The following is a 71,566-nucleotide window of genomic DNA, read 5'->3' on the forward strand; positions in this document are numbered from 1 at the left end:
TTCAGAGACAGGCATTCCGCGGGAAGTCACTCAGTGGTATTATCGCTGTGTCAAATTAATTTGTCTCCTTCCAGTTCATTCTCGGAGTCCGTTCCCTCTGCCCATATCGCCCACCCCACGCGGTTCAGCAGTTTACAGTCGCTTTAAAGGATGATTTGGGAAACATACCGAGTTGGTGCTTGGGCTGAGACGGGGATTCTGTCAGTGTTACTGTCTCACTGACAATGAAAGGCTTTAAATTCAGCTTGAAGCCAAACGTATGCCCAGTCCGAGTGATGCTGAGCCCGGTCACACCATTTAGTTGTATTCCAGACACGATACCGGGGGGAGGGATGGGGGATGCAGCGAATGTCAGCGAGTTACGAGGGACCCCAGGTAATTTAAATGATTTCCCCCGCTGGCACTGAGCTTGTCCCGGGACAGGGATCGCTTGGGTCTGGATCAGCTCTTTCCTGAGAAATGTGAGTGGCTCTGAGAAGAGCCGTTGGGTTCAGGTCTTTACAATGTGCGCTTTTTAATTCACTTTTTGGTCACTGCCCTCTTGGGTTTAGCCGATTTCGGCTTCACCGGGCGTTTTATCGGCTTCTTTGCTGCCTTTTTCACTGCGACCTTTTTGGGTGTTATCGGCGATGCCTTCTTGGGCGATACTTTCTTCGCCGCCGTTTTTTTAGCCGCTGGTTTCTTGGCCCCAACTTTCTTGGCGGGAGATTTCTTCACCGTTGGTTTCTTGGTGGTAGTTTTTGCCAATGATTTCTTGATCGGGGTTTTCTTGGCCGTCGGTTTCTTGCTCTTGGATGTCTTGGCTGCAGGAACCTTCGCTTTCTTTATCGGTTTCACGACGGCTTCTCCTTTACCGGTCTTGAAGGAGCCCTTGTTCTGAACCAGGACACCGTTTGCTACTCTCTTCCTGATGCACAACAGGATCAGGCGGCGGGACTTCATCAGATCGACGCCTTCGGCCCCCAGACCCTTCTTTATCGCAACTAAAGACAGCCCATGGCGATCGTTGCAATCCGCAACAAGCTTGTCGATCCGGCCGCCCAGATTGGGACCGGCTGCTTTGCTCCGGGCGGCCGCCTTCTTCTTCTTGGGGGCCTTGGTTTTAGCGGCGGGGACGGCTTGAGGAGCCGCTTCGGCGGCTGCGGTCTCGGTCATGTCGGCGACTCTGCACAAGCTCTCTCTGACACTCAGGACTGAGTGAGAAATTAATCGAGTGGCGGCGACAGAGAGCAATTTAAAGGCAGCGAGCGGACGGGGCGGAGACATCCTGCTGTCAGCTCCCGGCCCCTCCGCCTCGTTGTGTTTCTCTGTCTTCAAAAACCCTCCAATTCCAATAAAAATCGGACACCTCGGAGACACAGACTGACCTCGGTACATCTCTGAGACTGGAATGTTTATTGTAGAGTAAGTCCGATACGAATTAAAGGCAGCGCTTTCCATTTAAACCCGTTTCACTAATGCACTGAGCGCGTTCTCTGTCCCGATCGCTGACATGTTCGCTGCTTTTCGGCAGAAATATCGAAACTAACGTAAAATTTGCGGTTAATTCCCACTTCAGGACTGAGCTGGGAAGTGGGGCGATCCCGTGCCACTGATATCTTTACATTTTTCACCAGAGGGACTGGGAAATCCGGCGAAATGTTCGGACACACAAACACAGTGGCATCAATCTGAGTCGCCCGCCCCTTTAACACAGTCTCTGACACAATGTTCACATCTACACATTCACAGCTCGGACAGTTGGCCCGTTGCACAGTTCCCAGGGTGGGATTACCTCTCCGCTCCACCCGTGCTGTGGATTCTCGGGGGTTGCGTGTAGTTTCCCAGCTCAGTAACTGTTAAACTCGCTGACGCCGCCGCTCATCAGAGTCTCTGATCCCTGGATTCGGATTCGTCTCGTCTCTTTCTTGCATGAGCGGCCCTGTATTTTTAAACAGTCCAACACCTGACACAGACTCCAGTTGTGGTATCAACAGCGCACTGCATGTCTGAAATATGATTTATTTACTTGTTATTTTTTACCCTATAATATTATGGTAAAGGCTCCCCACTAACTCTTCAGTCACGTGCTCTTCCTGATTTCCCAATAGGAGGCCCAGTATCGCCTGCTCTGGAGAGAAGGAATGGGTGACGTTTCGTATTGAGAAATATCTATCTGCGATTTAATCCTGCAGTTCTTTCCGATACATTTTCCTGTGACAGGTGGTTCTGACTTGCCTGGTGTTTCCTGCTCCCCCCCCCCCTCCCCTCCCTAAATTCAACTTGTAGGACCTCATTCCGCTTTTTACCTATATCGTTGGTGCCAATGTGCACCACAACAACTCTCTGCTCGCCCTCCCCCTCCAGAATGTTCTCCAGCCGCTCAGAGACATCCCTGACCCTTGCACCAGGGAGGCAACATACCATCCTGGAGTCTCGTTTGCGGCCGCAGAAACGCCTATCTATTCCCCTTACAATTGAATCCCCTATTACTATAGCCCTTCCACTCTTTTTCCTCCCCTCTTTTGCCGCAGAGCCACCCACGGTGCCATGAACTTGGCTGCTGCTGCCTTCCCCTGATGAGCCATCTCCCCCAACAGTATCCAACATGGTATATCTGTTTAGGAGGGAGATGACCGCAGGGGACTCCTGCACTACCTGCCTACTGCTACGCTGGCTAGTGGCCAACCGTTTCCTTTCTGTCCGCTTATCTTTTACCTACGGCGTGGTCAACTCACTGTACGTGCTATCGACGACCTTCTCAGCATCGTGGATGCTCCAGTATGAATCCAACCGCAGCTCCAACCGTTCAATGCGGTCTGCCAGGAGCTGCAGCTGGACACACTTCCTGCACACGTAGTCATCAGGGACACAGACAATATCCCTGATCTCCCACATGTTGCAGGATGAACAATCCACGGGGCCGATCTCAACTGCCATGTCTTACCCCCAAATTAAATCAACTCACTCCCACTTAAAAAATCTTAATGCTTTAAAATGTACCTTTACTAAAAAGCACTGTATCCTTAACTCACTGAACCCTTACCTCACTGAACCCTTAACTCACTGAACCCTTACCTCACTGAACCCTTAACTCACTGAACCCTTAACTCACTGAACCCTTACCTCACTGAACCCTTAACTCACTGAACCCTTCCCTCACTGAACCCTTAACTCACTGAACCCTTAACTCACTGAACCCTTAACTCACTGAACCCTTCCCTCACTGAACCCTTAACTCACTGAACCCTTCCCTCACTGAACCCTTCCCTCACTGAACCCTTAACTCACTGAACCCTTAACTCACTGAACCCTTAACTCACTGAACCCTTAACTCACTGAACCCTTAACTCACTGAACCCTTAACCCTGAACTCTCGACCTAGTGTTATCGTCCGGATTCCCAATCAACAACATTGAAACTGCTGAAGCCTGTCTATCGGACCACAGCGCTATCATTTTTGATGCATCTCTGCCTTTATCTCCCGCAAAATCTCATCTCCCTGTTCGCTACTCCCGCGACATAAATTCATTGACTGCCAGTAAATTCTCCGAGGCTCTCACAGCTGCCCCCAACATCTGCACTATTGAGGCCTCTTCCCCCCATCTCAGCACTGAGGATCTAGCCTCTTTATTTAATATCACTTGCTCTTCCATCCTGGATTCTATCGCTCCCCTTAAAATGAAAAAGCCTAAGCCCAAAGGTCGGCCGTGGCTCAATGACTCCACCAAAGCCCTAAGAAGGGAGTGCAGAAAATCAGAAAGGAGGTGGAAATAATAATAATAATAATAATACATTTTATTTATATAGCGCTTTTCATATACTCAAAGACGCTTTTGAGAACATAGGGGAAATGAATAAATAGATAAATAAGTAAATAAATAAATGAACAGAGAAAGGAGACAGAAGGTGAGGTGACCTTCAGTGGTTGAAGGCAGTACTGAACAGGTGAGACTTCAGCGATGTTTTGAATGTGGTGAGTGTGGGGGAGTCTCTAACGGTTTGGGGTAGTGAGTTCCATAGGGTGGGAGCAGCGATGGAGAAAGCCCTGTCCCCCCAGGATCTGAGTTTAGTCCGGATGTGGGGGGATAGGAGATTGACAGCGGCAGAGCGGAGGGTGCAGGTGGGAGTGCGCCTGTGGAGGAGGTCGGTCAGGTAGGATGGGGCCAGGTTATGGAGGGCTTTGTAGGTTATGAGGAGGATTTTGTACTGGATTCTCTGGGGGATGGGGAGCCAGTGGAGTTTATAAAGGATGGGGGTGATATGGTCACGGATCGAGGTGTGTGTGAGTAGACGGGCAGCGGAGTTTTGAATGTATTGAAGTTTATTGATGATTTTTGAGGGTGCGCCATAGAGGAGGCTGTTGCAGTAGTCCAGACGGGAGGTGATGAAGGCGTGGATGAGGGTTTCTGCAGCTGTGGAGGAGAGGGATGGACGGAGACGGGCAATGTTTTTGAGGTGGAAGAAGGCTGTCTTTGTGATGTGTTTGTCGAAGGAGAGGGTTTGATCAAGGATGATTCCAAGATTCCGGATGTGACAAGCTTCAAATTTCCTTCGAAATTCTGAGAAACAATCTTCTCAAATACCAGGAAGCAGTAAAGTCTGCTAGAGCACAATACTTCTCCGACCTTATTTCCAAAAACTCTCATAACTCCAAGGTCCTATTTAGAACAATTACCTCTGTCATATGTCCCGCCCCCAGTACCAGCTTAGTTGGGTCCCCTGCTAAGTGCGAAGAATTCGCTAAATTTTTTACGAACAAAGTTGAGAATATTGGAATGAACATTTCCCCTCCCACCCGTGACCTAGCTGTCTCACTTGTCTGTTCATCTAAATTGAACTGCTTCCAACCCGTCACTCTATCCTCCCTTGCAAAGCTTGTCTCCGCTATGAAACCTGCAACCTGCCCCCTTGATCCAGCCCCCACTGCCCTTCTGAAGGATGTCATTGCAATAGCCGGTCCCAGCATCCTCTCTATTATCAACAGTTCTCTGGCCACTGGCACTGTTCCAACCAGTTTCAAGCACGCGGTGGTCCAGCCCCTACTGAAAAAACCTAACCTAGACCCCACCTTGCCTAGCAACTACAGACCCATTTCCAAACTGCCATTCCTGTCAAAAGTCCTTGAAAAGGCAATCCTAAACCAATTAGTGCCCTACCTGCACCAAAACACCATCCTGGAAAGTTTCCAGTCAGGTTTCAGAGCCCACCACAGCACAGAGTCTGCCTTGTTGAAGGTACACAACGACCTGCTTCTCGCCATCGACACCGGCGACTGTGCAATCCTGCTCCTTCTCGACCTCAGCGCAGCGTTCGATACAGTGGACCACACCATCCTTATTGACCGTCTCCGGTACGCGGTTGGCATTGATGGCACTGCCCTGAGCTGGTTCGCTTCGTACCTCAAAGATAGGAGTTTCGCCATCAACATAGGCAGTTATTCCTCTGCTCCAGCTAGCCTCTCCTGCGGAGTTCCACAAGGCTCCATCCTAGGCCCCATTCTCTTCTCTCTATACATGCTCCCCCTTGGCCAAATCATTCAAAGGCACGGCATATCTTTCCACTGCTATGCCGATGACACTCAGCTTTACCTCCCCCTGAAACCCAACAACCAGTCAAATTTAAACAGCCTCTCACACTGTCTTGAGGACATCAAATGTTGGATGGCACAGAACTTCCTCCAATTAAATGAGAGCAAGTCTGAGGTCATCCTATTCGCCCCCCCCGACTCCATCAAATTGATAACAGGCAGTCTTGGAAGCCTATCCTGCCTAGTCAAACCGCATGTCAAAAACCTCGGCATGATATTTGACTCTGCATTAAAATTTGATAAGCAAGTCAACGCTGTGGTAAAAGCCAGCTTCTTCCAACTTCGAACCACAGCTAAAATCAAACATTTCCTCCAATTCGACGACACAGAAAAAATCATTCACGCTTTCATTTCCTCCCGCCTAGACTACTGCAACTCCCTATACACTGGGATCAGCCAATCTTCCCTGTCCCGCCTGCAACTGGTCCAAAACGCCGCAGCGAGACTCCTGACGGGTACCCGTAAAAGGGACCACATCACCCCGATTCTGGCCTCTCTCCACTGGCTCCCTGTACGGTACAGAATCAACTTCAAGCTCCTATTCACGTATAAAGCCCTAAATGGACACTCCCCCCACTACATCAAAAATCTTCTAACCCCCCTCTCTAACTCCAGGTCCCTCAGATCGGCCGACTTGGGGCTATTCACTATCCCGCGGTCTAGGCTTAAACTCAGGGGTGACCGCGCTTTTGCGGTTGCAGCTCCTAGACTGTGGAACAGCATCCCTCTCCCCATCAGAACTGCCCCCTCCATCGACTCCTTTAAGTCCAGGCTCAAAACATATTTCTACTCCCTAGCGTTTGAGGCTCATTGAGGAGGCGCTGTGAACTGTTCGCGTGCTACTGTATGTTTTCATTTTTTTTCCTATTGGAACCTAATCAAATGTACAGCACTTTGGTCAACGTGGGTTGTTTTTAAATGTGCTATACAAATAAAATTGACTTGACTTGACTTGACTTGACTTAACTCACTGAACCCTTAACTCACTGAACCCTTAACTCAAACCTGGGGTTACTCCCAATCAGCTCCTTCCTCTAGTCCGCTTCCACCAATCAGCGGCTTCCTCCAGACCACTTCTTTTGAAGTGTGATGGAAAGTTTTTAAACCTCCAACTGGACGCTGCACCAGCCACTCGAACCGCACCTGGGCCTCTGTGAAAACAAAGCCCTGCGCTCGGTTTTTAAACCTACCGCCCAGACGCTGCACCAGACTACATACACCAGACCTCCCACCATTAACTCCATCTACAGTTCACTCTGCCTCGAAAATGGGGAAAATAATCAAAGACATCCCACCCAAATCATTCCTCCTTTGCCGTGCTCTAGTCCAACAGAAGCTCGAAAGCTGCTGCACCAGACTTGGAAACAGAATCCTCCCCTTCATTAGCAGTTTTCTGAACGGTTATTCTATAAGCTAGGGCACTGTCCGGTTCTCCTCTATCCCATTGAGGACAATGTCAAAGGAACCAATGTGCTAAAATGCTAACAGGTTTATTCTGCACTCTGTGTCTTCCCCTTTGCTCTATCTATTGTACGAGTTTGAACTGATTGTCTCATTGTATGGTATAGAAACATAGAAACATAGAAAATAGGTGCAGGAGTAGGCCATTCGGCCCTTCGAACATGCACCGCCATTCAATATGATAATGGCTGATCATCCAGCTCAGTAACCTGTACCTGCCTTCTCTCCATACCCCCTGGTCCCTTTAGCCACAAGGGCCACATCTAACTCCCTCTTAAATATAGCCAATGAACTGGCCTCAACTGCCATCTGTGGCAGAGAATTCCACAGACTCACCACTCTCTGTGTGAAGAAATGTTTTCTCATCTCGATTTCTGATCCTTTTGGATAGCAAGCAAAACAAAGCTTCTCACTGTCCTTTGGTAAATGTGACAATAATAAACCTAAACCAAAAGCATCTCTCTGTGGAATTAATCCACATTCAGTGTGTACTGTAAGTGGGTCAGGATCGAGTGACTGGGAATGTGGGGAATCCGTGTTCATAACAGATTTACAATGGAGATTTTTAGACTATTGCTTGAATAGTTTTCACTTTATTGGGTTTTTCAAATTTCAGGCCCTTTTGGGGAACAAGGGTTATTTTCTGCACATCCCTTGTTGCTGTCTGATCATTGGACATTGATGCAGCTGTCTGATTGGGCTATTTCACACAAAGGGTGGTGAGTGTATGAATCGAGCTGCTGGAGGAGGTAGTTGAGCCCGATACTATTGCATTGTTTAAGAAATATTTAGACATGTACATGAATAGGACTGGTTTAGAGGAATATGGGCCAAACACAGGCAGGTGGGACTGTTTCCACACTGTATAACTCTGACTCTATTGTATGTGACCATTGACATTGAATGCTGTACCATCAATTGTAAGAGGCCGACTTTATTCCTCGAGATGCAACAAGAGCGAATGCGAGAAGATGTCCTCATTCTCTGTGCGCCGAAGTTTGTGGAAATGACTGGACGAGGGAAAACCTGCAGCAAAGCCAAGGCCAAGCCTAAATCGCGCTCATCCCAGGCCGGACTGCAGTTCCCGGTGGGCCGTGTTCACAGGCTCCTGAGAAAGGGCAACTATGATGAGCGTGTTGGTGCTGGAGCTGTGTTCGAGTATCTGACGGCTGAAATCCTCAAGCTGGCCGGCAACGTGGCCTGGGACAACAAGAAGACCCGCATCATCCCCAGACACCTGCAGCTGGCCGTCCGCAACGACGAGGAGCTCAACAAGCTGCTGGGAGGGGTGACCATCGCTCAGGGCGGGGTGCTGCCCAAGAGCAAGTAAATCAGTGAACCATCAATCTAATGACCCAAAGGCTCTTTTCAGAGCCACCCACATTGTCTGTGGAAGGGCTGAGCACTGGCTTTGGAGGGTGCAGGGATTTCCATTCAGTGCAACCAGCTTGTGTATCTGCTGGAGATGAGTCGCCATTCACCCATCTTGCTCTAAATCCTGCAGAATAACCTTTGCTGCCTTGATTTCAACCATCATATATTCGCACACTAAGTGGTCTGTATCAGACCGGAAGCTTTCCCAATCCCGCTTCCCCACATCATCAGACATTTTGCTAAAAATAAGGAGATTCTCTCTCGCTCGCCTTTGTACTTCCTGGATGAATGGTGGTGAAGCATCTAATCTCATTGGTGAGAGGAACAGTCCAATCAGAGAGTGATGTCATTCTCCAATGAACAAGTGGCAATAATAGCAACACCAAAACATAGTCGTCAGTCCCCAAAATGAGCTCAAGTTTGAAAAGCTCGCCCATGTAGGACAGCACAGGAACAGGCCCTTCGCTCCACAATGTCTGTGACAAACATGACTCCAAGACCAATTTTTATCTGCCTGCACATAATCTATATCACTCCATCCCCTGCACTTCAACGTGACTGTCCAGAAGTCTCTCAATTGCCACTGTCCCATCTGCATACTCCACCACCCCCAGCAGTGCATTCCCAGTACTCACTACACTCTGTGTAAATAATTTTAAAATAACTTGCCCTTCATACCATCATTAAACTCATCCCATCTCAACTAAAAGCTATGGCCTCTAGTTTTTCCCATTTTTTACCTGTGAATAAAAGGGTCTTACTGTCTATTTCATCTTTACCTCTCACAATTTTACACACTATTATAACGTCTTCCTTCAAACTCTGGCGTTCTGGAGAAAATAATCCAAGTTTGTCCAACTGCTCCCTGTAGCTAATACCCCGTAATCCAGGCATTATTGCAATAAACCTCCTCTGCACCCTTTCCAAACCAACCAAACTCTTCCTGTAATGGGGCAACCAGAACTGCACGCAATACTCCAAATGTGGCCGAAGCAAAGTCCTACAAAGCTGCACTATGACCCCTGACTCCTAATGCCCTGAATAATGAAGCCAAACATACCATATGCTTTCTTTACTGCTCTTTCTACGTGTTGCCATTTTCAGGGAGTTATGTACTGGGACCCCAATATCTTTATGTACATCAATGGTGTGAATGGTCATGCTATTAATTATACATTTCCCCTTGCATTCAAAAGAAGAACAGGTTTTTTAACAATAATCTCTAAGACAGATACATTATAAATGTGTGAATGTGGTTTCCCCCCTTCACCCTTTACCTGATCCCAATACATTTACAATACAGACAGCGAATGAATTAATTCTCTGATACGAGATTCTGGGAATTAACCTCCCATTCATTTCATATGATAACGATTCGGAACAAATGTGATTCACAGAACATAATGAAGGTTGGGTTTTTGTGTAAAGGGCATTAGGTTTTGGACAGGTCACTGTTCACACACTGGGGTCAAATCTGAGACTGAAATGTAAAAGTTGTTTCAGTGAAAGGACCGAGAACTTGTGATCTCGATAAGAAGTGAGATTCAGGGCACTTACAACACAGGGGACTGCAGTTAATACATCACATACACCACAGCAATTAAACCACATCAACAGCAGCAAAATGCAAATACTGTATTGTGTTCACATTAATCTGTTCGATATTTAACATTTTTGGGTGAAATATTTGAAGACACAGACAAGCTGAGAGAGAATAAGATAACGTTTCCGTGCCAGTTCAGAGGATGGGAACATAGCAGTGACACCGGGACAGTGAGGAGAAAGAACCGCAAAATTTAAAAGACGTTAACAGCTAGAAACCCATGTCGGAGCAAAACTCACCAATTTTGCTGCAACTCCATGTTGAAATAGTGCTGCACCTCTTTCAGTGAGACTTTAAGAGGCTCTTAAAAGAGCCATTGTGATTGTTGTTTACTTTTTCAGCTTGTGTGGATCCTTACTTAGAGCTGGTGTATTTGGTCACTGCCTTTGTTCCCTTCCGACATGGCGTGCTTGGCCAGCTCCCTGCACAGCAGCAGGCATGTGCTGCAGGCCTTCATTGCGAAAGGATTTGAGTTTAGAAGCAAGGACATCCTACTGCAGTTGTACAGCGCCCTGGTGAGACCACACCTGGAGTATTGGTCTCCTAATTTGAGGAAGGACATTCTTGCTATTGAGGGAGTGCAGCGTAGGTTAATTTCTGGGATGGCGGGACTGACATAATGAAGAAAGAATATGTCAACTGGGCTTGTATTCACTGGAATTTAGGATGAGAAGGGATCTTATGGAAAAGTATAAAATTCTTTGGACAGGCTCGATGCAGAAAAAATGTTCCCCATCTTGGGGGAGTCCAGAATCAAGTGTCAGAGTTTAAGAATAAGGGGTGGGCCATTTAGGACTGAGATGAGGAAAAACATTTTCACACAAAGAGTGGAGAGTTAACACCCATCTGTAGAATTCTCTGCCACAGAAGGCAATGGAGGCCAATTCACTGGATGTTTTCAAGAGAGAGTTAGATTTTGCTCTTTGGGCTAACAGAATCAAGGGATATGGGGAAAAAGCAGAAATGGGGTACTGATTTCGGATGATCAGCCATGATCATATTGAATGGCCATGCTGGTTCGAAGGGCCGATGGGCTAGTCCTGCACCTATTTTCTATGTTTCTCTGTGCTGCATCAGCACCAACAACACAGAACACTGTCCCAGGATGTGATGATCAACCACTTAGTCAGAATCATCCAACACGGAGACAGGCCCTTCAGTCCAACTTGCCGCTGTTGACCATGATAGCTCATCTATACTCGTCCACCTGCCTGTGCTTCACCAGCTCCCTCTAAGCCTTTTCTATTGGTGTACCTGTCCAGATGTCTTGTTATAGTACTTGCCTCAACGACATCCTCTGGCAGCTTGCTCCATATACACACCACCCTCTACATGAAAAAGATGCCCATCAGGTTTCTATTAAATCTCATCCCACGCACCTTAAACCATGTCCTCTGGTTCTTGATTCCTCTTCCCTGTGTAAAAAAACTGCTTTCACTCAATCTATTCCGCTCATGATCTTATACACCTTTGTAAGATCAACCCTCAGCCTCCAGAATGAAGAATAAAGTTCTCGCTTACGCAGCCTCTCCCTATGGATCAGTCTTGGCAATATATTCGAGTATGTTCGAGTTTCACTGTACCTTAATTGGTATACATGACAATCAACAGACCTTTGGTATTTGTGAAAATCTTCTCTGCACTCTTTCCAGCTTAATGATATCCTTCCCATAACCAGGTAACTGTTACAACTGTTTCGTTTCGTTGGGTTGCTGCTGTCTAAATTACCTAAATTATTGCATCGTATGGGAGGCGCATTCCCAATCTCGTTGTACCCCTGGGTACAATGACAATAAAGATATATTGTATTGTATTGTACCCAAAACTGAACACAATAATCCAAATGCAGCCTCACCAATGCCTTGTACAACTGTAACATAACATCCCAACTTTGTACTCAATACCCTGACTGATGAGGGTCAATGAAGCAAAAGCCTTCTTGACCACCCTATCTAAGCCTCTCCCACGATGCGCTCAAAAATATCGTTCACGAACTAGTTCATGGTACTACTTCTGAACCTTGGAGGAGATGCTGGTGTCGGGGTGAACCTGCTTCACACTTTGTAGATGTAGATGGCGTAGCTCTCCTGCCTCGATCTCTTGCCTTTCTTGCTGCCATTGGGAGCTGCTTTGAACATGGCTTTTTTGGTGCCCTTTTTGGGAGCTTTTGCGGCTCTGGAATTTCATTCGTTGGATTCAGAATCGCAAATGAGCAGAACACGAATTAAATAACCTGCCCGATCGCCCTGTGCTGAAGAGGAATGAGGAAGGCAAGCAATGTCATTAGCCAGTTTTGACTGAGAAAATTAACATTTTAGTTTAAACGTTTGAATGGAGCTCCGAAGCGACAATCATAGTCCTCTCTGCCACCAATCACAGACTGCTACAAATGCCCAATAACGCTGACAGGGTAGGGAGGCAGAGTTGGGGGGGGGGGGGGGGGGGGAGTCGCTGGTGATAATCATCGCTGTGGGGAGGGAGTCACACAGAGGCCAGGCTGTGGAAGGACGACAGATTTCCCCTCCAGACCACCCCACCCCTCAGAGGGAATCAGTGATCCAGATGGGCTTTTACCACAGGCCAGTGCTCACCACACTGACACCTGCTTTTGATTCCAGACTCAGTCCTCATTAGTCCAGGCCCCTGCATTTCTTAGCCTGGAACTTAACTGCTCTGCTCCACTGACTCTGGGACTCTACACACTGTCGGATTGAAAGGCACTGTGTCAGTCCCACAATAGGACAGCATCACCATGCTTGAAATACCAGAGAGAGCTGGAACTCTGCAGCTGACAGAAATGGACAAGCTGGACCCCAGTCAGGTTCCTCGAGGTTCTCACTCAATCCCCGTCCACAACTCACGAGTGTTATGGATTTAATACGGGTTTTATCTGTTCTGGTCGAGGAGGCTCAGGTACAAAGACTAAAGGCTACCCTGCGGTCAGATGAAATCCCAAGAGAAGAGAGACTTGTTAAAGTTCGCTTCTTCTTAAAATAGACAACACACAATGGGTTAGGTAAACCAACACAAGCTTTACTGGTTGATCAGCCAGCGGGAGTGTCGGGATGTACATCAATCAATTACGCCACAAGTACTTGACTGTTCCGAGCCACCACTCCCCAGAACAAAGACTGGACCAGATGTTTTATGCTGTAAAGATCAAAAATACACATTCCTTAAAGCATTAGTCATGGTCCCAAAATGCTGTAGTTCGTCAGCACCTTTCCGGCAAGTCTGAGATTGTCTCTCTTACATAGCCAGGTACATCAAAGGAAGAACAGGAAGGACAGATTTCTAAAGGCATTAGTCCTGGTTCCAATAAACAGCAGCCTAAGCCCAGCAGTCTGGGTTTGTCTCTTCTTACCAGTTAGCACTTCCCCACTAGAGAAAGCCTGCTAAAGAAGAATTACGAAGCTACAAAAGATAGTCCTGTATCCCCTCATGTATTTAAAGCATTTAACCCTATTAAAGCATTTAATCGTATTATCTCCCATCTCCCATACTCCCCCGTGAGACCTACACGGTCTCACAGAAAAAGAAAACCAAAAAACGCACATGTTGTTAACTCAAATCATAAATCCACTCTCAACCATTAGCCCCCCAACTTAGGATTTTATAAAGAATGTGCAGTTTGTCAGTGTTCTTCTTCCAATCATGCTAACATCCTGGGTCACTCAGCCAAAAACCTACCCCCATATGTCTAGGGTAGGAAAAAAGACCCAGCTTCCCTTACAACTACGTTCTTAATAATCTTCCAGAGTAAATTGCTCAACAGTATAGTATTCTATCGGAGGGATCTGTTTCTCTTGGAGGTGAAATTTGCCCGTATCCTGGAGCAACGGTAGCTGATTCGCAGTAGCTTTCACTGGAAGAGATTTAATACATGGAAAAACACAACACAATACAATAGCAATTATAAGCAGGGTGATTCCGATAGTCACCCCGACTTTAACCAACCATGCTCCCCATCCGCCTAGAATGTTTTCTAGCCAGCCAAAGAGTTGGTGTCCGTAACCTGCATTCTGTTTAACCTCTTTCCTCAGATTTCTCAATTTCTCCATTGCTTTAGTGAAAAGCCCATCCGGACTGGTGTTATTGGGTATAAACGTACAACAGTGTTCCCCAAAAAGGACACAGACCCCCCCCTTTCTCAGCCAGTAACCAATCCAGGGCCTGCCTGTTTTGCCATGCCATTTTGCTAGTGGCATCAAGCTGTTCCCCTAAGGCTGTCAGTGCATCCTCAGTATAATTAATAAACCTTTGCTGATTGTAATAAATGTAGTTGATCCATTCTGTGTTTTTTGCAGGTGTGATCCAAAAAAATATTGATTCGAACCCAGCAATAATCTCATTCCTAGCTTTGAATTCATTTGGGATTCCTCTTGGTTGCCCTATCGCATCCAGGTAGACGCCCTTGGGCATTTGGTCAAACGCTCTCTTCTGCCGAGTGTTCTCAAATACCTCTTGTGATGCCTCCTGTGGGCTGATCACGAGGACCGATTGGACTAACATTACCCTTGCACATAGCCCAGTCCAGTTACGTGGAAGTACATTCTTGGGGCCACCTCCGCACATCCAAAATCTATCTGCTATGGCTATATCTGCTCTCAAAATAGCGTCACATCTTGGCAGTAGGGCAACTCTAGTGTGCATGGGCACCCCTATAGGAAGCTGACTCGGATTTGCCTGGTTGCATATCCAGATCTTTTTACAATTGCCTAGGAATCTCCCTACCGGACGTCTGCCATTTAATGCAGAATAACACTCAAATTGTTCCGTTTCATTTACCTTAACCCCTTGCGGTGGCATGGGGCAGGGTTTTCTGACCTGTGTAAAGTTCCATACGTCACAGTACTCTGAGGGCATCACGTGGGAGGATCCTGCTTCGTTTAGACACTCGATTGGGCAGTAATAATCAACATACCACCGTTCTATGTCCGTTGAAGGGTCGTCTAATCTTGTACAATGCGTAAAGTTGTGAGGGTCTGGTATAGCCAGTATTTGTTCCTTGGCTTTGGCGCACACGATGCATTGTGATTGTTGCATAGTGTGTGCCGTATACTGTGCCCACTTATACCAATCATTAGTGGTCGCTGTGCGCCATGCAACTAAGTTATGTGAGTCATCGTCATCCCTATCCTCAATGTTCCTTCGAACCCGCCTCTGTTCCCCTAACTCTAGCAGGGTAGTATTAGGACCAGTCTGGTTCCACCCAGTCCAAAGCTGTGAAATCGAGGGCTCCCAGATCTGATTCGGGAGAGGCACGGTCTGATTCGGGAGAGGCACTATTGCCCCCCACCCCGTCGCCCCTGTCCACATTGTCGCGAGGAGGACAGACGCCCACAACCTTATCGTCAACAACCTCAGAGTCACTAATGTCCCCAAAGACTTCCTTTATGATCTGGTCAATGCTTGATCCTTCCCCTGCGTTTTCATTCTCACGCTCGCTTACCTTTTCTCCTGTATTTTCGTTCTCACGCTCGCTTACCTCTTCTCCTGTATTTTCGTTCTCTTTCCCGTTTACCTCGAGGTCATTCACAGGTTGTGCCTGTGGGACAGTCCTTGTACAATGATTGAGATGGTACCAAACCGGCCCTCGACCTGAACAGCAGTCGTGGAGGCCTTGGTTACTGTGAACGGTCCTTCCCTTCTTGGCTCATTCCACCTTTGTCGAAAGGCTCGCACATAGACCTGATTTCCGGGTTTAATAGGTCCTTCTCCCTGGTCCGCCTCTGGCTCCTTTTGCTTTTCCTGTGTATAAATAGATTTGTGTATCATAGTTAACTGTTGCATGTATTGTTTAAGTTCTACCTCTAATTGCTCCAAACTTGGTCCCTTGTAAGGACCTCTCCATTTGGGCATCGGCATGGGTCTGCCAGTGAGCATCTCATGTGGTGTTAAATGAGTTATTCGATTAGTTTGCATGCGACAGCTCATTAATGCCAATGGCAGGGCATCAATCCAATTTAACTTTGTAGTTGCGCAAATCTTGTTCAATTTAGCCTTCAATGTTCCATTAACTCTTTCTACCATGCCCTGAGATTGAGGGTGGTATACACACCCAAATCTTTGTTTCACTCTCAGGGCTTGCAGCACCAACTTAACTGTTTTTTGAATAAAAGCCGCTCCATTGTCGGAACTGATTTCGGTTGGTATACCGAATCGTGGGATGACCTCATTTGTCAGAAACTTGACTACAGTTCCTGCACCTAAATCCTTAGATGGTACTGCCTCCACCCATCTGCTAAATCTATCAATTACTACCAGCATATACATTTTCCCTCTTACTTTTTTCAGCAAGTCCACATAGTCAATAACCAGGTGCCTAAATGGTCCTTCGGGCACAGGTATATGTCCTATAGGTGTTGTTATTCCCTTTCTAACATTGTTTTGGGCACATATCTCACTCAAATTGTGACAAAATGTAATCTACTGAAGCCTGTAGATAGGGTGACCAAAATCCATCTCTCTTTATCTTCCTTAACACTTCCCCCCTTGCACAGTGGTCTAGCCCATGCGCTTCTGAGATGAGAATGGTCAGCAGAGGTGTCGGTGCTACCAGCAAACCTTCTTCCGTAGTCCACAGGCCCTCTACATTCTGTTTGGCTCCCCTCAGTCTCCACATTGTTTGTTCAGCTAAAGTAGCCCTACCTTGCATCGCAACTATATCCTCCTGTGTGGTTTGCAGGTTCAAATCTACCTGTGGGGCAATAATGGCTGATTGGCATCCAGACGCTTTTCTGGCTGCTTCGTCTGCGGCATGATTGCCCTTTGTGATCATGTCGTTTCCCTTTTTATGTGCCTGGCATTTAACGATAGCTAGTGCCTTAGGTTTAGTCAGTGCCTTTATTAGGTCTGAAATTTGCTGAAAATGCTGTATGGGGTCCCCATTGCTTTTCTTGAAGCCACGCTGCTTCCATACTGCCCCAAACAGGTGACAGACCCCATGTGCATATGCTGAATCTGTGTAAATGTCAGCTTTCTCACCCTCCATCATTTCACACGCTGTTGTTAAAGCCTTAATCTCTGCTAACTGGGCTGAACAAGGTTGTGGGCAAGCTTCTAATCTGATTGTTTGAAAACCTGATTGGTCCTGCTGCACTACTGCAAATCCTGCATGATTGCCATCATAATCCCTATAGCATGAACCATCCACAAACAAAACTTTCTTATCCTCATCATTCAGTGGTTCTGATTGTAAGTCCGTCCTTAATTTAGAAAAAAACATCGTTTCCCCAACGCAATCATGGGGTTCCCCCTCATAGTTAAGTGGAACATAATCAGCTATGTTACTTGTGGTGCATCTTTGTATTGTAATGTCTGGGAATGTCAACAGCATTTGAAATGCTATTATTCTGGCTGGTGTTAATACAAACTTCCTCTTCTCCAACAGCTCTACTACTTTATGGTGTGTATATATAGTTACAGGATAGCCCATGGTTATAGATGAGGCTTTGTTGTACGCATAGTGCAACGCAGCCACTCCCTGATAGCAGGGTGGGTAACCCTGCGCCACCTCATCTAATTTTGTACTGTAGTATGCTACAGGCTACTTAGCTTTACCTATGCCTGTTTCCTGCATCAGTACTGCTGCAGCGTAGCCCTCCTGCCTGTTGGAAACATAGAAGTGAAAGACCCTCTCATAATTTGGCAGGGCCAGGGCTGGGGCTTTAATTATTGCCTCAATTTGATCTGGTGCTATAGCCTTTACTCCCTTGGAGATCAACCGTCCTAAATATTCCACCTGTTGCTTACAAAACTGCAACTTCTTCCTGGACACTTTATAGCCTCAGTGCGCCAGCCTTTCCAAAAGAGTCAGGGTGTCTTGCTCACATTGCTCCTCACTTTCAGAGCAGACCAACAAATCATCCACATACTGTATTAACGTACTATGTAGGGATATACCTTCCAAATCTGCCTTCAGTACCTGATTGAAAACATGAGGCGAAAACATGCGGCATCCTAGTATAAGTATATTGAATGCCCCTGTAAGTAAATGCAAACAAAAACTGGCATTTTTCCGCTAACGGTACGCTAAAGAATACTGAGCAGAGATCAATCACTGAAAAGTACGCTGCCTCCGGTGGAATGTTAGTCAGCAGTGTGTGTGGGTTTGGAACCACTGCTGGCCAATCTTCCACCACCTCGTTGACTACTCGCAAATCATGTACTAATCTCCACCTTGACTTGTCTGCTTTTAAAACTGGCAACAGCGGGATGTTACAAGGACTTTTTTGTCTTGATGAGTACTCCCGCCTCCAACAAACCCTGTATAGTTACTGCTATGCCTTCCTCTGCTTCTGGCTTTAAGGGGTATTGTGGTTTCCTTGGCAAAATTGCCCCCTGCTTCAGTTCTATTTCTACCGGGTTTGCGGATTTCACTTTTCCAACATCTGTATCATGATGTGACCACAGGCCAAGTGGCAGCCTGGTTAACATGTCTTCCTTTGTCTGACCTTCTCCCTTCTGTAATAAACATAGATGTTGCTGGGGACTAATTTCAACCTCTTATGCTCACCACTATCTTGACATAATTATCGTCCTCAGATTTCCATACCTTCGGTGTAATTCTTTTCCAGTTAACAATAGTGTTTACTTGCTTCATCATGAGCCCCAAGTCCCTGGACTGATATCCCTTATTTACTAGTAATGTCATATGGGGTGCAGCTCCCGGCACCCTATACCATTTGTCAAAAAAGGTTTTCCATTTGATCTGTAAGGCTGCCCCTTGTTTTCCAACTATTATAGCTTCTGCCCTTAAGTGATGCTGACCGCATGTTCCCAGGCGCCACAACCTTTCCTGCCCTATGTCCTGGGTTTCGTCAAAACGTATTGTACAATGTAGTTCAGTTTTGGGTGGGGTTGCTTCGAGTAATATGGTCATTACTCCCTCTTTCCATCTGTTCCACGTATTCCAAATTTGATCTTCTATATTTCCTATCCAAATTACATTAGCTTTCCTAGCTTCCCCCATAAACAGCTGGGTATTTAATTTCTCCACGTTCAGGCCATTTCTGGCACATTCTAACTTTAATTCCAGCTTCAACACGGCATCCCTACCTAGCAGATTAATGGGGTTTCCTTTAGATACCAATATCGGTAATATTATTTCCCTATTACTCATTTTTAAACTTACGGGGGTTGTGCATCGTGTTAACTGTGTTTTTCCCGAGAACCCTACAGTTTTAATAAATTTTCCTGACATGGGAAGGTGGGAGGCATACTGCGGCTGCACACAAGTATATGTAGCGCCAGTGTCTATCATCATAGGTGTTACTCGTCCCCCCAAAATTACCTGAACCATGGGTTCTTCTTCTGCCTCCTGTGTTATCATTGGGTAAAGTCCCTTCCCATCCGGGTTCTCTGGGCACCCCTATTATCTAGCATAGGGATTCACAAGTCCAGTCGGGCCTCTGGCCGAGCCGGTTGGGGCTTGCCCCGGGTAAAAACCCTGCTCATCCCCTGTGGGTCCCTGTTGGTACGGGCCGGGCCACGGATGGTGTGGGCAGTTCCTCCTCAGGTGCCCTACCTGATTGCATCCCCAACATATTCTATCAACTACCTGTCTGCCTACTGGCCTTCCTCTTCCCCTTCCTTGTGCTCCCCCTTGAGGGCCCCAATCCTGTCGGGGCTGATTCCCTTATCTGTTTTGCCCCTGATAGGACATTTGAGGAGAAGCTCCCCCAAAGACATTTATTATTGGCATGGGATTCTCTGGCCTCTGCCTGGCTCTGTCATAGGACTCACTCTGCATCAGTGTATCGTTCACTTCTGCTGTTTCAGCCAGGTCTGCTGTTACTGCCAGCATTTTCTTTCCTTTTTCACGCTCTTTCTTTTTTAGTTCTTCTAGTTGCATTTGCATCAACTTTCTCTGCACCTCTTCTTGTTGGTTCTCCATTTTTTGTCTCTCCTTACATTTGTCGACTGCATGAACCAGGTGGTCCCTGAACTGGGAGTGGGATATGGTTGACAATTCCACCACCTCCTCCAGTCTGGACTTAACTTGAGGAGACATGGCGTCCACTATAGCGGTCCGAAACAAAGCGGTCATCAACTCGTTACCGTCTATGTTTTGTTCGGTTTCAAGTCTCCACTTTTTCAGTTGATCCTCCAGATAAGCCGCTGGGTTCTCCGTGTCCCCCAGCGGGTCTCCTTTCAATGTCTTTAGGTTCACTTTGAGTGGGTAACAGTCTCTGAGGGCCTGCCATACCCTCTGCCTGACTCGATCAAATGGCGTGCCATCAATCATCGGGTTATTTGCTGTGTTTTTTATCCCAGCCATTTCACATAGTTCTGCTAACTTTGTGGTTCCTATTACCTTCACCAGTAGTGCCTTCAAATCTCCCATAGCCAATAATCGTCCTGTAGTCTCCTCCTCAAAGGCCCTAATCCATTTTCCTGCCCCGTTATATATGCTGGGCAAGGTGTTTTTCAGCCCTTCTAGGTCTCGGGTCGCCCAAGGAATATACTGGGTTTGTCCTGCCTTTTTCAAAAGTAACGGCATCATTCCATCCCTCAGCTCCTGTCTCTCGTTCACCATCTCTTGTTGTGGCTCTATCTGTATACTTTCTCACCTCATTCTTTCCTGGGCGTACCCCTGGCTTTCCTTTCTTTCTCTTTCTATAGTTTTTTCCAACTCCCTCATCTCCATCTCTAAGTGCTTCATGGATGCCTCTATTTCTCTTCTACGCTCCCTTGTTCTTTCCCCATCACTTTCTAATTCTGCTTCATTCTCACAGTTTTGTCCTGTTGATTAATGCCTGTTGATTAATGCCTGTTGATTACTCGCCTGTGTTTCTGCGTTGCAGTCTCCCTCATACTCCTCATTTGCTGCCTGACGGATCTCACAAATCTTTCTGTCCCTGAGATCCCTGAGGACCTGCAACCTTTTAATGTCTCCTTCTAGTTCCTGTTCTTCTTGCCTTATCCTTTCCTTTTCTCGCTGCCCCCTTCTTTGTCTATATTCCTTTATGTCTTGCCCATTCCTCCAAACTTCGACCTCTCCCTCTATCTCAAGATTCAAGATAGCTTTATTTGTCATCCAATATTGGACGAAATTCAGTCACCCACAGTCCAACAATAAAAGCATTAAATAAGCATTAAAATTACACAACCCCAAAAAAAAACCAAAACACAGTCCAACAATAAAAGCATTAAATAGGCATTCAAATTACACAACCCCAAAAACCCCCAAAACACAGTCCAACAATAAAAACATTAAATAAGCATTCAAATTACACAACCCCAAAACCCCCAAAAACACAGTCCAACAATAAAAGCATTAAATAGGCATTCAAATTACCCAACACTATCCCTTTCACCAACGGGCATTGCTTTATTCCGTCCTGGCTGGAATAGGGAGGGGGGATACCCAGGGTCCCTTAGGCTGGGGTACAGAGTTGATTTTTTCCCCTGAAGCTCCTGACTTTCATGCTGTTTTTTGGGTTTTTCACTCTTGTTTGGGGTGGTATTCTTTTCCTGGTATGCTTTCCTCAGCCTTTCTCCTTCTATTCTAAACAATTTAAGCACGCCTAGTTCTTTTTCCTTTTTTGTTACTCGGATTTCTGATTTATCCTTAGGCTTATAGTTCTTAATCAGCACTTCCATTTCGTCACACATATTTATATCAAATGTGCCTTCCCTGGGCCATTTTGTGACTAATTTTCCCGTCCTTTTTTCCCATTTTTTAGAGTGTTTTTTAATATCCTCTTTGGATATGGGGAATTTCTTACTTAGTATTTCAACTGCAGTTATTTTATTCATTGTACTTGTCTTATTTTAGTGCACTTGGTCAGTCAGTTTAAATGCAGTCCTTGTTCTCACTCCGTTCCGTCTCTATAGTCACTCTGCTACCTACTACGCTATTTCTATTTTCTACAGTTCTACTATATTCCTTTAATATTTTGCAATTTTTATTTTTTACAGTTCTACTATAATTCCTTTAATATTTTGCAATTTTTATTTTTTACAGTTCTACTATATTCCTTTAATATTTTGCAATTTTTTATTTTTTATGTTATCCAATTATTCCAATTTTTTATCCTGCCCGTACAGACCCCTAGCCGACCAGAGTAAACCCCGGTTAACTAGAGCGGTATCCACAGGACGTTTTATCCTGCCCGTACAGACCCCTAGCTAACCAGAGTAATCCCCGGTTAACTAGAGCGGTATCCACAGGACGTTTTATCCTGCCTATCCAGACCCCTAACTAACCAGAGTGATCCCCAGTTAACTAGAGCAGTATCCACAGGACGTTTTATCCTGCCTGTCCAGACCCCTAGCTAACCAGAGTAATCCCCGGTTAACTAGAGCGGTATCCACAGGACGCCTCGTCTATTCAGTCCCCTATCCTCTTAGGGCGGTATCCACGAGGTCTTCGTGACGTCACAAATCCACTTTCTTAACTTATCTATTTTCTACTTACCCTACTGCGCAGCCCTCTTGAGCAATCCTCCGGGTCTCTTTTTAGAATAGTTTAGACAGATTCTTTGGATCGGAGAGGCCCTTTAACCGCCTAGACGCTTCTGTGTCACCAGCGGCCCTCCGTTTGAACAGGTTATAAGTCCAAATGAAGCGGAAAACCGCCTACCTTTTAGCGGGTGGCCACCCTTGTCCTGTTGTTCCGGGGAGCCCCCGTGGGGCTAGGAAGCGCCCTTGGCTGGTCATCCTTTATCGAACGGGCCTCTTTCCGATCCTGCCGACTACGCCAATTTTGTCGTGGTTACCGGTGTTCGAAATGAAGCAGATGACACGGAGAATTCTTCAAGAAGTTAAAAGCCTTTATTTGCAAACAACGGCTGGAACAATCAGGATGTCAACCATCTGACTGCCCACTTAGTACACCGGGCAACCTATTTTTATAGGATTATTCTAAACCTTATCTCCTTTGCATTACCTCATACCCACACTCCTTTCTTCAGTCCTTCATTTCTTTGTAGTACCTGTTTGTCCCGCCACCATTAAATCCCATTTAGTAATATATCCTTATCTCAATGCTCATATCCCTTCATATTTCGCCTCCTTTATTTCCTGCTAGTCCATCCCTCACATACATCCATCACCCCAAGGCCTATGTTTTTCCTTATCTCTTCTCTTGCCACCATTAAATCCCATTCATTGATGAATGTCTGCATCTCTTCGGATTCTGCTACCCTTATCATCTAGGCTAAAGCAAGGGTACAAGCTAAAGCAAAGGAGTGTTATGTTACAGAGACGTGTCAAGGGAAAAGAATGTCTAGAGCACCTTAATTAGTCACAGAGAGGCGCCTAATGCCTAAGTAGTTACAAACCTTAAACAACAATGTGTAAAATAATACCGTAACAATTTCTAATGTATAAAATAATATCATGCATAAAATAATATTGTATTATCTCCCATAGTCCCTGAACTGAAGAACGGATACGCTGGCTGAGGACTCAGCCCAGAAGAGCTACAGCAGGATGATTACTGGGAGATGGTTCACTAGGATGTTCCCTGGATCAGAACATTCTAGTTACAAGAAGAGATTGGATAGAATGGGGTGTTTTCCCCAGGGTGGAGGAGTCTGAGGGGTGATCTGAGCTGAGGTGCACAAAATCATCAGGAGATCCATATGGTAAACATAAGGTGGTGCGGGCATCCAAAGCAGATTAGAGGGGAGGAGGTTTAGAGTGAACTTGAGTGGTATCTACTTCACACACATCGTGGTTGGAATCTGGAAAGCACTGCTGAGGAGGTTGTTGATGCAGGTAAGCTTGCAACATTGTAGCATCCCAATACAAATTCAATCACCAAGCAGAGAAAGCTACGGCCCACCGGGGATAAATGGGACCCATTCCTTCTCTCCAGTGATGCTGCCTGCCCCGCTGAGTTACTCCAGTATTTTGTGTCTATCTTCGATTTAAACCAGCATCTGCAGTTCCTTCCTACATACGGAGGCTAATCTTTGTAGGAAAGAAACTGGAGATGCTGGTATAAATCGAAGGTAGACACAAAATGCTGGAATATCTCAACGGGTTAGGCAGCATCTTTGGAGAGAAGGAAAGCAGACCTCCCAACACTTGATTTTACAAATTCAAAATTTTGATGTCCAAAATTCAGCATTTTACACCAAAATTCATAATATGGCGCGTAATGCAACTTTTCAGCAAACAAATGGTATGCACGCCAAATGCGCGTACGCGATGCGCTACATTCATGTGTGGAAAACTACTATTATTTCCAACAGTCTGTAGTTATTGTACTACATGTACAATGTCAGTCAGACCTGTCATGAGTATATTCAGTCTGAAGAAGGGTCTCGACCCGAAACGTCGCCCATTCCTTCTCTCCCGAGATGCTGCCTGACCTGCTGAGTTACTCCAGCATTTTGTGAATAAATACCTTCGATGAGTACATTCTGCTATTTATAGAAAGATTATTGAACAGAAATATTTTTCACAACACAAAGAAAAAATTGATTTGTTTTGTTATCTCTGTTTTGCTACACAAAATGTATGACTAAGTTATGAAGAAAGAGTTTCATTTAAAACTGCACATACCTAATTTCATTGAACACATACTTGCTCCAGTGGTCTTCAACAGCATATCACAACAGTCCATGGTCCCCCCACCCCCCGCTACCCTCTCCACCACCCCCACTACCCTCCCCCCATCCACTCCCCCCCACTCCCACTGTACCCCAACTCCCCCCTACTCCCCCTTTCCCCAGCCTCCCGTCCAACCCCCCACTCCCGCCTCCGCCCTACTCACCCCCTTTCCCGCCCTCCCAACCCCATCTTTTCCCTCACCTTCACTACCCCTCCCCCGACCCCCACTCCCCCCTCCCCTGCACCCCATCCCCTCTCAACATCAACGGGCCTCGCGCTATGCAGTGAGGCAAGCGACGAGGCGAGGCCAGCGGCATGTCAAGGCGAGGCCAGCGGCGAGGTGAGGCGAGGCCAGCGGCGAGAGGCGGGGCGGGGCGAGAGGCAGGACGAGCGGCGAGGTATGGGTTTTGCGGAACAATGTGAGGTGAATTCACAGTGGCGGAAATGAAATAAGAAAGCGGAATCTTTCCACCAAATCCGGAAGGGTTGGGAGGTCTGGGAATGGGTGACGTTTTTCTGGTCGAGACCCTTCTTCAGACTGATTTCAGGAGAGGGGGTGGGACAAAGATAGAATGTGGTCAGGAAGACTAGTGGGAGAACTGGGAAGGGGGAGGGGATAAAGAGGGAAAGCAGGGACTATCAGAAGTTAGAGAAGTCAATGTTCATCCTGCTGGGGTGTAAACTACTCATGTGAAATATGAGGTGCTGTTCCTTCAATTTGCGCTGGGCCTCACTCTGACAATGGAGGAGGCCCGGGATAGAAAGATCAGACTGAGAATGGGGATCTAGTCGTGCAGGTCCATCGTTCCTTGAAGGTGAAGTCGCAGGTAGATCAGGTGGTCAAAAAGCTTTTGGAACATAGGCCTTCATCAGCCAGAGTATTGAGTATAGAACGTAGACACAAAATATTGGAGTAACTCAGGGGGTTTGGCAATATCTCGGGAGAGAAGGAACGGATGAGGCTTTGGTCGAGACCCTTCTTCAGACTGTAGAATTTGGGAGGTCATGTTGCAGTTGTATAAGACATGGGTGAGGCCGTATTTAGAGTATTGTGTTCAGTTCTGGGCACCGTGTTAGAGAAAAGATGTCAAGCTGGAAAGGGCGTAGAGAAGACTTACGAGCATCAGTCACCTGAAAGGAAGCATGCAGGTACAGCAGGCAGTGAAGAAAGCCAATAGAATGTTGGCCTTCATAACAAAAGGAGTTGAGTATAGAAGCAAAGAGGTCCTCCTGCAGTTGTACAGGGCCTTAGTGAGACCACACCTGGAGTACTGTGTGCAGGTTTGGTCTCCAAATTTGAGGAAGGACATTCTTGCTATTGAGGGGGTGCAGCATAGGTTCACGAAGTTAATTCCCCGAATGGCGGAACTGTCGTATGTTGAAAGACTGGAGCGACTGGACTTGTATACACTGGAATTTAGAAGGATGAAGGTCTTATTGAAACATATAAAATTATTAAGGCAGGAAACATGTTCCCAATGTTGGGGGAGTCCAGAATCAGGGGCCACAGTTTTAGAATAAGGGGTAAGCCATTTAGAATGGAGATGAGGAAAAACCTTTTCACTCAGAGTTGTAAATCTGTGGAATTCTCTGCCTCAGAAGGCAGTGGAGGCCAATTCTATGGATGCTTTCAAGAGAGAGTTAGATAGAGCTCTTAATGATAGCGGAGTCAGGGGGTATGGGGAGAGGGCAAGAACGGGGTACTGATTGTGCATGATCAGCCATGATCACATTGAATGGCGGTGTTGGCTCGAAGGGCTGAATGGCCTACTCCTGCAACTTTTGTCTATTATCTCATACAACAAATAATGCTCCTACATTTTCGCCATTTCCAACGGGATCCTAACACTAGTCACATCTTCCCATCTCCACCCTTTCCACCTTCCGCAGAAACCGTTCTCTCCGCAACTCCCTGGTTAACTCATCTCTTCCCACCCAAACCACCCCCTCCCCAGGTACCTTCCCTGCAACCACAGGAGATGCGACACCTGTCCCAAAACCTCCTTCCTCGACTATGTCCAGGGATCCCAAAAATCCTTTCAGGTTAGGTAGAAGATCAATTGCACCTCTTCCAAATTCATCTACTGTATCCGTTGTTCAAGATGCGGACTCATATACATCGGCGAGACCAAATGCAGACTGTGCGATCGTTTCGCTGAACACCTTTGCTCCGTCCACCTGAACTTACCCGATCTCTCGGTTGCTAAACACTTTAATTCTCCTTCCCTTTCCGAGACTGACCTTTCTGTCCTAGGTCCCCTCCATTGTCAGAGTGAGGCCAAACACAAATTGGAGGAATAGCATCTCATATTTCGCTTGAGCAGCTTACAGCCCAGAGGTATATTGATTTCGCTAATTTCAACTAACCCCGGCATTCCCTCTCTCTCTATCCCTCCCTCACCCAAGCCGCACCAGCTTCTCGTTTTCACCCAACAAACAGCTAACAATGGCCTGTTTCCTTTATCATTGTTACCTTTTTGCATATCTTTCATCCATTGTTCTTTATGTTTCTACATCATACTCTAGATCTCTCATTTCCCTTTTTCCCAACTGAAGGGTCTCGATCCGAAAGTCACCCATTCATTCTCTCCAGACACGCTGACGGTCCCGTTGAGTTACTCCAGCTTTTTGTGACATTGAGGCCTCCAATTTGTGAAGCCAAAGAATGTGAGCAGGAAAAGGAGAACAAGATAGAGGAGAACAAAGATTTCAGAGGGTCACAGGAGTGGAGGAGGTGACAGACTGAGTGAGGGTGTGAGGACCAAGGAGGGATTGGTACACTAGGATGAGAATGCTCAAACTGAGGCAGGGAGTAAGACACTAACACACTCACTGTTCACTGCCCGGCAGGCAGGAAGAGAAGACCCCGATGTCCACAGTGGAGGAGCAGTCAGGCCCACAAGACTCCACCAGTCAGGCCCCAGATCCACACGGGAATGGCAGAGAGCAAGGACCAGCTCGTCTGATACAATCGCCGCCTTCTCCATCTCTCCAAACCAGTCTGCAAACCACAAGAGCATCCGTGAGATCACCTCTCATTCTTCTCAACTCCAGCAAGTACAGACCGACCCCACTTCAGTCCAGTCCTTTACCTCAGGCTCCACCCCCGGGCCCAGGCCCCTCCCCCTCCGTGGGCCTCGCCGCCGCGCCTCGCCGCCGCCCCGCGCCGCGGACCGGTCGGTTGCCAGAGGAACGACGTCAGTGACGCCAAACGGTGTCTGTGGCGTCATCGCGCAAATGACTCGCCGACGTTTTCCGCATCATCTGACAGGGGCGGCCGCAACCCGGGGGGAGGGGAAGAGTGAGCTGTCAATCAGAGGAGCCGCTGCGGGCAGTCACTTTTCCCAGGAGGGAAACTGATCTGCCAACAGTCATAAAACACAAGGTACATGATATTTGATATTGAGTTGACAGAAACTGAATTATTTTAATAATTGTAAAAATAATTAAATTCAATTTATCAATTTAAAATACTTTATTGGCATGATAAGATACATCATTATATTGCTAAAGTATAGAACATAGCATACATATTTAAAATGCATGAATATAAAAACAAGTATACGATGCATGGGTCGATATGCCCCTGTACATATATATATATATATATTTATTCACGCAATACATTTATAGTCTTTTATCGATTGCTACTGGTTCTTGCAGTTGTAAACAGTACAGCAAGGTAGCACGTTTAACAGGTCGATATTAATTTCCTTAGAGTCAATTTATGTATGAGTGTATGTGTACATGTTGGTCATTCACTGTCCCTCAGGTTGTGGCATGCTGTTACGTATTGTGCGCCAAGATGTGCCGTATTTCCTTCGCCAAGGATTATTCTTAGTTTTGATATATCGTCTAGTTCTTTAAAATCTGAGGTCGCCAGACTGAGTTTTTCCAAATATATTTTTCTTATTTTATCGATTTTTTTACATTTTAAGAGAAAATGCACCTCTGTTTCAAACACATCTGTCAAGCACTGACCGCATATTCTATTTTCTCTTGGTTGCCAAGATCTCTTCTGTCTTCCTTTTTCAACTGCCAAATGATGGTCACTTAACCTGTACTTGGTGAGGGTCTGTCTCTGCTTTATGTCTCTAACAGTTGAGAGATAGTCTGCCAATTTATAATCTCTTTTGAGGGCACGGTAGCACTCTAGTCTGCTTTGGCTTTTAGTTACTTTATCCCAATGTTCCAAATAGATTTCTTTGCATTGTTTAATAATTTGGTTCACTCTAACTGGTGATTGGAAAGCAGTGTTGATCTGAGACTGGTCAAGGTTTAACTGAGTTGGGGTAGTTAGTCTCAGTACCAACTGACACAGGGAGCTCTTTTCTGGGTTCCCCTCTTGGATTTGGAGGGCTTTGAACTGGAGGGTGTCTGGGGGACTAGATTTAAGGTGATTCCAAAAATTTAGTGCTCGTCTAAATAAAAAATAATACTGTCGTCGGTAGGGATGCCAACTATCTCACTCCCAAATGCGGGACAAGATGACGTCCAGAGTGTTTGGAGCTAAAATGTCGGAAACCTAGATTGTCTGGACCTAAACTGTCCGGACCTACAAAGTCGGGGCCTGCAGCGTCCAGGCTTACATCACCGTCCCCCCCCCCCCCCCCCCCCCCCCCATCCGGACAAACCAATTTAATACGGGACAAACCAATTTAGCCCAAAGTACGGGATGTCCCGGCTAATAAGGGACAGTTGGCAACCCTACTGCCAACAGTCATAAAACACTAGATACATGAAACATGAAATTAAAGTGACGAGTGGAAAGGGTTGGGGATGTGCAAAGATTTGAGGGTGGGGGCAGGGTAGTCAGTCTACCCTACGACAGAAAGGGGAGGAGTTGCACAGTTTGATAACCTCAGGGAAGAGGGATATCCTGTGGTGGTCTGTACTGCATCATGGTGGAACTGTTACATAATGTGTCATTGAGTAGCATCCTCCCCTCCAAGACAAACCTCCTATGAATCCGCTTCCGCTCCCAGGACGGAGCCAGATGAGTTTGTGAATTCTGATGGTGTCTGTGGCCTTTGCCCTGCTGCTCCAGCACACAACAGCGAAGGAGGTGGCACTGACTACAACGGTTTGGTACAACCTCAGGTATTTCAACCCACACCACTGAACAAAGTCTTTGACTACACCTCTGCATTCAGCTTCTCTCCCATCAATGATGCAGCCCACAATTGCAGAGTCATCCAAAAACTTCTGCAGGTGGCAGGAGTCTAAGTTATATCTGAAATCCAGTAGATGTTGAACAGGAAGGGAGAGAGTACCGTCCCCTGTGGGGCCCCCGTGTTGCTCACTACCATGTCCGAGACACAGTTCTGTTTCCTGACATTGTGGTCGTCCAGTCAGGTAGTTGGTGATCCAGGACACCAATGGTGCATCCACCCGCATCTTCGTCAGTTTGCTGCCTAGCAATGCAGGCCGGATGGTGTTAAGCACTGGAGAAGTAAAAAAAGATGACTCTCACAGTGCTTCCCGGTTTCCGAAGACAATTTGGTGTCAAATGTGCAACTGGGGAAGTGAAATAGAAACTATTTTCTCAAGACAGAAACCTGAACAAAATAAATTGTTTCCAAGGCAGAAGCAATGAAAAAGATCAGAGATAATTTAATGAAAGAGATAAAGAGCAAAGTAAGAGGTGAGAGATGCAGCCAGTCAGAATCATGTAAAGAGTACGCATTTCTGATGAGATAAAATAAAATGGAAATTTATTGAGAAAGTGAGCGGTGATTCTGTGCAAAGTGAGTCTGAGGGGCAATGGTGGTAAATTGTTGACAGCAGAGTGAGTGGGAATCACTGCCAGGTAAGGAAGGCGAAAATTAGACGGGGCCTGAGGGTTGTATTACACTCAGAACGTGGTTCCAAAGTAGGACATGGTGCCTGAGAATGTAGTGGATGCAAGAACACTCACACAAGTGAACAAGTATCTGGAACAGCACTTGAAGCGTTGCAGTGTAGAAGGTTATGGAGCAAGTGCTGATAAACTGGACTGGTACAGGGGGGCTCTTGTTCGTCAGTATGGAGGGCCACATGGGCTGTCTCTGTACTGCACAATCCCATAAGTCTGTCAGAGTCACTACAGAGGATACAATGAACCTCGCAGAAATGGCTGTAAATCAGGAACTGGAAGTAAGGGGAATCCCTGAAAAATTGCAATCAAAATTGTTATCTAGACAGCTTTGGAGCTGAGGGCAGACAAGTCTCTGGGGCATCTTCTCATCATTCCAGGGAAAGGAGGCAAAGGTCTTGGCAAAGGCGGAGCAAAGCGGCACCGAAAAGTGCTTCGCGATAACATCCAGGGCATCACCAAGCCAGCCATCCGCTGCCTGGCTCGGCGTGGCGGGGTCAAGCGGATCTCGGGTCTGATCTACGAGGAGACCCGCGGGGTGCTGAAGGTTTTCCTGGAGAATGTGATCAGTGACGCGGTCACCTACACCGAGCACGCCAAGCGCAAGACGGTCACTGCCATGGATGTGGTGTACGCTCTGAAACGGCAGGGCCGCACTCTCTACGGGTTCGGCGGCTAAACAACTACCCCTTTATTCGAACACAAAACAAAGGCTCTTCTAAGAGCCGCCCACAGCCTCACAGAGAGAGCAGTGACTCGGGAGTGAGAGTAGATGCAGATTGTAATGTGCTTTATGAAACGAGTTATTCGACCACTGAACACAAGAGTGTTTGGCTTGATCACTGTGGTCATTAGAAATGCAAATAACATCGGCAGCTGACAGTAAAAGATCACACACAAGGCGATGTCAGTTTCCCTTTAACCTTTATACCTCATGATTACTGCAGCAACAGGAGGGTCGACTCGAAACCGTTCTCTGGGTAACCGTCGCTTATTTCCAGTCACGAGCAGAGCTGAATTCCGTCTGCACCGGGATCCGATCTGGAAATCCGCGCCGCATATCCGACAGAAACTGAATTTATTCAGAAATATCAATAAAATACCGTCCTCGGTTCCCGACTGCTCTGAAATTGGCGGCAATTTAAAATTCAATCCGCAACCAATGATACTGCAGTCCGTGCTCTCTGGTTGGCTGAGCTTCCCCCACCCCACCCGCCGGTCACAAATCTCTATCCCCCCCCCCCGGCCTCAGACCTTCTGAAACCGCCGCCTGATGCTGACAGACCTGCAGCCACTCGCAGACATGGGACACCGTGAGTGACATTTGTGCTCCAGCCATTCAGAGGCTGTGGGCCGGCGCTTCACCAACGCTTTAAAAGCCGGTCCCAGAGCCGGCTCCGTCATTTCAGTGCCTGTGTTTCACGCTGTGCTCCGATTGTTGAAGGAGAGTCGGCCTTTTGGCTAAGATCAAGTGTAGTATCTGTTCTTGCACAACCCTAATGTTCTTATAAGAACAGTATAAGAGCAGTATCTGTATTGAGGCGTGGATCATTGACGAGGAGCGGAGGTCAGGAGCACAAGTCTGGTTTAGGGGTGGATCCATGCTGGTTGGGTAACCAACCTAACACCCTTATCCAGGTGGGATGGCAGCAGCAAGTGGAGCTGGAGGGCAGTGTATCCGGAATACCCTGCGAGTATCGGTGAAGCACCTCAGGGAGGGGACCCCTTTCTCAAGAAGGTGCTGCTGGAGGCCTGTGGATTCAAGGCCGGGGACATCTTCTGCCTCCAGGACTTCCCAGGTAACGGATATTTTGACGTTACCTTCCAAAACAGGCGGGATGGCAGAAGATGCTGCAGGACTTCCGGGAGAAGGGGGATGAAGCCCCGCTGTCGTTCCTGAAGGTGCAGCCGCTCTTCACCCTCCCCACCCAGAGGGAACGGATGGTCACGGTGCACATGTTCAACCCACATGTGCCCGTCGTGGATGTCCTCACCTTCCTCGCACGCTATGTCGAAGGGGCAGGGAACTGTGTGGACATAAAGGACTTGTTCGGGATCTGGACGAGCAAGAGGCAAGTGAAGGTGAAGCTGAGGGTGGACGGGAAGGGATTCATCATCCACCCTCCCTCGGTGTTCGCCATCAGAGGGAACCGGGGCTACATGACTTACGCGGGGCAGCCCAGGGTGTGCAGGAAATGCAACAAACCTGGGCACGTGGCGGCAGAATGCAGGACAGTCGTCTGCAGAAACTGCAAACTAGAAGGCCACGAGACAAGGGAATGTAAAGAAAGTAAGAGCTGCAACCTGTGTGGGGAGGGAGGCCACCTTTACAGGGCCTGCCCTAAAAGAGCAAGCACTTATGCACAGGCGATAAGAGGGGCCGCTGCCAGCACCCCCAGGGTGGTCGAGACGTCTCCTACCACGGCAAAAGCCCAAATAGGAAAGGAGAGCAGGGGCGATGACAGCGCGACCACCTCGAGCCCCCAACCGCCAGACAGAGCCCCCCAGCCACCTGCCCACGAGGGCGAGTCGATGGAAGAGGGGGAACAGGAAGAGGAGGATTGGAAGTTGGTGCAGTCGAGGAAAACCCTGAAGGCTCTGCGCACAGAGAAAAAGCCGGAGGGAGCAAGCAAGCCCCAAGAAAGAGTCCTCTCCCAGGACGAGGCCAGCAACCTCTCCTCGTCGGAGGATGAGGCGACCGGGAGGAGCCGACAACGGAGGCAGAGGAAGAAAACGGGGGAGGAGGAAGGTAAGAGGAAGAACATGTCTGTTGTCCCCCAGCCCCAGGAGACTGGGAGCAGTGCCAACGGGCCCCAGGAGACTGGGAGCAGTGCCAACGGGCCCCAGCCCCAGGAGACTGGGAGCAGTGCAGCGGCCAATGGGTCACAGGTGCGGGAAACCGGGAGCGGCACAACGGCCAATGGGCCCCAGCTCCGGGAGACCGGGAGCAGTGCGGTGGCCAATGGGCCCCAGCTCTCGGAAACTGGGAGCAGTGCAGTGGCCAACGGGCCCCAGCTCCGGGAGACCGGGAGCAGTGCAGTGGCCAATGGGCCCCAGCTCCGGGAGACCGGGAGCAACGCAGTGGCCACGCCAGAAAATTCACCCTGAGCTGAGGAAGCCACCAGCCAGTACCAGTACCTGTGCCACAAAAATGTGCTGGAACTCAGCCAGATGATGTGCATGCGGGAGGAGAAGGACGGCCTGGAACTCTAAAGGACAATGGAGCTGAAACTGGCATACTTAAAGGTGCGCAGTGTGAAGAACACTGCGCGATGTGTCAACGCCTTGCAGTACCTGGCCAAGGTAAAGGCGGATGTGACTTTTCTACAAGAGTGCGGGCTGCCACACCTTCGCTGCTATCGGAGGTGGTCGCGATGGTGGCCCCACGGACTGTCGGTATGGTCGGGGGGCAATGATTGTCGTGCGTCCGGTCTGGGGATCTTGCTGCGGGGAGGGGGTTTCACCATCACTGAGGTAAGGGAGGTGGTGGGGGGGCGTCTCTTGGTCGTGGATGTTATGTACCGTGGTTCTCCGCTCCGGCTGATTAATGTGTATGCCTCACCCAGGCGGAGCGAGCGGTTGGCCGTCCTCCAGCAGCTCCCACCGCTGCTGGCCACGTCTAGACCGCTCGTTCTGTCCGGTGACTTCAACTGCATCATCGATGCGGCTGGACGATCCGGCAGTGCCAACCACAGACTGGACGGCACCTCCAAACTCCTGGTTGAGACGGTCAAAGATGCAAAGCTGCGCGACGCCTTCAGTGACCCTGCAGGCGGGGCCCAGCCATGGTTCACCTGGTCAGGACCGAACGGTTCAGCCCAGTCCCGGATAGACTTCCTCTTCACATCGAGGGCCGTCACGGTCAGACACACCGACCTCACGCCGGTGTTCTTCTCTGACCACTGCCTCCTTCAGGCCACCTGTCACCTACAGGAGGACCGGAAGGCGGGCAGAGGGACGTGGAAGTTAAATGTGGAGCTGTTGACCCCGGAGAACGTTGAGGAGCTAAAGAGGAACTACGCATGTTGGAGAACTGTGAGGCCCCTCTTTGACTCCCCGACACTCTGGTGGGAGGCAACAAAGGAGAACATCAAGAAGTTCTTCGTCTCCAAAGGTGTTCAGAGAGCAAGACAGGGTAAGAGGGAATTGTGTCAACTCCAGACAGATTTGCAGCAACTGCTCCTTCTGCAGAGGAGAGGGGTGGATGTGAGGGAGGAACTGAGAGAGTTGAAGGGCCGGCAAGCTCGGCTCTTTACCTCTGAATCCTCCAAGATCATCTTCCGGTCCAGGGTCCGCCATGTTGAGCAGGATGAGACGTGCTCACGTTTCTTCTTCCATAAGGTTCACAGGGGGAGCTCTGTGATCAAAAGCCTTAGGGAGGAGGACGGCTTGGTAACATCCTTGCAGACAGACATGCTAAAGATCTGCAGATCCTTTTATAAGGATCTGTACGATAAAAAGACCACAGACAGCACCGCCTCCCAAAACTTCCTGTCCTCCATCACGGAAGTCTTGGACGACAGCAAGCGGGAGAGTCTGGACCAGCCACTGACCCTGGAGGAGCTGACTGGCTCCATCCGTTCCTTTGACTCGCGTAAAACTCCCGGAGGCGATGGCTTACCGGCAGAGTTGTACTCGGCTCTGTGGGACTGGGTGGGCCCGGACCTGCTGGAAGTGTACAACGACATACTTCTAGCCGGCAGCATGTCAGACTCTATGAGGAAGGGCAGCATCATCCTGATCTACAAGCAGAAGGGGGAGATGAATGACATAAGGAATTGGAGACCCATCACATTGTTAAATGTAGACTACAAGATCCTGTCTAAGGCCATCGCCAACCGGGTCAAGTCTGCTCTGGGACAGGTGATCCACCCGGACCAAACCTGTGCTGTACCTGGCAGGAAAATCTCAGACAGCCTGGTGCACACGTACATGAGATACGTGCTCTCCAAAATGGGCTTTGGGGAGGGAATCAGGAAGTGGATACAACTGCTCTACACCGATATCTGTAGTGCAGTCCAAATTAATGGGTGGGAATCAGACAGCTTCCCCGTCAGGTCTAGAGTCAGGCAGGGATGCCCTCTCTCCCCTGTCTTGTTTGTCTGTTGCATTGAGCCCTTTGCCGAATCCATCAGGAAGGATGCGAACATAAGAGGAGTGACATTGCCAGGCAGCGGGGGCACTCAGGTTAAGGCCTCCCTGTACATGGACGATGTCGCCATCTTCTGCTCGGATCCAGGGTCGGTCCACAGACTGATCAGCGTCTGCGACCAGTTTGAGTTGGCCACGGGGGCCAGTGTAAACCGCAGGAAGAGCGAGGCCATGCTCTTTGGCAACTGGCCCGACCGATCTTCCATCCCCTTCACCATCAAGCCTGACTTCCTGAAGGTGCTGGGGATCTGGTTCGGGAAGGCTGAGGCATGTAACAAAAATTGGCTGGAGCGGATAGCCAAGGTGGGGAAGAAGCTGGAGCTGTGGAAGCAGCGCTCCCTCTCCATCACGAGGAAAAACCTGGTCATCAGGTGTGAGGTGCTCTCGGGGCTGCTGTACTTGGCGCAAGTGTGGCCCGTCCCTCCCTCCCACGCCAAGGGGATCACCCGGGCCGTCTTCCGCTTCATCTGGGGGTCGGCGATGGACCGGGTGCGACGAGCCACAATGCACAAGTCGGCAGACAACGGGGGTAAAAGCGTGCCCAACGTCGCCCTCATTCTGATGGCCACCTTCGTGTGTGGCTGCATCAGGCGGAGCATAGAGCCAAGGCACGTGGGCACCAAATGCCACTACCTGCTGAGGTTCTACCTGTCCCCGGTGTTGCGAAGGATGGTCCTGGTGCAGATGCCACGCAATGTGCCAGTCAGCTGGACATTGCCGAACCATCTGTCGTTTGTGGAAAGGTTCTTCTGGAGCAACACCTTTGACCACAAGTCCATCGGGCTGTGGTCAGCACGGAACGTCCTGCAGGCACTGCAGGGGAATGACTCCATGGATCCTGTGGCGTGGTTCCCAGAGCAGACTGCCCAGCTTGTCTGGCAAAATGACTCATCGCCAGAACTCACCAACAAGCACCAAGACCTGGCTTGGCTGGCGGTGAGGGGAGCCCTCTCAGTCAGATCCTTCCTGCACCGCCGGAACCTCACTACCAGCGCACGCTGCCTCCGGGACGGCTGCTACGGAGAGGAGACGGTGGCCCACCTCTTCACAGAGTGTGGATTTGCCAAGAGAGTCTGGAGAGGTCTGCAGGGGTCCCTGTCACGATTCATTCCGAGCAGCTCCGTCACAGAGGACTCTGTGATCTACGGACTGTTCCCAGGGACGCATTCCGAGACTGACATCGAGTGCTGCTGGAAGGTCATCAACTCGGTGAAAGACGCTCTTTGGTCTGCCCGAGCTTTGTTGGCCTCCCAGCGGAGCGAGATGTCCGTCAAGGAATGTTGCCGACTGGCCCGCTGCAGACTGCAGGAGTACGTGCTGAGGGACGCACTGAAGCTTGGTGCAGCCAACGCCAAGGCCCTGTGGGGGAGGAGCACAGTCTAGGGTCCTTCCGCTGCTGGACATGGGGGGCAGGGTGTGGTGGAGAGAGACGCCCCTCCAAATAAGGGATACAATATCATATCATATCATATATATACAGCCGGAAACAGGCCTTTTCGGCCCACCAAGTCCGCGCCGCCCAGCGATCCCCGTACATTAACACTATCCTACACCCACTAGGGACAATTTTTACATTTACCCAGCCAATTAACCTACATACCTGTACGTCTTTGGAGTGATACTGGGTAAATGTATGTAAATGTCTAAATGAATGCTGGGTAAATGTATGTAAATGTCTAAGTGAATGCCTGTATCGAATGTAACCTCCGGAAATGTCGGATGGGCCTGTTTAAAAATATGTTTTGTGAATGATATTTATTATTTGAATAAAGTATTTTTTTTTATATTTAAAAAAAAAATGTTGAAGGAGAATGGCCCGGACCAAAGCTTGGTGCAGCCAACGCTAAGGCCCTGTGGGGGAGGAGCACAGTCTAGGGTCCTTCCGCTGCTGGACATGGGGGGGCAGGGTGTGGTGGAGACGCCCCTCCAAATAAGGGATACTGGGTAAATGTATGTAAATGTCTAAATGAATGCCTGTATTGAATGTAACCTCCGGAAATGTCGGATGGGTTTGTTTAAAAATATGGTTTGTGAATGATATTTATTATTTGAATAAAGTATTTTTTGATATTAAAAAAAAAAGAGAATGGCCCGGACCAAGCAGACAGCGTGCAAATCGACCGGAGGGAAAGCTCCTCGCAAACAGCTGGCGACCAAAGCGGCGCGGAAGAGTGCTCCAGCCACGGGCGGAGTGAAGAAGCCTCATCGCTACAGGCCCGGCACCGTGGCTCTTAGGGAAATCCGGCGCTACCAGAAATCCACCGAGCTGCTCATCCGCAAACTGCCCTTCCAGCGCCTGGTGCGGGAGATCGCTCAGGACTTCAAGACAGACCTGCGCTTCCAGAGTTCGGCCGTCATGGACCTGCAGGAGGCCAGCGAGGCTTACCTGGTGGGGCTCTTTGAGGACACCAACCTGTGCGCCATCCACGCCAAGCGAGTCACCATCATGCCCAAAGACATCCAGCTGGCCCGCCGCATCCGCGGGGAGCGCGCCTGAACCCCACCTCCACCAAGGACAACAAACGGCTCTTTTAAGAGCCACTAACCCGGCAGAAGAAAGTGCTGCGCCTTTGTCTTAATGTAATGTTTATCCCCACTCTGACAATAGAGGAGACCTAGGACAGAAAGGTCATCATGGCAACAGGAAAGAGTATGGGTTTGTTTAGCAACCAGGTGGACAGCAAAGGTGTTCAGCGACACAATCACCCAGTCCAATGTAATAGAGATAAACTTCGGGGATAGAGCCAGAGTACACCTGGAACATGGATTGTTCGACGTCCCCTACAAAGAGGCAGGCTTGGCTGGGGCCCATGCGGGTGCCCATAACTATGCCTTTGCCTTGGAGGAAGTGGGAAGAGTCAAAGGAGAAGTTGTTAAGGGTGAGGACCAGCTCCGTTAGGCAGAAGGTATTAGATGTTTCTGCAGTTCAGGAAGAAACGGAGGGCTTTAAGGCCTTTCTTGTGGGGGATGGAGGTGTAGAGTGACTGAACATCCATAGTGAAGTTGAGGGAGTGGGGCCGAGGAAATTGGAAGTCATTAAAGAGAAGAAGGGCGTGTGAGATATCTTGGACATTGGTCAGGAGAGATTGGACCTGGGAGGATAGGATGGAGTCGAGATATGTGGAAAATATTTCAGTGGGACAGGAGCAGGCAGAAACAATGTGTCTGCCAGGGCAGTTGTGATGATAGATTTTGGGGAGAATGTAAAACCAGGCTGAGCGGGGGTGGGAAACAATGAGGTTGGAGACTGTGGAAGGCAGACAGCCAGAAGTGATAAAATTAGAAATGGTCTGTGAAATTATGACCTGGTGTGTGGGATCATGGTCCAGGGATGGGTAGGAAGAGGGGTCCTAGAGCTGGCACTTAATATGTTGTTTTCTAGAATAGATAATGGGATGCCTGCTTTCAAAACAACAGACTGCAGTCACTAAAAGTCAGTCACTTCACAATTAAAACAACAGCAACAAACACAAACATCTTGTTCACGTTAATCCACTCTGAAGGGATAGATCACCAAGAGAAGTGTATGAAGATAGAAACAAACTAACGAGGAAGGAGAGGATGAAGTTTCCGTTTCAATGGAATGGGTAAGAATGCAGAGCAACACAATAGACAATAGTTGGCAATGTCAAGTCAAGTCAATTTTATTTATATAGCACATTTAAAAACAACCCACGTTGACCAAAGTGCTGTACATCTGATTAGGTACTAAGGAAAAAATGAAACATACAGTAGCACACAAACATAACAGCACATACAAAACAGTTCACAGCACCTCATCAATGGGCCTCAAACGCTAGGGAGTAGAAATAGGTTTTGAGCCTGGACTTAAAGGAGTCGATGGAGGGGGCAGTTCTGATGGGGAGAGGGATGCTGTTCCACAGTCTAGGAGCTGCAACCGCAAATGTACTGTCAGGGCACAGACCTTTATATCAGCAGGCATTGTATTCTCAGGGTGTAGACCCATAACATACATTCATTCTCGTTGCTCCCCCTCTGTGTTTAGCAACATGCTCTCTCGTTGCTCCCCCTCTGTGTTTAGCAACATACACAGCACTGCATGTCAGGGCCACAGAGATTGGGATAACATATGATGAGCTTTTGATGGCTCTGGTCCTGTACTTGCTGGAGTAGAGAAGGATGAGGGGGACCTCAATGAAACTTACAGAATAGTGAAGATATTGACGAGCAAGTTTGCAGATGATGCAGAAGTGGGTGGATTTGCAGATTGTGAAGATGATTGTCAAAAATTGCAGCAGGATCTTGATCGTTTGGCCAGATGGGCTGAAGAATGGCTGATAGAGTTTAATACAGATAAATGTGAGGTGTTGTATTTTGGGAAGTCTAACATGAGCAGGACCCACTGTGATTGGTAGGGCACTGGGTAGTGTTGTAGAACAGAGGGATCTAGTCGTGCAGGTGCATGGTTTCTTGAAGGTGGAGTTGCAGGTGGATCGGGTGGTCAAAAAAGGCTTTTTGCACATTGGCCTTCATCAGCCAGAGTATTGAGTAGAGAAGTTGGGAGGTCATGTTGCAGTTGTATAAGTCATTGGTGAGGCCAGATTTAGATTATTGTGTTCAGTTCTGGGCACCGTGTTATAGGAAAGATGTTGTCAAGCTGGAAAGGGTGTAGAGAAGATTTACGTGGATGTTGCCAGGACTAGAGGTTCTGAGCTATAGGCAGAGGTTGAGTAGGCTGGTACTCTATTCCTTGGAGCGCAGGAGCATGAGGGATGATCTTATAGAGGTGTAGGAAAATAACTGCAAATGCTGGTACAAATCGAAGGTATCACAAAGTGCTGGAGTAACTCAGCAGGTCAGGCAGCATCCAGGAGAGAGGGAATGGGAGACGTTTCGGGTCAAGACCCTTCTTCAGACTGGTGTGTAAGACTTATAGAGGTGTGCAAGATCATGAGACGAATAGATCGGGTCTCTTGCTCAGAGTAGATGAATCACGGTCCAGAGGACATAGGTTTAAGATGAAGGGGAAAAGATTTAATAGGAATCTGAAGGGTAACTTTTTCACCCAAGGGTGGTAGATGTATGAAACAAGCTGCCACAGGAGGTAGTTGAGGCAGGGACTATCCCAACATTTAAGAAACAGTTAGACAGGTACATGGATAGGACAGATTTGGAGGGATATGGACCAAATGTGGGCCGGTGGTTCGTGTAGCTGGGACATATTGGCCGGTGTGGGAAAGTTGGGCCGAAGGGCACTGTTTCCACACTGTATCACTCGATGACTATGAAAGGCCTGTATAGAGTGGATGTGGAGAGGATGGTTGCACTCGTGGGAAAGTCTAGGACCGGAAGCCACAACTTTAGAAAAAAAGGCTTTTAAAAAGGAGATGAGGAGGAATTTCTTTAGACAGGGTGCAGTGAATCTGTGGAATTCATTGACACAAAAGGCTGCAGAAGCCGTCAATTATTATTTTTAAAGCAAAAATTGACAGATTCTTGATCAGCACGGATGTCAGGGGTTATGGGAATAAGGTAGGAGAATGGGGTTGAGAGGGAAAGAAAGATCAGCCACGATTGAATGGTGGAGTAGCCTTGATTGGCCAAATGGTCTAATTCTGCTCCCATAATTTATGAACTTATGACTACATGCAACACAGGACAGTAATTAGTGACACAAACCCCAACAACCCAGCACTGCCTGTGGGGCCACAGATTCCCAGCACCAACTGCACTGCTGGACAGATAATGACAGTAACACAACACTGTGAAGCCACAGCACAGACCATACCTAGCCCAGTGGGAACAGAGAGCTTTGCACCAACCACAGCAACACTGGAAGGACACAGACTCGTACAAACCAGCTCTGGACTGCAGAGACTGCCCAGTACAGTTCCAGCACTGACAGCAGGGCGACGGACAAGGAAAAAATAACCACAGTCCTGCAGGGACACAGACTGGTGCAACCTCAGCACGGGAGGGGGAGGTGAATCTTTGGAACTTTGACACAAATGGGTTGTGGAGACTGGATCACTGGAGATATTTGAAGAGAGGGGGGGATACATTGTTGTGGAAGTTCAGTACTAACGTAATGTGGAATTCATTGAGTCATAGGGCCAAACAGCAAGGAAACAAGCCTGTCACCCCAGCTTGCTCATGCACGTTATTCCCACTTGCCAATATTTAACCCAGATCCCTCAAAATGTTTCTTACCCATGTACCTGTCCAAAAGTCTTTCAAATGTTATAGTTTCTGCCTCATCTACCTCCTCCAGCAGCTCTTTCCAAAGACCCACCATCCTCTTGTGAAAAAGTTACTTCTCAGATTCCTATTCTTTCCCTTCTCACTTGAAAGCTATGACCTCTGGTTCTTGATTCCTCTGCTCTGGGTGAAAGAACGAGCACAGAAGAGGAGTTGAGGCCTGGGACACATCAGTCATGATCACAGTGAAGGGATGGCAGGCCAGATGGCCAACTCCCACTCCTTGCTTTTGTGGTAATGAACGGACACAGGCCTTTACAACACAGTGCGCCACATTGTGATGACACAGACCTTTACTTTAGTTTAGTTTTGTTTATTGTCACATGTAAAGAGGTACATTGAAAAGCTTTTGTTGCATGTTAAGTGTTGCATGTTGCACTGCACTGTGATGACACAGGCTTTTACAACATAGAGCGTCACACTGTGAGGACATAGGCGTTTACAACCCGGGGCATTGCACTGTGAGGGCACGGCCCTTAAAACACAAACCATTGCACTGGAGGACACAGGGCTTTGCAGATCTCAGCAAAGTGTAGATATAAATGGCATCATCAGACAACTATAAACTGAGGACAAAGGCTGATGCGATTAAGAAATTGCTGAGCATTTGGATAGCAGTAACGGGATCATTCCGAGTCAGCATGGATTTACGAAGGGGAAATCATGCTTGACAAATCTACTGGAATTTTTTGAGGATGTAACTAGGAAAATTGACAAGGGAGAGTCAGTGGATGTGGTGTACCTCGACTTTCAGAAAGCCTTCGACAAGGTCCCACATAGGAGATTAGTGGGCAAAATTAGGGCACATGGTATTGGGGGTAGGGTACTGACATGGATAGAAAATTGGTTGACAGACAGAAAGCAAAGAGTGGGGATAAATGGGTCCCTTTCGGAATGGCAGGCAGTGACCAGTGGGGTACCGCAAGGTTCGGTGCTGGGACCCCAGCTATTTACGATATACATTAATGACTTAGACGAAGGGATTAAAAGTACCATTAGCAAATTTGCAGATGATACTAAGTTGGGGGGTAGTGTGAATTGTGAGGAAGATGCAATAAGGCTGCAGGGTGACTTGGACAGGTTGTGTGAGTGGGCGGATACATGGCAGATGCAGTTTAATGTAGATAAGTGTGAGGTTATTCACTTTGGAAGTAAGAATAGAAAGGCAGATTATTATCTGAATGGTGTCAAGTTAGGAGGAGGGGGAGTTCAACGAGATCTGGGTGTCCTAGTGCATCAGTCAATGAAAGGAAGCATGCAGGTTCAGCAGGCAGTGAAGAAAGCCAATGGAATGTTGGCCTTCGTAACAAGAGGAGTTGAGTATAGGAGCAAAGAGGTCCTTCTACAGTTGTACCGGGCCCTGGTGAGACCGCACCTGGAGTACTGTGTGCAGTTTTGGTCTCCAAATTTGAGGAAGGATGTTCTTGCTATGGAGGGCGTGCAGCGTAGGTTCACTAGGTTAATTCCCGGAATGGCGGGACTGTCGTATGTTAAAAGGCTGGAGCGATTGGGCTTGTATACACTGGAATTTAGAAGGATGAGGGGGGATCTTATTGAAACATATAAGATAATTAGGGGATTGGACACATTAGAGGCAGATAACATGTTCCCAATGTTGGGGGAGTCCAGAACAAGGGGCCACAGTTTGAGAATAAGGGGTAGGCCATTTAGAACGGAGATGAGGAAGAACTTTTTCAGTCAGAGGGTGGTGAAGGTGTGGAATTCTCTGCCTCAGAAGGCAGTGGAGGCCAGTTCGTTGGATGCTTTCAAGAGAGAGCTGGATAGAGCTCTTAAGGATAGCGGAGTGAGGGGGTATGGGGAGAAGGCAGGAACGGGGTACTGATTGAGAGTGATCAGCCATGATCGCATTGAATGGCGGTGCTGGCTCGAAGGGCTGAATGGCCTACTCCTGCACCTATTGTCTATTGTCTATTGTCTAAGATCACCTAAGTGTGAAAGGATAAGGAGTGAGACTTTTGAAGTGCAGGAGATAGTCCATAGATAGTCTGAGTTTGATGGGGGAGTGCTGGACCTAATCCTAAGGAATGAAGTTGGGCAAGCAGATGAAGTCCTGGGAACCGTGAATTTTGAGGGATATTGAGGGATTGATTAAAACAAGAGTTAAGTGTCAAAAGTGTTTTATTGTCATATGTCCCAGATAGAACAATGAAATTCTTAAGTGCTGCAGCACAACACAATATGTAAACATAGTACACCGTAAATAATATGATAAACGAGAGAGAAAAGAAAGAAAAAATAATAATAATAAACGGAAGTGCATGGTAGATTTAAGAGGATTAGCGACTGGGGAGATCCTTTAAGGTTACATAGAGGGTGGGGTTCTGTAGCATGAATTTAGGAGAGCAAACTGTCTTGAAATATTAGTGGCAGCTCAGCTTAGGGAAAACCTCACAGAGCCCGAGATATTTTGAAAAGAAGAGGGTTGACAAAGAGTGAAGCTGTGAGGTACCAAAGTGGCAACCAATGCGGAGGGGCAAAGGGTTTGGGCAAAGTAATAGATTAATGGTTAGTTTCATGTCATGGGAGCAGAATTAGGCCATTCAGCCCACCAAGTCTGTTCAGCGATTCAATCATTGCTGATCCATCTTTCTCTCTTAAATCTCTTCTCCTGCCTGGGCAGGAGGCACTAAAGCCTGAGGTTTCACACCACCAGGTTCAGGAACAGTTGCTTTCATACAACTCTCAGGTTCTTGAACAAATCTACACAATCCTAATCGTACCTCGAGAATGGAACACTATGGCACAACTCTTGCACTGTTATAGACTTTTGTTGTTGTACTTTGTTTTGGTTTTGCAGTCATCTTTCTTTAAGAATTTTATTTATTTTAATGTACAATTTATATGTATTTTGTTTTGTGCATTTATCTAAGCCTACATGTCTTTGATGCTGCTTTAAGCAAGATTTTTTTATTGTTCCAACAGCTGATTGTACTCGTGCATGTGACATTAAACTCAAATTGAACTCTATTGCGCATGTCCTGCACTGGTTCAACTTCTTGTCTTATGTGGATTTATCTCCGTTATCTTATCTGAGTTAAACTTCATCTGCTATTCCCTTGGTTGCTTTCCCAGTTGATATATATTCAGTTGTAAACTTGTAAGATAACCTTATTCATCACCGATCCCTGCACAGACCACTGTAGTCGCAACAGAGATAGACAGCCCCTAGTCCTTAAATTTCACCCCATCAGCCAAACCTGTCCCAAAGGTAGGAAAAGGGGAAGTACAAAAAGATCTGTGTGTCCTTGTTCATCAGTCACTGAAAGTAAGCATGCAGGTACAGCAGGCAGCGGAGAAAGCTAATGGCATGTCGGCTTTCATGAGGAGTTGAGTATAGAAGCAAAGAGGTCCTTCTGCAGTTGTACAGGGCCCTAGTGATACCACACCTGGAGTACTGTGTGCAGTTTTGGTCTCCAAATTTGCGGAAGGACATTCCGGCTATTCAGGGAGTGCAGCATACGTTCACTAGATTAATTCCCAGAATGGCGGGACTGTCGTATGTTGAAAGACTGGAGCGACTGGGCTTGTATACACTGGAATTTCGAAGGATGAGAGGGGATCTTATTGAAACATATAAAATTATTAAGGGATTGAACACGCTCGAGGCAGGAAACATGTTCCCAATGTTGGGGAAGTCCAGAACCAGCGGCCACAGTTTAAGAATAAGGGGTAGGCCATTTAGAATGGAGATGAGGAAAAACCTTTTCACTCAGAGAAATGTAAATCTGTGTAATTCTCTGCCTCAGAAGGCAGGGGAGGCCAATTCTCTGGATGCTTTCAAGAGAGAGTTAGATAGAGCTCTTTATTATATCGGAGTCAGGGGTTATGGGGAGAGGGCAGGAACGGGGTACTGATTGTGGATGATCAGCTATGATCACATTGAATGGAAGTGTTGGCTCGTAGGGCCGAATGGCCTACTCCTGCAGCTATTGTCTATTATCGCATACAATACATAATGTTCCGACATAATGCTCCATTTCCAACGGGATCCTAACACTAGTCACATCTTCCCATCTCCACCCCTTTCCGCCTTCCACAGAAACCGTTCTCTCCGAAACATCCTGGTTAACTCATCTCTTCCCACCCAAACCACCACCTCCCCAGGTACCTTCTCTGCAACCACAGGAGATGCAACCTGTCCCAAAACCTCCTTCCTCGACTCTGTCCAGGGATCCCGAAAGTCTTTTCAGGTTAGGCAGAAGATCAATTGCACCACCTCCAAACCCATCTACTGTATCCGTTGTTCCAGATGCGGACTCATATACATCGGTGAGACCAAATGCAGACTGTGCGATCGTTTCGCTGAACACCTTTGCTCAGTCCACCTGAACCTACCTGATCTCCCGGTTGCTAAACAATTTAATTCTCCTTCCCATTCCGACACTGACCTTTCTGTCCCCTCCATTGTCAGAGTGAGGCCAAACACAAATTGCAGGAACAGCATCTCATATTTCACTTGACCAGAAGTATATTGATTTCTCTAACTTCAACTCTCCCTCTCTCTATCCCTCCCTCACCCAAGTCGCACCAGCTTCTTGTTTTCACCCAACAAACAGCTAACAATGGCCTGTTTCCTTTATCATTGTTACTTTTTGCATATCTTTCATCCATTGTTCTTTCTGTTTCTACATCAAACTCTAGATCTCTCGTTTCCTTTTCCCCAAATCAAAGGTCTCCACACGAAGGTTACCCATTCGTTCTCTCCAGAGACGCTGACGGTCCCGTTGAGTTACTCCAGCTGTTTGTGACACTGAGGCCTCCAATTTGTGAAGCCAAAGAATGTGAGCAAGAAAAGGGGGCCACAGATAGAGGAGAACAAAGATTTCAGAGGGTCACAGGAGTGGAGGAGGTGACAGACTGAGTGAGGGTGTGAGGACCAAGGAGGGATTGGTACACGAGGATGAGAATGCTCAAACTGAGGCAGGGAGTAAGACACTAACACACTCACTGTTCACTGCCCGGCAGGCAGGAAGAGAAGACCCCGATGTCCACAGTGGAGGAGCAGTCAGGCCCACAAGACTCCACCAGTCAGGCCCCAGATCCACACGGGAATGGCAGAGAGCAAGGACCAGCTCGTCTGATACAATCGCCGCCTTCTCCATCTCTCCAAACCAGTCTGCAAACCACAAGAGCATCCGTGAGATCACCTCTCATTCTTCTCAACTCCAGCAAGTACAGACCGACCCCACTTCAGTCCAGTCCTTTACCTCAGGCTCCACCCCCGGGCCCAGGCCCCTCCCCCTCCGTGGGCCTCGCTGCCGCCCCCCGCCGGTTGCCGAGGGCAACGCTGTGAAGCTGTCAGTGCGTCTCACGATCTCTAAACGTCATCGCGCAAATGGTTCGTTGAAGTCCCGCATCACGTGACAAGGGCGGCCGCAGCCCGGGGGGAGGGGCAGAGTGAGCTGTCAATCAGAGGAGCCGCTGCGGACATATAACATATAACATATAACAACTACAGCATGGAAACAGGCCTGTCCGGCCCTACCAGTCCACGCCGACCATTCTCCCTGACCTAGTCTCATCTACCTGCACTCAGACCATAACCCTCTAATCCCCTCCTATCCATATACCTATCCAATTTACTCTTAAATAATAAAATCGAGCCAGCCTCCACCACTTCCACCGGAAGCCCATTCCATACAGCCACAACCCTCTGAGTAAAGAAGTTCCCCCTCATGTTACCCCTAAACCTTTGTCCCTCAATTCTGAAGCTATGTCCCCTTGTTGGAATCTTCCCCACTCTCAAAGGGAAAAGCCTACCCACGTCAACTCTGTCCGTCCCTCTCAAAATTTTAAAAACCTCTATCAAGTCCCCCCTCAACCTTCTACGCTCCAAAGAATAAAGACCCAACCTATTCAACCTCTGTAGCCTCAGTGCTGAAACCCAGGCAACATTCTAGTAAATCTCCTCTGTACCCTCTCCATTTTGTCGACATCCTTCCTATAATTTGGCGACCAGAACTGCACACCATACTCCAGATTCGGCCTCACCAATGCCCTGTACAATTTCAACATTACATCCCAACTTCTATACTCGATGCTCTGATTTATAAAGGCAAGCATACCAAACGCCTTCTTCACCATCCTATCCACATGAGATTCCACCTTCAGGGAACAATGCACAGTTATTCCCAGATCCCTCTGTCCACTGCATTCCTCAATTCCCTACCATTTACCCTGTACGTCCTATTTTGATTTGTCCTACCAAAATGCAGCACCTCACACTTATCAGCATTAAACTCCATCTGCCATCTTTCAGCCCACCCTTCCAAAAGGCCCAAGTCTCTCTGTAGACTTTGAAAATCTACCTCACTATCAACTACTCCACCTATCATAGTATCATCTGCATATTTACTAATCCAATTTGCCACACCATCATCCAGATCATTAATGTAAATGACAAACAACAGTGGACCCAACACAGATCCTTGGGGCACTCCACTAGACACTGGCCTCCAACCTGACATACAATTGTCAACCATTACCCTCTGGTATCTCCCATTCAGCCATTGTTGAATCCATCTTGCAACCTCACTATTAATACCCAACGATTTAACCTTCTTAATCAACCTTCCATGTGGAACCTTGTCAAATGCCTTACTGAAGTCCATATAGACAACATCCCCAGCCTTGCCCTTATCAATTTCCCTGGTAACCTCTTCAAAAAATTCAAGAAGATTAGTCAAACATGACCTTCCAGGCACAAATCCATGTTGACTGTTTCTAATCAGGCCTTGATTATCCAAATAATTATATATATTGTCCCTAAGTATCTTTTCCATTAATTTTCCCACCACAGACGTCAAACTAATAGGTCTATAATTGCTAGGTTTACTTTTAGAACCTTTTTTAAACAAAGGCACAACATGAGCAATGCGCCAATCTTCCGGCACCATCCCTGTTTCTAATGACGTTTGAAATATTTCCGTCATAGCCCCTGCTATTTCTGCACCAACTTCCCTCAATGTCCTAGGGAATATCCTACCAGGACCTGGAGACTTATCCACTTTTATATTCTTCCAAAGTGTCCGTACCTCCTCTTCTTTAATCCTCCTAATTTCCATCACTACTCTACTTGTTTCGCAGTCACTTTTTCCAGGAGGGAAACTGATCTGCCAACAATCATAAAACACAAGGTACATGATATTTGATATTGAGTTGACAGAAACTGAATACATTAATAATTGTAAAAATAATACAGTCGTCTTTAGGGGTGCCAACTATCTCACTCCCAAATGCGGGACACGATGACGTCCAGAGTGTTTGGAGCTAAAATGTCGCAAATCTAGATTGTCCAGATTGTCTGGACCTAAACTGTCCGGACCTACAACGTCGGGGCCTGCAGCGTCCAGGCTTACATCACCCCCCCCCACCCCCCACCCCCGTCCTAATACGAGGCAAAGCAATTCAGCTCAAAATACTAGACCGCACCTGGAGTATTGTGTGCAGTTTTGTTCTCCTAACCTGAGGAAAGACGTTCTTGCCTTAGAGGGAGTACAGAGAAGGTTCACCAGATTGATCCCTGGGATGGCGGGACTTTCATATGAGGAAAGACTGGATAGACTGGGCTTGTACTCGCTGGAATTTAGAAGACTGAGGGGGGATCTTATAGAAACATATAAAATTCTTAAGGGGTTGGAGAGGCTAGATGCGGGAAGATTGTTCCCGATGTTGGGGGAGTCCAGAACCAGGGGTCACAGCTTAAGGATAAGGGGAAGTCTTTTAGGACCGAGATGAGAAAACATTTCTTCACACAGAGAGTGGTGAGTCTGTGGAATTCTCTGCCACAGAAGGTAGTTGAGGCCAGTTAATTGGCTATATTTAAGAGGGAGTTAGACTGGGCTTGTACTCGCTGGAATTTAGAAGACTGAGGGGGGATCTTATAGAAACATATAAAATTCTTAAGGGGTTGGAGAGGCTAGATGCGGGAAGATTGTTCCCGATGTTGGGGGAGTCCAGAACCAGGGGTCACAGCTTAAGGATAAGGGGAAGTATTTTAGGACCGAGATGAGAAAACATTTCTTCACACAGAGAGTGGTGAGTCTGTGGAATTCTCTGCCACAGAAGGTAGTTGAGGCCAGTTAATTGGCTATATTTAAGAGGGAGTTAGATGTGGCCCTTTTTGCTAAAGGGATCAGGGGGTATGGAGAGAAGGCAGGTACAGGCTACTGAGCTGAATGATCAGCCATGATCATATTGAATGGCGGTGCAGGCTCGAAGGGCCGAATGGCCTACTCCTGCACCTATTTTCTATGTTTCTATGTTTCTAATACGGGACAGTTGGCATCCCTACTGCCAACAGTCATAAAACACTAGATACATGAAACATGAAATTAAAGTAACGAGTGGAAAGGATTAAGGATGTGCAAAGATTTGAGGTTGGGGGAGGGGAGTCAGTCTACCCCACGACAGAAAGGGAACGAGTCGCACAGTTTGATAGCCACATGGAATAGGGATTTATTCACAAAATGCTGGAGTAACTCAGCAGGTCAGGCAGCATCTCAGGAGAGAAGGAGTTGGTGATGTTTTGGGTCGAGACCCTTCTTCAGTCTGAGACCCTTCTTCATTCCTTCTCTCCTGAGATGCTTAGTTACTCCAGCATTTTGTGAATAAATACCTTCGATTTGTACCAGCATCTGCAGTTATTGTCTTATACATGGAATAGGGATATCTTGTGGCGGTCTGTACTGCATCATGGTGGAACCAGTCTGTTGCATCGTGTGTCATGGAAGGAGTGAGCTGTATTGTTCAAGATACTCTGCAGTTTGAGTAGCATCCTCCTCTCCAAGACCACCTCCTATGAATCCACTTCCGCTCCCAGAACGGAGCCAGATGAGTTTGTGAATTCTGATGGTGTCCGTGGCCTTCGACCTGATGCCCCAGCACACAACAATGAAGAAGGCAGCACTACGTACAACCGTTTGGTACAACATCAGGTATTTCAACCCACACCACTCAACAAAGTCTTTGACCACACCTCTGCATTCAGCTTCCCTCCCCTTACAGCCCACAATTGCAGTCATCCAAAAACTTCTGCAGGTGGCAGGAGTATACGTTATAGCTGAAGTCTGAGGTGTAGATGTTGAACAGGAAGGGAGAGAGGACCGTCCCCTGTGGGTCCCCTGTGTTGCTCACTACCATGTCCGAGACACAGTTCTGTTGCCTGACATTGTGGTCGTCCAGTCAGGTAGTTGGTGATCCAGGACACCAATGGAGCATCCACCTGCATCTTTGTCAGTTTGCTGCCGAGCAGTGCAGGCCAGATGGTGTTAAAAGCACTGGAGAAGTTAAAAAATATGACTCTCACAGAGCTTCTCGGCTTCCGGAGACATTTTGGTGTCAAATGTGCAACTGGGGAAGCGAAATAGAATTAGTTTTCTCAAGACAGAAACTTGAACAAAATAAATTGTTTCCAAGGGAGAAGCAATGAAAAAGATCAGCGAAAAATTAATGAAGGAGATAAAGGGCAAAGTAAGAGGCGAGAGATGCAGCCAGTCTGGTGAGATAAAATAAAATATAAATTTATTGAGAAAGTGAGCGGTGATTCTATGCAAAGTGAGTCTGAGGAGCAATGGTGGTAAATTGTTGACAGCAGAGTAAGTGGGAATTACTACCAGGTAAGGAAGGCGAGAATTAAACTGAGGGTTGCATTACACTCAGAATGTGGTTGCAATGTGGGACATGATGCCTGAGAATGTGGTGGATGCAAGAACACTCACAGAATCTGGAAGAGCACTTGAAGCATTGCAGTGTAGAAGGTTATGGATAATGCTGATAAACTGGACTGGTACAGTGAGGCTCTTGATCATCAGTATGGAGGGCCATATGGGCTGTTTCTGTACTTCACAATCCCATGAGTCTGTCTGAGTCACGACAGAGAATACAATGAACCTCGCAGAAATTGCTGTAAATCAGGAACTGAAAGTTAGGGGATTCTCTGAAAAATTGCAATCAAAATTGTTATCTAGACAGCTGTTGGAGCTGACAGCAAACAAGTCTCTGGGTCATCTTCTCATCATTCCAGAGTTATTTTTTAAAAAGTAGCTGCTGAGCTGGCTGATGCATTTTAATTTTTTTTCCAAATATCCCCAGATCCTTCTGACAACAACAAAGGGAACAATTTCATAAAAGCAAATGTGGAGGGGGGGGGGGAAGCAGCAAACACCAGGCAAGTGATCTCAACCACCTGTCACAGGAAAATGTGTCGGAAAGAACTGCAGGTTTAAATCGAAGATAGATGTTTCTCGACCCGAAACGTCACCCATTCCTTCTCTCCAGAGAGGCTGCTTGTCCCGCTGAGTTACTCCAGCATTTTGTGTCACAGGAAAATGTCAACTGCTATTACTAGAGACATAACACGACACGAGTAAAATTCAAGGCATTTGGGCAAAGTTAAGTCAAGTCAAGTCAAGTCAATTTTATTTGTCACATACACATACACGATGTGCAGTGAAATGAAAGTGGCAATGCCTGCAGATTGTGCACAAAAAAGAATTAGTTACAGCATATAAATAAAGTTAATAAGCTACTATGGTGTAGACAAAAATTTAGTCTCTGGGGTTATAAAAGTTGACAGTCCTGATGGCCTGTGGGAAGAAACTCCGTCTCATCCTCTCCGTTTTCACAGCGTGACAGCGGAGGCGTTTGCCTGATCGTAGCATCTGGAACAGTCTGTTACTGGGGTGGCAGGGGTCCCTCATGATCTTGCTTGCTCTGGATCTGCACCTCCTGATGTATAGGTCCTGCAGGGGGACGAGTGTAGTTCCCATGGTGCGTTCTGCCGAACGCACTACTCTCTGCAGGGCCATCCTGTCCTGGGCAGAGCTGTTCCCAAACCAGACTGTAATGTTGCCGGACAGGATGCTCTCCACAGCCCCAGAGTAGAAGCAATGAAGGATCCTCAGAGACACTCTGAATTTCCTCAGTTGTCTAAGGTGGTAAACGCGCTGCTTTGCCTTACCCACCAGTGCGGCAATATGCGTTGCCCATGTCAGATCCTCTGTGATGCGGACTCCCAAGTATTTAAAACTGCTCACCCTATCCACAGTAGACCCATTTATCTCCAGTGGCGTGTACGTCCTTGGATGTTTAGCCCTTCTGAAGTCCACAATCAGCTCCTTCGTTTTAGTGACATTCAAGAGGAGGCGATTGTCCTGACACCAGAGCGCCAGATCAGCCACCTCCTCCCGGTAGGCCTTCTCATCGTTGTTGGAGATCCGACCCACCACCACAGTGTCATCAGCAAACTTGATGATGGAGTTTGAGCTGAACCTGGCCACACAGTCATGTGCGTACAGGGATTACATTAGGGGGCTAAGGACGCAGCCCTGGGGGTTCCTATGTTCAGGGTGAGGGAGCTAGATGTGTGTTCCCCCATCCTGACCACTTGGGGCCTGGCTGTGAGAAAGTCCAGGACCCAGGCACACAGAGGGGTGCTAAGCCCCAGTTCCAGCAGCTTCTCAACCAGTCTGCTGGGGACTATTGCGTTGAATGCTGAACTAAAGTCAATGAACAGCATCCTCACATAGCCCCCCTGGTTGTCCAGATGAGAGAGAGCGGTGTGTAGAACCTGGGAGACCGCATCATCCGTGGACCTGTTCGGACGGTATGCGAACTGTAGTGGGTCCATGTTGCGAGGAAGGAGGGCGCAGATGTGCTTCTTGACTAGCCTCTCAAAGAATTTCATGACAACCGAGGTGAGGGCCACCGGTCGGTAGTCATTTAAACACGCTGGAGAGGCATTCTTTGGCACCGGTACAATGATGGATCTTTTGAAGCATGCAGGGACCACGGACTTGGCCAAGGAGAGGTTGAATATTGTGGTGAGCACTGGAGCAAGTTGAGTAGCACAAGACTTTAGCACTCGCCCAGATATACCATCTGGGCCTCCAGCTTTCCTCGTGTTCACTCGCGTTAGAGCCCACCTCACCTCATGCTCGGACACCGAGTTAACAAGATATGCTGAAAGGGAATCAAGTTTTTACCAGTTTGACATTTTTATCAGAGTTCACTGAACAAGGCATCAGGATGAGGGAACCTTGGTCCACAAGAGATATTTGGGCTCTCAAGACTTAAGTACGTTTAATTGTCATATGTACCCGCAATAGAACAATGGCATTCACACTTGCTACAGCTTCACACGTCAGTTAACACAGTAGCACACAGATCATAATTAACAATTAAACATACATTAAATTAGTAACCACATTACTAGGTAACCAAAATTGTGCAACAACTGAAATCCATAATGCAGCTAAAAACATGGTACACTGCGGATCATTGTGTCATGTTCAAAAGCACGCTAATTACTGAGAAGGAGCTGTTCTTGAACCTGATGACCATTATTTTCAGACTCCTGTACCTTCTTTCTCATGGTAGGAGTGAATTGTGAGCACAGCCAGGGTGAAGTGTTTTTTTGATAATATTAGTTGCCTTCAAAGCAGTGCTTTTTCTGGATCCCTCTGATGGTTGAGAGGTCAGCACATGTGAGTAACCTGGTAGTGTCTCCTCTCTCTGTAGTCTCCTTCGTACATAGGCCTTTGAGTTGCCAAACCAGACCGGAAAGCAACAGTACTCTACTGTACACCTGTAAAAGTTCAATAAAGTATTTGTCAACAAACTGAATTGCTCAATATTTTTAGGAAGTAGAGGAAAGAAAAAAAGAAGTATATACAGTGTACACTCTACACTGACAAACTGCATCACTGAAATAAAATCTTGTCTTCAATCAAATTTCCTCAAACTCAACTGCAACAAATCTGAAATCATCATCATTGGTCCAAAAACGCTCACCAAATCCACCCAAAACTTCATCCTCAATATTGATGGTCTCCCAGTATCCACCTCCCCTCACATCCGGAATCTTGGAATCATCTTTGATCAAACCCTCTCCTTTGACAAACACATCAAACACATCACAAAGACAGCCTTCTTCCACCTCAAAAACATTGCCCGTCTCCGTCCATGCCTCTCCTCCACAGCTGCAGAAACCCTCATCCACGCCTTCATCACCTCCCGTCTGGACTACTGCAACAGCCTCCTCTATGGCGCACCCTCAAAAATCATCAGTAAACTTCAATACATTCAAAACTCCGCTGCCCGTCTACTCACCCACACCCCGATCTGACCATATCACCCCCGTCCTTTACAAACTCCACTGGCTCCCCATCCCCCAGAGAATCCAGTACAAAATCCTCCTCATGACCTACAAAGCCCTCCATAACCTGGCCCCATCCTACCTGACCGACCTCCTCCACAGGCACACTCCCACCTGCACCCTCCGCTCTGCTGCTGCCAATCTCCTATCCCCCCACATCCGGACCAAACTCAGATCCTGGGGGGACAGGGCTTTCTCCATCGCTGCTCCCACCCTATGGAACTCACTACCCCAAACCGTCAGAGACTCCTCCACACTCACCACATTCAAAACATCACTGAAGTCTCACCTGTTCAGTACTGCCTTCAACCACTGAAGGTCACCTCACCTTCTGTCTCCTTTCTCTGTTCGTTTACTTATTTATCTATTTATTCACTTCCCTATGTTCTCTAAATCCCTGTAAAGCGTCTTTGAGTATATGAAAAGCGCTATATAAATGTAATGCATTATTATTATTATTATTATATCATGTGTAGATAGCTGAGATGAAGCAAATCTCTTGGGGTGTGTAAGTGATGTTGAAGTTTACTTACATCGAAAAGCAGAAGAGCAAAAAGAGGACACGAGATATCTTTGGCAGAGAAGGTTATGGAGATAACCTAGGGATTATTTAAGCACATTGAAAGGCAACGAAGAAGAGATTAGGGTCCCTGAAGGATCAATGTGGAATGCTATAATGGCAGCCATTGAGAAAGTCACATAAACTGGGGAATTCAGGGACGAGAACTGTGATGTCTGCAAACATGTCCCATGTTTAGAGGCATAGATAAGGTCGACAGTCAAAACATTTTTCCCAGGTTGAGAGGGGGGAAGTATAAAGGAGATATGCGGGGCAAGTGTTTTTACACAGAGTGGTGGGGGCCTTGATCGCATTGTCTGGGGAGGTGGTGGAGGCAGATATAATAGTGATGTACAAGAGGCTTTTAGATAGGCACACAAATGTGCAGGGAATAGAGAGGTATGGATCATGTACAGGCAGATGAGTTTAAGGGCTTAGTGGCCAAGTTTGCAGATGATAGGGAAATAGGTGAAAAGGCGGGTAGTGTAGCTTAGAACACATCAGTGTAGTATAGCTAGGAAGGGACTGCAGATGCTGTTTTAAATTGAAGATGAACACAAAATGCTGGAGTAACTCGGCCGGTCAGGCAGCATCTCTGTCTGAAGATCATTTTGAAGAAGGGTCTCGAACCGAAACGTCACCCATTCCTTCTCTCCAGAGATGCTGCCTGTCCCGCTGAGTGACCACCATTTTGGGCCCATCTTACTGTAATATGGCACCCAATTCAGACAGCCAAGCTCGAGAGAAGAGATTTGCATGTAATGTTTTTGGACCTAGCAAATGCATTTGGCTCTGTACCACAGTCTTCTTTGGAGTGCTTTTGATTTTTTTTAGTACAGTAGACTACAGTGGACAGTGGATTAGTCACCTTATTCAGATGGACTGGACCCTAGAGTTCTGAAAGAGATTGTGGCATTGACAGTGATATTTCAAGAATCACTAGAGATATTTCAAGAATCACTAGCACGGGTTATTGATTGGGGACGATCAGCCATGATCACAATAAATGGCGGTGCTGGTTCGAAGGGCCGAATGGCCTCCTCCTGCACCTATTTTCTATGTTTTTATGTAGACAGGAGAGGTCCTAGATGATTGGAAAATTGCTAATATTACCCCGCTGTACAAGAATGGAGCATAGCAGAATAGTGGGAATAAAAAGGCTGACTTCGTTGGTCGGTAAGATTTCAGAGTCCATTATAAAGGACCAGGTTATGGAGTACTTAGAAGTTCACGATAAAATAGGCAGAAGTCAGCATGGCTTTATGAAGAGGAGGCTAGACAAATTTGCTGGAATTCTTTGAAGAAGAAAAAAGCGGGACAGACAAAGGAGAGTTAATTGATGTTGTTTACTTAGATTTTCAGTAAGTCTTTGATCAAGTGCCACATGTGAGGCTGCTAAGGAAGATGTGAGCCCATGGTATCAAAGGGCAGGTACTCGCATGGACAGCAGGTTGGCTGGATAGCAGAAGACAAAGAGTTGCAATAAAGGGGGCTTTATCTTCTTGGCTGCCAGTGACTAGCGGAGTGTCGCAGAGCTCGGTGCTGGGGCCGCTGCTCTTCACGTTGTATATTAATGCTTTTGATGAGAGGATTGAAGGCTTTGTGGCCAAGTTTGTGGATGACCCGAAAATAGGTAGAGAGGCAGGTAGTGGAGAGAAAGCAGGCACTCTGCAGTAGGATTTGCATAGGTTGGGAGAGTGGGCAGAGATGTGACAGATGGAATATAGTGCAGCAAAATGTGGAGTCATGCATTTTGGTAGTAGGAATAAAGGCGTAGACTACTAAATGGGGAGAGAATCCAGAAATCGGAGTTGCAAAGGGACTTGGGAGTGCAGGTGTAGGATTCCCAAATTGTTAATCTGCAAGTTGCATCGGTAGTGAAGAAAGCAAACTCAATGCTAGCATTTATTTCATGAGGACGTGAATAACAAAAAACAGGAATGTAAAGCTGAGGCTCTTCAAGGCGCTGGTATGGCCACATCTGCGGAAGGATGTGCTGACTCTGGAGAGGGTCCAGATGAGATTTACAAGAATGATTCCAGGAATTAGTAGGTTAACCTACGATGAGTGTTTGTCGGCACTGGGCCTGTACTCGCGGGAGTTTAGAAGAATGAGGAGGGACCTCATTGAAACATACAAATAGTGAAAGGCTTTGGTGGAATGGATGTGGAGAAGATGTTTCCATTCGTGGGAGATTCCAGGACTGGAGGACAGAGCTTTAGAATTAAAGGATGTTCCTTTAGGAAGGAGATGAGAAGAAATTTATTTAGTCAGAGGGTGGTGAATATGTGGAACTCTTTGCCACAGAAGGCTGTGGAAGCCAAGTCAATGGCTATTTTTAAGGCAGAGATAGATAGATTCTTGATTAAACATAGAAAGTGCAGGAGGAGGCTATTCGGCCCTTCAAGCCAGCACTCCCATTCATTGTGATCATGGCTGATCGTCCACAATCAATAACCCATGCGTGCCTTCTCCCCATATCCCTTGATTCCACTGGCCCCTAGAGCTCTATCCAACTCTCTCTTAAATCCATCCAGTGATTTGGCCTCCACTGCCCTCTGTGACAGAGAATTCCACAAATTCACAACTCTCTGGTTGAAAAGGTTCCTTCTCACCTCAGTTTTAAATGGCCTCCCCTTTATTCTAAGACTGTGGCCCCTGGTTCTGGACTCGCCCAACATTGGGAACATTTTTGCTGCATCTAGCTTGTCCAGTCCTTTTATAATTTTATATGTTTCTAAAAGATCCCCTCTCATCCTTCTAAACTCCAGTGAATACAAGCCTAGTCTTTTCAATCTTTCCTCATATGACAGTCCCACCATCCTGCCATTAGTACAGGTCTCAGAGGTTATAGGGAGAAGGGAGGAGAACGGGGTTAGGAGGGACAGATAGTTCAGCCATGATTGAATGGAGGAGTAGACGTGATGGGCCAAATGGCCTAATTCTACTGCTATCACTTCTGACCATATGACCTAATTAGGCACCATGCACTATTACGAAAGAGTGGTCTTAAAGTGCATAAAGTATAAATCCTTGGTGCCTGATCAAGGGTATCCGAGGACAGTGTGGGAAACCAAGGAAGAAAATTCAGGGGCTCTGCAGAGATATTTGCATCACTGTTAGCCATGGATGAGGTACTGGAAGACTGCTGGGTGGCTATAATGGTGCCTTTACTTAAGGACTGCAAGGAAAAGGCAGGGAACTACAGGCCAGTGAGCCTAAAGTCAATTGTGCGATAGTTACTGGGGGGGGAATTCTGAGAGACAAGTCCACTTGTAGTTGTAAAGGCAAGGACTGAGTAGGAACAGTCACGGTGGTTCTGTGAATGGGAAACAGTGACTCATGAATTTCACTGAGTTTTTCAAAAAGGGACAATGAAAATTGATGAGGGGCAGGTAATAGATGTTGCTACATGGACTTTAGCAAGGCCTTTGACATGATGTTGTATGGTATGCTGGTCCAGAAGTTAGATCACAAGGGATGCAGAGTGAGCTAGCCAATTGATACAAAACTGGTTTGGTAGAGATGATTCTGTAGGTCTGATTTACAGTTTGGAGACCTATGACCAGTGGTGTGCTGCAGAGATCAGTGCTGGGTTCACTGTTGTTTATCATCTATGTCCATCATTTGGATGATTATGTGATTGTCTTGGTTAGTAAGTTTACGGATAATAAATTAGTGGTAGAGTGGAGAGTGAATAAGGTTATCTAAGATTGACGCTGGATCTAAATCAGCTGGAACAGAGGCCCAAGGAATGGCAGATGGAACTTAATCACACAACTGCACAGTGTTGCATTTTGGCTGAACAGTAAATGGCACCAGATTGTAGGAAGGATGTGGTTTTGCTGGAGAGAATGCAAAGGAGATTCAGCAGAATGTTTAGAAAAGAACTGCAGATGCTGGTTTAAATCAAAGGTCGACACAAAATGCTGGAGTAACTCAGCGGGACATACAGCATCTCTGGAGAGAAGGAATGGGTTTTGGGTTGAGACCCTTCTTCAGATCAGTATGAAGAAGGGTCTCGACCCGAAAAGTCACCCACTCCTTCTCTCCAAAGATGCTGTATGTCCCGTTGATTTACTCCAGCATTTTGTGCCTACCTTCAGCAGAATATTGCTTGGACTGGAGGACCTTAGCCATGGGGAGAAACTGGAGAGGGTTTTCTTGTTTTCCTTGCAGTGAAGGACACTGAGGAATGACCTGTTGGAAGTATATGAGGTTACGATAAATAATCAATATTGTTTTCTCATGGTCAGTATTTCAAAAACATGAGGGGATAGGGTTTGTGAGTGGTATTTTTTTACACAGTGTTTGGTTGATATCTGAATTATATGACAGAGAAGGTGGTGGAATTGGATGCAATCACCATGTTTAAGAGACATATAGACAGATGGATAAATAGGCAAATTTGCAAGAGAGAGTTAGATTTAGCTCTTAGGGCTAAGGGAATCAAGGGATATGAGGAAAAAGCCATAACAGGGTACTGATTTTGGATGATCAGCCATGATCTTATTGAGTGGCAGTGCTGGCTCGAAGGGCCGAACGGCCTACTCCTGCACCTATTTTCTATGTTTCTATCTTTATCTGAAGTCCCTATGGCAACAAATGGGATTAATACCGATGGGCAAATTGATGTGGTGGGCCAAAGGCTCTGTTTATTGGCTGTACTACTCTGTCTGAATACAAAATTATCACATTTGGGGAAAAAAAGAAGCATGTCTCCAAACATATCACCAACTATTTGTTCTGGTACAACTACATTAATTCTACGATAAGGCACCACACCAACACCTCCACTTCTTCAGAATACCAAAGAAATCTAGCGGCTCTCCAATGACTATCAATTTCTGCTGATGCACCACCATGGAAATCATTTATCCAGAAGCATCATAGATTGCTGTCTGTCCTGGTCCGTCCAGGATCTCAATAAATTGCAGAGAGTTGTGGAACCAGCCAAGTCCAACACAAACCAGGCTGCTCCATCAACGTAATCCACACTTCATCCTGCCTCGGGAAAGCAACCAACATAATCCAAGGACCACTCACAGGTCTTAAAAAGGGTATCGACTGTCCCGCTGAGTTACTCCAGCTTTTTGTGTCTATCTTTGGTTTAAACCAGCATCTGCAGTTCCTTCTTACACCACTCACAACCTGGTCATTGTATCTCCTCTCCTCTGCTGTCAGGCGGAAAATATGACAGTTTGAAAGCACGTGTCACCAGATTCAAGATTAGCTATTTGCCCGCTGTTAGCAGACACTTGAACAGACCTTTCATATGTTTCCAATCTTCCAATCCACCTCGTAATGGCCCCTTGCACTTTGTTTCCTTTTTGTACTCATGTATTGCGTGAATGTACCATTTACCTGCCCTACATGCAAAATAAAAGTTGTCACAGTATATTGCTACGTTACAATAATAAACCAACTCCAAATATTGAGATGACAAAGGACTGAGGTTCACAGAGATCTTAGGGTCCTGCTGCCTGATTTGCAACAACTCGCATGTAGACGCAGAAAGAATGAGTGAATTCGTGAACTTAACAGGTTACTTGATGTAGGGGAAGGGGGGGGGGGTTGCAGAAGCCTGTAAGTGCAACTGGTAGGTGATTTAAACTTCCGTCATGTTGACTGGGACTGCCACAGATTCGAGGTTATGAAAGGGATGGAATTTGTTGAATGCGTCCATGAAAGATTTCTCAAACAATATGTGGAAGGGCCTGAAAGAGAGGAGGCGATACTGGGCCTCCTATTGGGAAATCAGGCAGAGCAAGTGACTGAAGTGTCAGTGGGGAGCAAGTGACCATAATACTATCCGTAAAAATAACAAGTATATAAATTATATTTCAGACATGCAGTGAACTGGAGTCTGTGTCAGGTGTTCGACCGTTTAAAAATACAGGGCCGCTCATGCAAGAAAGAGACGAGACGAATCCGAATCCAGGGATCAGAGACTCTGATGAGCGGCGTCGTCAGCGAGTTTAACAGTTACTGAGCTGGGAAACTACACGTAACCCCCGAGAATCCACAGCACGGGTCGAGCGGAGAGGTAATCCCACCCTGGGAACTGTGCAACGGGCCAACTGTGAGTTGTGAATGTGTAGATGTGAACATTGTGTCAGAGTGTGTTAAAGGGGCGGGCGGCTCAGATTGATGTCACTGTGTTTGTGGGTCCGAACACTTCGCCGGATTTCCCCGCCCCTCTGGTGAAAAATGTAAAGATATCAGTGGCACCGGATCGCCCAACTTCCCAGCTCAGTCCTGAAGTGGGAATTAACCGCAAAGTTTCGATAGTTCTGCCGAAACGCAGCGAGCATGTCAGCGATTGGGACAGAGAACGCGCTCAGTGCATCAGTGAAACGGGTTTAACTGGAAAGCGCTGCCTTGAATTCGTATCAGACTTACTCTACAATAAACATTCCGGTCTCAGAGATGTACCGAGGTCAGTCTGGGTCTCTGAGGTGTCCGATTTTAAATGGAATTGGAGGGTTTTTGAAGACAGAGAAACACAGAAAGGCCGACGCTTCCAGAGCATCAATCCGCAGAGGGAAAATTTAACCTACATACCGTCACCATCTGTGTGACGACTCCCAAATACTGGGAATAACTTAACCGGTCACATCATCTTTGAAGGGAATGAATAGCGGACATTTCGCCGACACGAATCTTTGTCTCCATGGAGCAACGCCTCTCTTCATGACCGAATGCCGCCCAGACTGTTCCGACACCGGACCGGTGTTAAACAGGCGGAGACACCACTCCGCAACAGTACAACCGATCACCAATGTCACAAAATGTTTATTTACGGGAACACATTGACTGCTGCAGGATTCAATATAATTAGTTGAAAATCTCACACGCCCCAGTTAACCTTTAACAAATTATAATTAACCAAATCTGGTGGTCACTACTCTCTCAGTGAGGCTGTGGGCGGCTCTTAGAAGAGCCTTTGTTTTGTGTTCGAATAAAGGGGTAGTTATTTAGCCGCCGAACCCGTAGAGAGTGCGGCCCTGGCGTTTCAGAGCGTACACCACATCCATGGCAGTGACCGTCTTGCGCTTGGCGTGCTCGGTGTAGGTGACCGCGTCCCTGATCACATTCTCCAGGAAAACCTTCAGCACCCCGCGGGTCTCCTCGTAGATCAGACCCGAGATCCGCTTGACCCCGCCACGCCGAGCCAGGCGGCGGATGGCTGGCTTGGTGATGCCCTGGATGTTATCGCGAAGTACTTTTCGGTGCCGCTTTGCTCCGCCTTTGCCCAGACCTTTGCCCCCTTTCCCTCGGCCAGACATGATGCTGCTTCACTCGAGTCGCTGCTCAGTGACAATCACGCTGTTGCTGTCTCCTTTTATACACAGCGCCCCGACCTGCCGGGGAAATGCAGAGGAGGAGAAAAGGCAGAATCATTGTGACGGACAGAAAGAGGGGCGCCTCTCATCTTCCAGCTCCGCCCTCCGTTTTCTTTAACCGCCAATTTCCAACAGTCAATAAACAATACAATTTAAATTTAGCGTTCCCGCCAATCCCCATGTCGAACTGGTCGAAATAAGGAACTGCAGATGCTGGTTCATACGAAAGATGGACACAAAGTGCTGGAGTAACCAGCATCTCAAGAGAAAAGGGATAGATGATGTTTTTGCTCGGGACCCTTCTTCAGCCTGAAATTGGAGAGACGTTGTGGGGAAATTGAGGAGGCAGTGGAGAGGGCGTGTAAAGTTGGAGGTGAGAAAAGACCGGGACAAATCAGGGCCGACAACAAACTACCTTTCCACTTGGAAATTGGAGGAACAGCAGCTGATGTTTAGCTTGTGGGGGGGGGGGGGGGGGGATGAACGGTGAATTATCTGTGTTTAAATGACTTCTACCAACACTCTCCTCCCCTCCCCCTTTGCCCCCATCACCCTCTAGTCGTTTAACCAGATCCACAGTTTTCCCATTGTATCCCTCTTGGGATCGCACCTTCCTTAGCAACAACTTTGCAACAAGGTCCAGAGCAGTTGGGAAGGTGGGACTAGGAAGGGCAGATGGCAAATATGAGATGTTGAATTTTGGCCTAATGAAACAATGGACATGACTTGCACGTAAATGGTAGGACCCTGAAGTGTGTTGCAGAACACAGAGATCTGGGTGTATGGCTCCCTGAAAATGGTCAGTCAGGTGGACAGCGCGGTGTAGGCTGTGTTTGGCATGCTTTCCTTCACTGCGAAGGATATAAGAGTACAAACGTTGCCCCATCATCATGCAGCTGAGCAAGTCGTTAGTTTTAGAGGGATTTGGGCCAAATGTAGGTAAAAGGGACCAGCCCAATATGCCAACTTAGTTGGTATGGACAAGGTTTCCATGCTGTACAGCTCTATGACTTTATGACTGGTATTTATACGATGATAGATGACTGGCACTCACTGTGTGACCTAAAAAGATTTAAGGTTATTATTATTGTCACGTGCACCAACAGGAAACAATAATACTCCCCTGCACTGTACTGTAGGGAGACTGTGTGACCATCACACAGCACAATAATATAAAGACAAGGGACCTCAAACTGCTCTGTGGGGCAACAGATTTCCAACACCAACCCCTCTGCTGTACAGATAGACAGGAACACCCCCTGCACTACACTGTGAAATCACAGCCCACTACAGACCACACAGCCTGTGGACAGAGAGCTTTGCACCAGCCACTCCCAACACTGTAAGGGCACAGACCCGCACAAACCACCTCAGGACTGCATGGAGACTGCCCAGTACAGCTCCAGCACTGACAGTAGGGAGATGGACAAAGGGAATCCAACCACAGTCCTGCAGGGACACAGATTGGTGCGATCTCAGACTGTAACACGGCGTTCCATACCATCATTCCCTCCAAACTGGTTACCAAGCTCAGGGAACTTGGTCTCTGCACATCCATATGCAACTGCATCAAATTCCTGGGCATGCACATTTCTGAACATCTGACCTGGCCCGAGCACATTGATGCAATCATAAAGAAAGTGCATCAATGTTTATACTTCTAAGATTCAGGAAATTCAGTATGTTAACAAACACATTATTGAACTTCTACAGGTGTACAGTAGAGAACATATTGACAAGTTGCACCATGGCCTGGTTCAGCAACTTGAAACGCCCAGGATCAAAGATGATTGCAAAAATGGATGAACACTGCCCAGTCCATAGACACAAAAAGCTGGAGTAACTCAGCGGGACAGGCAGCATCTCTGGAGAGAAGGAATGGGTGATGTTTCGGGTCGAGACCCTTCTTCAGACCGGTTAAGGACAATGGAAACAAGAGATATAGACGGTGATATAGAGAGGTAAAGAATAATGAATGAAAGATATGCAAAAAAGTAACAATGATAAAAGAAACAGGCCATTGTTAGCTGCTTGTAGGGTGAAAATGAAAAACGAATGCAATTTTGATGGGGGAGGGATAGAGCTAGAGAGAGAGGGAATGCCGGGGCTACCTGAAGAGAGAAACATAGAAAAATAGATGTAGGAGTAGGCCATTCACCCTTCGTGCCAGATCAATGTGATCATGGCTGATCATCTAAAGCCCATTCCGGCTTTCTCCCCATGTCCCTTGATTCCTTCAGCCCTGAGAGATAAATCTAACTCTCTCTTGAAAACATCCAGTGAGTTGGCCTCCACTGCCTTCTGTGGCAGGGAATTCCACAGATTCACAACTCTCTGGCTGAAAAAGTTTTTCCTCATCTCAGTCCTAAATGGCCGCCCCCTTATTCTTAAACTGTGACCCCTGGTTCTGGACTCCCCAACATCGGGAACATGTTTCTGCATCAAGCCTGTCGAATCCCTTAAGAATTTTATATGTTTCTACAAGATCCCCTCTCATCCTTCTCAATTCCAGTGAATACAAGACCAGTCAACCCATTCTTTCATCATATGTCAGTCCCGCCCTCTGGGAATTAATCTGGTGAACTTTCTCTGCGCTCCCTCAATAGCATTAATGTCCTTCCTCAAAGAAGACCAAAATTGTACACAATACTCCAGGGTTGGTCTCACCAGGGCCCTGTACAACCTGCTTGCTCCTAACTCAAATCCTCTCGCAATGAAGGCCAGCAGCTTTCTTCACTGCCCGTGTACCTGCATGCTTACTTTCAGTGTTTGATGTACAAGCACACCCGGGTCGTGTTGCACCTCCCCTTTTCCGAATCTGACACCATTCAGATAATAATCTGCCTTCCTGTACGCCACCAAAGTGGATAACCTCACATCCACTGCATCTACCCACTCACCCAACCTATCCAAGACACCCTGCAGCCTCATAACATCCTCCTGGCAGCTCACACTGCCGCCCAGCTTTGTGTCATCCGCAAACTTGGAGATGGTACATTTAATTCCCTCGTCTAAATCATTCATATATATTGTAAATAACTGGGATCCCAGCACCGAACGTTGCAGCACCCCACTGCCTGCCATTCTGAAAAGGACCCGTTAATTACTAATCTTTGCTTCCTGTCGGTCAACCAGTTCTCTATCCATGTCAATACACTAACCCCAATACGATGTGCTCTAAATTTGCACACTAATCTCTTGTGTGGAAACTTGTCAAAGGCGTTTTGAAAGTCCAGTTACACCACACCCACTGGCTCTCTGTTATCCATTCTACTTGTTACATCCTCAAAAAATTCCAGAAGATTAGTCAAGCATGATTTTCCCATCATAAATTCATGCTGACTTTGACTGATCCTGTTCCTGCTTTCCAAATGTGCAGATATAACATCTTTAATAATCAACTCAAGCATCTTCCCCACTACCGATGTAAGGCTAACTGATCTATAATTTTGTTTTCTCTCTCTCTCCTTTCTTAAAGAGTGGAGTTACATTGGCTACCCTCAGGAACTGATCGAGAGTAGAAAGAACATTGGAAAATAATCACCAATGCATCCACGATTTCTAGGGACACCTACTTGAGTACTCTGGGATGTATACCATCAGGCCCTGGGGATTTATCTGTCTCCAGTCCCAACAGTTTACCTAACACCATTTCCTGACTAATGTGGATTCTCTTCAATTCCTCCCTCCCACTAGATCCTCCGTCCCCTAGTATTTCTGGGAGATTGGTTCTGTCTTCACCAAGGAAGACACAAATAAAGTACTTATTTAACTGTTCTGCCATTTCCTTGTTTCCCATTATAAATTCGCCTGTCTCTCTCCAGAGATGCTGCCTGTCCCGCTGAGTTACTCCAGCTTTTTGTGTCTATGGATGAACAAATGAATGCATAAAAGTAACCATGATAAAGGAAACATGCCATTGTTAACTCTTTGCTGGGTGACAACGGGAATCTGGTGCGACTTGGGTGGTGGAGGGATGGAGAGAGAGGGAAGGCAAGGATTACTTTATGTTAGTTAATTAATATATATTCAACTGGGTTGTCAGCTGCCCAAGGCAAATATGAGATATTGTTCATTCAATTTGCGATTAGCCTCACTCTGAAAAGGTCAATGTGGCAATAGGAAGGGAAATTAAAGTGTTTGGCAACCCGGAGATCAGGTAGGTCCAGGCGGACTGAGCGAAGGTGTCCAGCGGAACGATCGCCCAGTCTACTTTTGGTCCCGCCGATGTATAAGATTCCACATGTTGAAAAAAGGATACAGTGGATGAGGTTGGAGGAAGTGCAAGTGAACCTTTGCCTAACCTGAAAGGACTGTCGGGGTTCCTGGACAGAGTCGAGGGAGGAGATATCAGTACAGCTGGAACTGCAGCAGTGTGAGAAATGATCCGTCAGGAAAGAGCGCGGGGAGTGATCATCAAGACACAAAGCCACATGGTGCTGGAGATCATTTGGCACCCGAATATCCTGCGGCACCTCACAACGATGGTGGTATAGTGGTGAGCATAGCTGCCTTCCAAGCAGTTGACCCGGGTTCGATTCCCGGCCATCGCAATTTGAGCAATTTTACTTCTCTAACATTGGAACTAATAGAAACGAACTTCATACAGAACACGATTTGTGCAGAGCCCGATGGGCCGAGAGGACTGTTACGACAAATTCACATGCAACTTCTTAAATCTACTAAGATCTTTCGCTCCCTTTGAATGCGATTCAATCGCCATTTGGTTCCTGCTCTCATTCTGTTGCAGATTCCCAGAGCAAACTCGGACACATCCCAACACGATAATGCGATTAATTCACACAGAGTAACGCTAATCTCCTCATCGCCAGCTGTCTTTCCATGTTTCGCCCGTGGAATCTCTCCCCTCGTTCCCCCTTCATTCCGACATAGACTTCTGCGCTGAGAGATGTAGCATAGACAGCGCAGAAACAGGCCTTTCGGTCCCAAATATCCATACCGACCATCAAGTATCCATCCGCACTGAACGCGTTGGCAAATGCGGAATGGAAAATAAAAGCCGAGTTAAATAGCAGAGGATAGTTTCGATCTATCGACCTCTGGGTTATGGGCCCAGCACGCTCCCGCTGCGCCACTCTGCTAAACGAGTGCGTTATGTTGTTCTATTGTGAACGTTGCGTCTTCGCTTGTTTTCTTTTGTCATTTACTCTCCCGACATCATATGGTCCCCCTTGCTAGCCTTGTCTTTTTTTCCTGACCTAGTTCCCTTCTAATGTATTGATCCGCAACTGAGACAATTCATTCCCTTTTTTTCTGTCGGAGCAACAGTGAAAATGAGCGTCACTCCGTTCCGTACTTGTAGTGATGGAATCATTTGGGCTTGTTGGACTAAGTAATGCGTTGGAGGTGCCGATGGGGGAAGGAGGAATGGATGGATTGGAGAAACCGAGCGCTTCGGAAACTACCTCCGGAAGCAAATGCGCTGATGATGTATTAACACCACTTCTTCCAAGGAGGCCCTTCCTGTATCCGACACCATTTCAGTGACCGCATCTTAAACTTGAGGCTTTATCCGTCGCTGAAATCCCAGTCAACCCCTGCAGTGTGTGACCGCTCCGATGACCCGTATTATCTGACAGCAGCCCGCATCCCGCTCGCATTTGCTGCTGTTTAGCATCTCACTCCGCGTTTTAGTTCACTGAGATCAGCAACCGTGTAATTTGCATCCATTCAGCCTAGTAGCGATGGGTATTAAACTGATAAGCACAGATACTACACTTGATCTTAGCCAAAAGGCCGAGAAGCGAACATTCTGAGGAATGTTTGAAGAAGGGTCTCGACCCGAAACGTCACCCATTCCTTCTCTCCCGAGATGCTGCCCGACCTGCTGAGTTACTCCAGCACTTTGTGAATAAATACCTTCGATTTGTACCAGCATCTGCAGTTATTTTCTTATACTAGTAGCGATGGGCTTTCGATAAGGCATTGGATACAGAATCTAATGGTAGTCCCCATTGAAGTCGCGGATTCCTTCCTCCTAGGGGGCAGAATCAGAGGGGAGCTCTTGGATTGGGGTGGGTTCAGTCAGAACTGCAGACGACCAGGGCTAAAAACAGTTCAGTGACAGGTGCAAGATGAATCTGCCCTCTAATTTTTGTCCACGAGGTTCAGCGGCCGGTAGCGCGTTTTATTTTCCCTCTCCGTCTTATTTAATCAGCGAATTTAGAATAAGATGACGGACACCAACCCAATGAGCAAAAGTCCGTTCCCCCACAAGGAATATTTTGAGCCTCAATCCGCTCTCGGAGGGAATCTGTGCCACGTATATCCGACAGCACAGTTATCTCAGCTCCCAATCGCCTGAACAGCGAAGGTAAGCGACTGCCGAATTCATAATCGCCAAAACCCAAACGGGTGACCGGATGAATCTGGAGAGGAATGGGTAAGGCCTCATGAGACCTGAAAGTGAAGTAAAACTGTGAGGAGTAGTCGGCCGTTCAGCACCAGGCGGTGAAGATGATGTCGCTGCGAGCAGGGTTCGAACCTGCGTGGGGAATCCCCATTGGATTTCGAGTCCAACGCCTTAACCACTCGGCCATCGCAGCTCTCTTGATCTCATTTGCTGCACCACGATTCAGAACAAAATAGCGCTGTGAGAAATCGTAATCGGGGTATATGCTGGTCTGGGTTTGAAATGTTGTCTCCTTTGTTGTTTGTACACAGATAAAACGGCAGACGATGGAACGCAGCGTTCCAATTACACTTGAATAAATGACTGATATTGCATTGTGTTTTAGCACGGTTAGCAAGGAAAACGTGTGGATACTGAGACGCCACTTCCTTCTGTACCAATATGAAGAGGTTTCGTACGGCCAAAACTTTGTCGTTTCCCAGTTATTCTCCGTCATTAATACGAACGGCAGCGCACAACGGATTTGTTTAATTTTCCTTATTTTCTGCAATTCCAACACTTTCCTATCTGAAGAAGTGTCTCGACCCGAAACGTCACCCATTCCTTCTATTCAGAGATGGTGCCTGTCCCGCTGAGTTACTCCAGCTATTTGTGTCTATCTTCGGTTTATACCAGCATCTGCAGTTCAATCTTACACACTTTTATATTCCATCCAAACCACCCTCTCCCCAGGTACCTTTCCCTGCAACCGCAGAAGATGCAACAGTCCCTCTGTCGATTCTGTCCAGGGACCCCAACAGCCCTTTCAGGTAAGGCAGAGGTTCACTTGCACCTCCTCCAACCTCATCTCCCTCTCTCTCTCTCTATTCCTCCCACACCAAGTCGCACTAGCTTCTCATTTTCACCCTACAAATAGCTGACAATGGCTCGTTTCCTTTAAAATCGTTACTTTTTTGCATATCTTTCATTCATTGCACTTTATCTCTCCACGTCACCTTCTATATCTTTCGTTTCCCTTACCCCTAACCTGCTGAAGAAGGGTCTCAACCCGAAACGTCCCCATTCCTTCTCTCCAGAGATGCTGCCTGTCCTGCTGAGTTGCTCCAGCTATTTGTGTCCATCTTCACTGAGCAATTTGCGTGATGACGTCACAGTGTCCGCGACCGTCACTGACGTCGTTCCCTCGGCAACCGGCCGGTCGGGGCGCGGGGCGGCGGCGAGGCCCACGGTGGGGGAGGGGCCTGGGCCCGGGGGTGGAGCCTGAGGTAAAGGACTGGACTGAAGTGGGGTCGGTCTGTACTTGCTGGAGTTGAGAAGAATGAGAGGTGATCTCACGGATGCTCTTGTGGTTTGCAGACTGGTTTGGAGAGATGGAGAAGGCGGCGATTGTATCAGACGAGTTGGTCCTTGCTCTCTGCCATTCCCGTGTGGATCTGGGGCCTGACTGGTGGAGTCTTGTGGGCCTGACTGCTCCTCCACTGTGGACATCGGGGTCTTCTCTTCCTGCCAGCCGGGCAGTGAACAGTGAGTGTGTTAGTGTCTTACTCCATCGGCTCCCTCCCTCACTTTTAAGATTCTCACCCTTGTGCAGCCACCCCTCCTTGACCCTCACCCCCCACTCTGCCTGTCATCTCCTCCATTTCTGGTGACCCCCTGAAATCTCTGCTCGTTGATGTTGATGTTGCTGTTGTTCACAATGTTGGTGGTGCTGCATAAGTACTGTGTTCACATTTAGTCACCAAACTAATGGAAAGATGCCAGGAAGATGGAAAGAGTGCAGTGGAGATTTACAAAGTGAACAGCCAAGTGGGATTAGGGCAGATAGGCATGATAGTCGGCATGGACATAGTGGGCTGAAGGGCCAGTTTTGTGCTGTACAACTGCATGGCTGATGAAAAATAATGCAAACACAAGAAGCAGCAGATGCTGGGATTCTGAGCAAATCACAAAGGGCTGGGGATTGTCAGTGGGTCAGGCAGCATCTGTGGAGAGAATGAACAATCAATAGTCAATAGTCGTTTATTTGTCACATACACATAAATGTGTAGTGAAATGAAACATTACCCGCAGTTAAACAATAAGACCAATAAGAATAATCAATAAAAATGCAATAACACATACAATCACAACTAACACCAAACAAAAAGAAACATCCATCACAGTGAGTCTCCTCCAGTCCCTCCTCACTGTGATGGAAGGCCACAATGTCTTTTTCTCTTCCCTGCCGTCTTCTCCCGCGGTCAGGCTGTTGGAGTTGCCACGTCGGGGCGGTCGGGGCTCCCGATATTGAAGCCCCCGCTGGACGGTGAAAG

At 47.3% G+C, this 71,566-nt stretch overlaps 4 protein-coding genes, 3 non-coding genes and 1 pseudogene across 7 annotated transcripts; 3 read left to right on the plus strand and 5 right to left on the minus strand.

Moving 5' to 3' along the window:
* Positions 1-519: 519 nt before the first annotated feature.
* Positions 520-1,266, minus strand: LOC144609493 (uncharacterized). The gene has a single exon (XM_078427976.1). It carries the CDS (start codon positions 1,264-1,266, stop codon positions 520-522), a length of 747 nt encoding a protein of 248 aa, XP_078284102.1.
* A 6,770-nt stretch (positions 1,267-8,036) lies between these two features.
* LOC144609537 (histone H2A-like) lies at positions 8,037-8,376 on the plus strand. The gene has a single exon (XM_078428041.1). It carries the CDS (start codon positions 8,037-8,039, stop codon positions 8,358-8,360), a length of 324 nt encoding a protein of 107 aa, XP_078284167.1. The 3' UTR covers positions 8,361-8,376.
* A 29,290-nt stretch (positions 8,377-37,666) lies between these two features.
* On the plus strand, positions 37,667-38,077 carry LOC144609538 (histone H3-like). The gene has a single exon (XM_078428042.1). It carries the CDS (start codon positions 37,667-37,669, stop codon positions 38,075-38,077), a length of 411 nt encoding a protein of 136 aa, XP_078284168.1.
* A 24,435-nt stretch (positions 38,078-62,512) lies between these two features.
* On the minus strand, positions 62,513-62,824 carry LOC144609458 (histone H4). The gene has a single exon (XM_078427938.1). The coding sequence runs from the start codon at positions 62,822-62,824 to the stop codon at positions 62,513-62,515; it is 312 nt and encodes a 103-aa protein (XP_078284064.1).
* A 4,538-nt stretch (positions 62,825-67,362) lies between these two features.
* On the plus strand, positions 67,363-67,434 carry trnag-ucc (transfer RNA glycine (anticodon UCC)). Its single transcript has one exon. It is a non-coding gene; the product is annotated as a tRNA-Gly (tRNA).
* Positions 67,435-67,911: 477 nt separating this feature from the next.
* On the minus strand, positions 67,912-67,983 carry trnam-cau (transfer RNA methionine (anticodon CAU)). The gene has a single exon. It is a non-coding gene; the product is annotated as a tRNA-Met (tRNA).
* A 548-nt stretch (positions 67,984-68,531) lies between these two features.
* On the minus strand, positions 68,532-68,650 carry LOC144609752 (U2 spliceosomal RNA; annotated as a pseudogene).
* A 715-nt stretch (positions 68,651-69,365) lies between these two features.
* Positions 69,366-69,447, minus strand: trnas-cga (transfer RNA serine (anticodon CGA)). Its single transcript has one exon. It is a non-coding gene; the product is annotated as a tRNA-Ser (tRNA).
* Between the last annotated feature and the right edge of the window lie 2,119 nt (positions 69,448-71,566).

Source organism: Rhinoraja longicauda, chromosome 34, assembly GCF_053455715.1.
Source record: "Rhinoraja longicauda isolate Sanriku21f chromosome 34, sRhiLon1.1, whole genome shotgun sequence".
Classification (NCBI taxonomy): domain Eukaryota; kingdom Metazoa; phylum Chordata; class Chondrichthyes; order Rajiformes; family Arhynchobatidae; genus Rhinoraja; species Rhinoraja longicauda.

What these genes read in the sequence shown, in the direction of transcription:
- LOC144609537 (XM_078428041.1), top strand. Translation starts at nt 8,037, where the DNA reads ATGACTGGACGAGGGAAAACCTGCAGCAAAGCCAAGGCCAAGCCTAAA.
- LOC144609458 (XM_078427938.1), bottom strand. Translation starts at nt 62,824, where the DNA reads ATGTCTGGCCGAGGGAAAGGGGGCAAAGGTCTGGGCAAAGGCGGAGCA.
- LOC144609493 (XM_078427976.1), bottom strand. Translation starts at nt 1,266, where the DNA reads ATGTCTCCGCCCCGTCCGCTCGCTGCCTTTAAATTGCTCTCTGTCGCC.
- LOC144609538 (XM_078428042.1), top strand. Translation starts at nt 37,667, where the DNA reads ATGGCCCGGACCAAGCAGACAGCGTGCAAATCGACCGGAGGGAAAGCT.